The sequence below is a fragment of the Thalia democratica genome, chromosome 6, assembly GCF_965202585.1.
Source record: "Thalia democratica chromosome 6, ktThaDemo2.hap1.1, whole genome shotgun sequence".
Classification (NCBI taxonomy): domain Eukaryota; kingdom Metazoa; phylum Chordata; class Thaliacea; order Salpida; family Salpidae; genus Thalia; species Thalia democratica.
The window spans coordinates 9,879,473-9,951,561 of record NC_139170.1 but is presented as its reverse complement, the minus strand read 5'-3'; the positions used below and the strand labels follow the sequence as shown (position 1 = coordinate 9,951,561).

The 72,089-nt window shown below is 26.2% G+C and overlaps 1 protein-coding gene across 2 annotated transcripts; it reads left to right on the top strand.

Annotated features, from left to right (window-relative positions):
- Positions 1-35,467: 35,467 nt before the first annotated feature.
- Positions 35,468-57,394, top strand: LOC145838164 (uncharacterized). 2 transcript variants are annotated; one of them, XM_082945719.1, is made up of 27 exons: positions 35,468-35,598; positions 36,172-36,231; positions 38,549-38,640; positions 38,928-39,088; positions 39,935-40,064; positions 40,653-40,854; positions 41,936-42,174; positions 42,385-42,579; positions 43,305-43,388; positions 43,628-43,808; positions 44,162-44,265; positions 45,294-45,455; positions 47,086-47,239; positions 47,494-47,613; positions 47,963-48,138; positions 48,423-48,589; positions 49,125-49,312; positions 50,592-50,711; positions 50,952-51,032; positions 51,229-51,393; positions 51,819-51,927; positions 52,419-52,662; positions 53,064-53,194; positions 53,559-53,684; positions 54,025-54,172; positions 54,874-55,057; positions 57,114-57,394. In XM_082945719.1, exons 1-27 carry the CDS (start codon positions 35,535-35,537, stop codon positions 57,185-57,187), a joined length of 3,861 nt encoding a protein of 1,286 aa, XP_082801845.1. In that variant the 5' UTR covers positions 35,468-35,534; the 3' UTR covers positions 57,188-57,394. The 2 variants fall into 2 exon arrangements, 1 of the variants encoding a protein (XP_082801845.1); XR_014370025.1 differs by lacking the exons at positions 53,559-53,684; positions 54,025-54,172; positions 54,874-55,057; positions 57,114-57,394 and having other exon boundaries at positions 51,819-51,931; positions 53,064-53,181.
- The last annotated feature ends 14,695 nt before the right edge of the window (positions 57,395-72,089 follow it).

Below are 72,089 nucleotides of genomic sequence, written 5' to 3'. Positions count from 1 at the left end.
AAATACGGTTTATTTTTCATTGAAATATATAAAATTTGTTTCTAGATTTGTCTAATAATTAATAACAGCAGTTAAGTTTTCTTGAGTAAATTTTTGATACATTTTCTTCCTTTAGCACATTTTAAAATCTTACAAAACTTACATATTGTACATAAAAAAAAACTTTTCTAACTTTTCGAGCGAATAACTTGTACTTTTATGCATTAAAAAAATTACAGACCTTTCTGTATCAAAATTGTATTTTTCAAATTTATAACATTAATTGTGGTTTACACATATTTAAGCTTTCTATTTAAACTGAAAACAAAAATACCAGATACAATAAAAAGTTGTAACTGAACTCAACTAAATCAGTTGCTTTTATTTATCGACTGTTTATTTGAAAAACTTTTGTAATTATAAAATATAATAAGCTACAATTATCACAAGAGTAACAAAAAGTTGTTTCAATATAGTTTATTTTTTAAACGTTTTTAAAAAATAGTAAGGCCAACAGTAGGTGCTTTGAACTAAAAAAAAAACTATTGATTGTCTTACATGTAAAGTAAAGTCATACTATTGCTGAAAATAATGCTCATTACACAAAAGCTTCGCGCGGGAACGGATTCGGATTTCTCCTAGCAATCAAAAACGTGCATAATTTTTTGTACGTTGATGAAAAGCACAACGTACACGGTTTGCGACCACAACAGCTGTCAAAATTTATACCTTCCCTTACGGCGACCAAGTAACAATGACCAGCGACCTCCAGTGTAAAAACCACCGTACATGCTACGACGCGGCTGAATAGTCAGAAGGAGAAAAGTCGACGTACACACGCTCACAGAAGCATCAGGACCGACGATCAGATCGACCTGCTGCTTTCCATAGAGACTAAAGAGCAAGCCGTTGAATTTATAGAGCATGTCTTTGAAGCTAACGTTTTATTCAATGAGTTCGGGCAAAAAATGAAGCAAATCATGATTATCACCTTAGAATTTATTCATTTGTTTACTAGGGGTTTTCCCGTATTGGAGAAAATCAAAATTGCCAGGGTCAGACTGTTGAACAGAATGAGACTGAATATAAGTAACGCGCTCGAAAAAGGAACTTTGAATGAAAAGCAGAATAACTACATAATAATAAAACTAGCAAACGATGTGCTAGATAAATATTATGATCTATTGAAGATAGTGCATATGACCGAGACTTGGTTAAATGTTTAGTTAATAATCTGAAAGACGACAGATAGAGATGAGTTACTTTTTTCAGCGAACGAAAAAAATTTCGGTTATCAGGTCACGGAAAAAGATGTGAACTATCTTGTCATCACCCTGCTTGAGCGCAAAAAATACAAACCCATTTCTACCGATCCAGAAATTAAATCAGAAATAAAATTACGAATAAAGAGAGAGAAAAAAAGTACATTACAAACCGTGCATAAACAAAGCAGGAAAAAAGAAGGTTGCAAATGAAGAGAAAGCAAGAATATGTTCAATCTGAGCTTCAAAACAAAGTCTGAGACCTGACACCGACCTAACCGCACACAAGGATCTTGATGAAGCGACAAGGATAAACTTCAACAACCGAGCCGAGCTGGAAAGGATAAAGGAAGAAGGGAAGCGGGCAACAAGTACATCATAAAAGCAGGCGACCGTTTCAGAAAAAGTATCCGGAACCCCAAAGTTCCAGTTGCAGTGAGATCTGCTGTAGAAGAACTGTTGCGAGGCAAAAAAAAAAGCCGGCATATTCGTTCACAAGCTGAACTTGATTTTGAGGTTGGAAGATTTTAAACCCTTCATGGAAGTGAAGAGGAGACAATTGTTTGCACATCCTAAGCTTAGGCGATCAATTGAAGAACTTAAAACTGTGTTAATATAGTTTTTTATTTAATTTAAATTGTTTCAATTTTTAAATTAAATTTTTAGTATAATGTTTAAGAAGCACTTGTGATTGTTTGTTAAATGTAGGTAAACCTAAAATAAACTGCTTAAGTTTTTTCTTGTTTCAACTACTATCGCCTTTGGATTGTGTATTTACTTTTTTTATTACATAAGTTTAAATCCTTTTGTTTTTTTTTTCTACTATTTTTCGAGTAAAAAACTTTTGATTGATATATTCAATTTTGAAGAATATAAAGTAAATATACAACAAATTTTTTAATATTTCTATCATAAGGATATCCTGACAAATTTTACTAAAGTATAACTTGCCTTGTTTAATTGTTTTAAAGTTTACTTTTAACTAGTTTCTTATTGAGTCAGAACACTACCTAGAGCTTGAACTTAAAATTATCACAATTCTTCATAAAGATGACTTTTCTGAAATTATACTTCACGCAAAAACTTTTGTTCATACAACAGTAACATAGTCTGTATTTAAAAAAAAAAATTTTTGTCAACGAAACAAAATTTTAACTAATAACGCTCAACAAAAACTATCATTGTTCTTAGAGACTACAAAGTTTTGAATGTTACGATTAAAATGTACATTTTTAAACGATAGATTAAGTTTAACAGTTGTTAGTTGTTTCAAAAAAGAATTAGTCTTGTTATCTGAAGTTTAGTTTTAAAGCTACAAATACACTTTTAAATTACAACTGCGTTTAAAATTCTCAAAAATCATAAGCAAAAAGTTGTAAGGTGTTCTAGTCCAGTTAATACATCAGAGCTTAGTCATGTGAAACTAGTTCAAAATTACATATTTAACTCGTTTAGTAAAAAAAAATACTTGACAGTTGTACACCTCAATGATTTTTTTATATGAGTTAATTTGTTTTCTACTTTTTTTTTCAAATAAGAATAATTTACCCAAATAGAGGCTCCTAATTGTTGTGTAGCCTTACAAAAAAAAAACGTTTTAAACTAACGGCGGACAATGAACGACACAAAATCTTTGGCCCTCGACTTGTTTTTAGGTTAAAAACTAATACAATTTTGCTTTCTTATAACAAATAGGTTGAGTTATGTTCTACAGACTCAGAACAACCAGTTGTTGCCAACTACTATGTTTTGATTACAAGACAAAAATAACTTTTATATAGACGTAAAAAAAATAAAAAATTATAAGAGAGTATGGTTGTTTATTAAACGAGAAAACAAAAGTACTCAAAAAATGGTCTCAGGACCTGGTGTACAAAAAAACTTTTCAGTTATAGAGTTATGCTCCACAGATACAGTTTAATGTGTGTTCCAGGACAGTCTTTTCAGTTTTAATTCTCTAATTTAAACTCATTTGATGTCAACGTTAGCTTTGTAAAATAACTTGGTACTTAACTTGAGAACAAACAAAATTCAATTTTATAAAAAAAAAGCTCCAACACTTAAAAGTTAGTTAGATATAGTTGTGAATTATTAAAAAAATATTTAATATTTAAATTAAAGAAAATAAGCAAAAATATTTTTTCTTAGCTTATAACAATTACAAATCACATATAAATAAGTTATCAGAAATTAAATGTATGGTAAACTTTTTTACTTACGTAGAAAAACACGGTAAAAATATTATAACATTTAAGTTTTTAAACCATCCCAGTATGTCAACCTTTAACAAATATAATGATTAATAAATCTGAAATATTTGACAACTTATAAAAATAATTTATATTTTTTCTAGCACTTCACCTCCGTAAGTTTTGATAAAGAAAATTAATCATTTTAGAAGTTAATGTCTTTTTACTCAAATTTTTCAGTGTTTATATTGACTTTAAAAAAATCATGTAAACAAAAGGAACGTTGTATAAATTTTGGATTGAATTTTGTTATCAATGTTTATTCTAGACACAAATATATTAAACTAAACTGCAAAATAGTAAAAAAAAACAAAAAAACAGCTGGTTTTCATTAGATTTTAAAAAGTTAAAAAAAAACTTACAAATTAGTGTCAAGTTAAAACTTAATTACTTAAAATTTATGTAGTTGTAACTTTAACGTTTAAGTTCAATAAGTTGTGTTGTTAAAACATAATTTTTATGTTGAAAACTAGCACAGAATGTTTCAGTTCAGTATACCTTTCGTTTTTTAGAATTAAGGAAGAATCATTTAACAATAAATAGTTTTAAGAAGAAATTCATTCTAACTAATAAAATAGACAGTTATTTTAGAAAGCATTTAATTAATTAGTATATCGTAAAAAAATTAGTCGAGAAAATAAACGATTTTTGTACATACAAATTTGGCTTGAACGACTAAACAAATAAAGCTTTCAGAGTATATATCAACAAAGTATTTGAAACTTCATAAGGTTTTAAATCCAAATATCTTAATATTTAAAATTACTGACACAATATGTCAGTTAAATGTTATCCATTTGCTGAAAAATATTTGTTAAAGGTTTTTAGGTAGACCCTTAGTCGAACTTCTGAGGATTTTCGATAAATATTAATCAGTTGTAACGAGAAGCTTTAAGACATTTTTATCTTTGTAAAAAAGCTTAAAATAACTTAATTTTGGATAACAAGGAGCAGGACTCAGGAGAAAGGAAAGTGTTTTGAAGCTTTTCCTACTCGTCACTTAGATTAGTCCCAGTGGGAAGGGAGAGCAAAGTATAGTTAAAATTAATAAAATACTTATCTAAAGTATTTCCTAGACAACATTTAAGTCTAATTTTCAGTTTATTGTTTTTAAGGTGAAATTAAAAACGTTTTCTTTTTATTTGTCGAAGCCTATCTTAGCGGTGTGGTGATATTTCGTAACTTTTTCAAACATTTTCATCTTAGGGTATCTTTTATTTCAAATAGTAAACAAAGAATATAAAATAGTTTACTATCTATAAATGAAAATGTATTTAAAATATCACTTAAACCAGACTTTTCCAAACTTTTCTCATAATGCCCCTTTGAAAAAAAAAATCTATGGCCCCTTCCGATAAGAATTATCAAAAAACTAATATTAATTCATGGTTATCAAAAAACTTAGAATCTTAGAAAACATGGAATCCTAGAAAACCTTAAATTTGAGAAACTTTGAATAAAAAGCTGAAAAAGCCTGGAAATTTGAACAACAATCACTAAAAACCCTTGTATTTTGAGCGATGTTTACAAAGTAGTGAAATTTCAATAGAATCAAAAATACTATTGTATAAATAATATTTTTTTGTGTCATCAGTTTTTAATTAACTAATAAACACATTTAAAGCAGATTAACAGTATATTTTTGATGTTATATAAAGTATAAGGTAGTTTTTATTTAAGAATTAATTTTATGGTAAAAGTGGACCTAATTCAATGATATTGTTGGATATGTAGCTTCACTTTTAAATACAGGGCCAACTAAAGAATTGTCCTCCAGATAATTTTAAATGTGTGGTTCTAATTTTTAATAAAAAGTTTTAAAAAATCTAAAAAATGTAGTTTTAAGACGTTTTAGAAAACTTGGTTGTTAACACTCTACATATAAGTAATTTGGACGTAGGTTGTGATGCATGAGTCTAGGTAGCATTTTGCAATCATATTGTTAACAGGGTTACTAATTTCTTAGATTTTCATGGGTTTATTTGATAATTGCAATTTTATACAAAAGCACTGAATTTCTGTGCATAAAATAAAAAAAATATAAAAAAACATTAGACTTCCTTGAATTTTACTTTTTTTTCTTAATGCTTAACCAATTTAAAAATTTCATAGATTTTTTTTTATAAAAGAGTAGATTATTTTTTGACAAAGTATCACTAGTATTAATGTTATGAGTTTAGAAGCAAAACAACTACAATTAAAAGATTTATAAATTTAAGGAGATATTATACCACAATTTCCAATGTTAAGTTTAATACCAAGTTTTATTAAAAGGGCCCACCTGTTATAAAAATTCATATTTAAATTCAAAGTTTAAACATGAACAAACAGTTTTTTTAGAGTCTTTTCATAAACATTTTTTTAGCAGATTGAAATAGTTATAACTGTTGACTTGAAAGTTTTACACCTTTAAAAGACCTATAAATCTTATTCTAAAATGTTGATATACTATAATGCTGATCCTGTACTTAGTTAAACATTTTTAATATAAAACTTTTTTCCATTAAAGTAAATGTTAATTCTATGACAAAAAACTATAATTACATCAAGTAATAAACTTCTACTAAAAGTAAGTGAAAAATAACTATATCAGTGGCTTTCTAATTGTTAAAAATCAGTCCACAGTAAATAAGAAGTCTTGTTCACACCAGAATATATAGTTTAAAAATTAAAAGTGTTATTTGTTGTAGTATATTAAGTGAAAATACTAAACTGTAAAAATAAGAAGTATTAAACAAAAAAAATGTTGTTTTAAAAGTAACCTGTATCTTCTAGAAGATAAATTTTACTTTATTATATTAAATTCATTTTTATATGTATTGTTTTTTTTTTGAATTTTGATGGAAGCCCTGAAATTAAGATTAATTTAAAAAAAGTTTATTACAACATATATATTAGTTTTAAAAAATAGATTTAAATAATTTATATTTATGTATATTTAAATATATTTTTAAATTATTTTAACTATCTTCTTTTTGTATATCTCTACAAACAAAGTAGATTTTATTCTTAAAGTGGTTTATTCATTCAACATACAAACAAAAACAAATTGCGTTTTGCTTTAAGATGTCATATAATTGTTAAAAATGAAACAAGAATTGAAGGACAAGTCTTCTATAACTTTTACTGTGAATAATCATGAGTTCAAAGGTAAGTTGGTATTTATATACTTCTTTATGTTACTTGGTTAATAATATTAGTTAATAAACCAAAAAAAGAATTGAAATGTTTCACTATACTATCATATAGCTAAACTATATCTATTAAGTATCATATTTTCACAATTACCAACAAGTAAATATTATGCAAAGAAACCAAATTGTTTAACTGATCAATTTTAAAAAACAATTTTACTTACAAAAAAAATTAAAATAAATACTATAACATACAACCATAAAATTTATATAGTATGCAGTATTAATGAATTAGTATTTTTAAGGTAAGGTTTATAACCTTGAAAAATTTTATTTTTTTATTTTCAAAATTTCAAAATAAAAAGTTTTTATGTCACCATTTTAATTATTAATTGATTGGTTTAAGCCTCGATAAAAGATGTCTAAATTTATCTTGCAACTTTTTTTATCGATAAAAAACAGAAAACTTTTTTAAAAACCTAATATGTACGATATTTTATTGGTGTACTTAAAAATAGTTTGCTATGACCTATTTGTACTTGAAACATTCTATAGTGCTTTAACAGTTTTTGTTTTTGCTTACAGTATCACAAGTTGATGCAACAACAATGCTCAGTGAATGGCTGCGTGGAAATTCACTCACAGGTATTATTCCATTCGTAATCGTATTTTTCGACATTAAAATTTATTATGAATATAAAATTATTCTTTTAGAGATAAGCTGTTTTCAGTTTTATTATGTAAACGTTATATAATTTATTTTCAAGCACAAAATAATTTTTTGAAAAAACATAATACATGGTAAAAGAGTTTTTTATGATGTGGTGATGTACTAAAATATTTTTTCATTAACAGTAGATATTTTTATATGCTGACATAAAGAAAATATTAAAAACTAATAAATTCTTTATATGTACTTAAATGTAACATAATGATGTTTGTTAGTAATTTAATATTAAAACTTATTTTCGATCAAATAAGTAAAACTATATTAGCACATAGTTAAACTAACTGCATCTTATAACTACCTATAATAGTTCCTGAACAAGACTACTTAAGTTTGCTCCTATTTTAAGCGTACTTTTTGGAAGCAGGACAATTAAGTAATAAACTTGTTATACAGTACAGAGTTTTAACAACTACAAGAAAATTTTGTTTACAAGGTATTTTAAATAAAAACGTTAATTAACTGTGATTAAGTCAATGCAAAAATTCTTCATGATGTTCTACTTGTTTATGCAAAGATAATAAAGTCCTGTCTTGATTTAAGATTACCATTAGGTTCTTGATTAATGTGGTGCAAATAAAGGAACGAGTCAGAAAAGAACACTATCACTGTAGCAAATAGTGACACTTTAGCACAAAACTTTATCTTGGAAGTTATTTTGCACGATTATTTTTTATTCTTATATAACATTTGTACTAATGTGTTAAAAAAACGAACTGTACAACATGTAAACTAAAAGTTAACGAGCTTTAATTTAAGGGCATAGGGGGGGGGGGGGGGGGGTAAACACCCTTTTTTGGTTTTTGATCTTATTTTGTATAGTTTTTATAAAGCTACAAGATGCTTTTTACAGATTTAAAAAATTCAAAATAGTTTTTGAGATATAGCTGGTCAAAGTCGAAGGCAACAATAGGTTCCTTATGGGAGGCGCAAACTAAAACGGCAAATAACTAGAAATCACTAAAAATCTATCTCCTCCTACATTTTTTGAGATAACTACCTCAAATTTTCAGGAAATGTTCCTTGCAATATTTAGAAAATTCTGTAGGAACAAAATTTTAAAGAATTAAAAATAAAAAATTTATAACAATAAAACAAAAAAAAAAAACTGTTTTTTTTTGTTTATTTTTTATATAAAATTTTAAATTTTTTTTAAATTCCTTCCAACAGAATTTTCTAAATATATCAAGGAACATGTCCTGAAAATTTGAGGTAATTACCTCAAAAAATGTAGGAGAAGCTTTAATTTATTTTTATAAGGTTAAATATATGACTGAAGAAGCTTCATTAAGAAAAAAAAACACCTTTATTTGATCAGTTTATACAATGTTAAAGTATTTATAATTACCTAAAAGATATCTAAAGACATATCTAGAATAAGGAAACTTTAAACAAATCTAGCTGTTAACTAAAAAGAAAAGGAAAAAGAAAACTTTTTTTTTATTTCTTTTCAATAAATTATTTTTATTTCCCACATTAATTCACTTTTTGAAGTGCCTAAAATGTGTACTCATAAGGATGCTGGCTATTTAAACATTTTATTCTACATAATCTCAATTTTTATTTAACTTATTAATTTAAAAGTATTGATTGTGCTTAAGCAAAGATACATGCAAAATATGACGTCGTGCTAATATGACACTCTGTTCTAAAAAGACAACTTGCTTAAGTGTCACTCCGTGCTAAAGTGTCACTCTAATCTAAAGTGACACTTCGTTCTAAAGTTACAACCCATGCTAAAGTGACGCTGTGCTTTTCTGACACGTACCCTGCAAATATAGACAACTTCTAAAATGATTGCCGGAATATTATGATTAGTTTGAAATTTACATCGAGTTAATTTAACTGGTGATTATTTTGATATGACCAATATTTTTTCCACAGGAACAAAAGTGATGTGTAACGAAGGGGGCTGTGGAGCATGTTCTGTTGCTATAACTACACAAGAAAAACCCAATCCAAAAACTATTAACTCAGTAAGTTTGTTATTGAACATGATATTGTTGTAGTATTAGTAATTGTAGTTGTATTTATAATTTAGTACTTGTAGTTGTTGTAGTATTAGTTGTATATATAAACTAAAAATGTTACAAGCTTTTATTATTTGGTTTATTTAGATTAGTTTCTTAATGTATTAAAACGGTATTTTTAAACGAGCAAGTATAAAATCAATACCAATTCTTAAACTAAAATTGTAAATCAACATCTAAAATGCTTTAAAGTTTCAAAATATTTGTATCAATTTATCAGCTAGAACATTTAGTGATAATATAATCTATTATAATCAAAAAAAAACATTTATCTAGTGTCTGATGCCACTGTATGCAGTAGATGGGTGCAGTATAGTGACATCTGATGGAATTGGTTCATTGAAGCACGGTTATGACAACATTCACAAGAAACTTGCTGAGCATGGCGCCACTCAGTGTGGATACTGCACACCCGGTTTTGCTATGGCCATGTACAAGTTTCAACTTTATTTAATGATAAAAGTTTAAAGTCTTCCGGTTAATTAAAGTTCAATTTTTTAAATTAAAAACAAAGGTATCTGTTAGTATTATGTTTTTTAGACATCATAGTTGTACAGAAAATAAACTTTCTGATAAAATCTTGAAAATGACACCTCATCAAAAGTTACTATTTACACAACTCTTCAATTTACCAAGATATTAGTCTTTTATAAAAGTTTAAGCAACAGCGTTTTCATCTTTTTAATTTTATTTTTCTTTACATTACTGCGACAGCCTGTATTTTCTTAATTTAGGGCAATACTAATCTCACTTTACGAGAATATAAAAATTAAAACAAATCGATTAACAAGTAATTAATTTTTGCTCTAAACTAGTTGTAAAATTGTGTAGTTTTATAATTAATTCGTTGCTATGCTATAGGTTTTCATACTGTTTTGAATACATTAATCTTAATGTATACTTATGGTTCCACCCTGGGCACAATTTCCATCGATCAAATCCGAGAACCGTTTACAGACTAAGGGTAAGGGTTAGGGGTGATAATGATAGAAAACAAAGAAAATAAAAATAAAAAAACAATAATAAATGGGTGGGTATTGTGCGTAGGTGGGAATTGTGAGTATACTTATTTGTGCAGCTTCTATTTCAAATACTAGTTTAAAGCTATTGTTTGTTTTCTTTTAAAAATTACAGTAAACTGAAATCAGGAGAGAAGATAATCCTTTGTCTAACTGTATGTTTTTGTAACACCAACTTTTTTATAAAGTTATACTAACTTACTGATGCAATTATCTTATTACAAAAAACTATAAGCTACTAGTTACTATTAGTTGTATAACTTACAGTAAGCTAAAATCAGGAGAGAAGATAAGTGAAGATGATTTGGTGGGTGAGTTAGATGGAAATATTTGTAGATGCACCGGCTACAGGTCTATTATTGATGCTGCTAAGTCACTTGCTACTACTGATATTGAGGTATTATATGTGAATGATCTTAAACTCACTGCTTATTTAGCTTCTTCATTTGTAAAATAGTTGTTTAGCATTATTACTACTTTTAATAGAAATTTTTTAAGCAGGGTTTCCGTAACTTATTTTCATAATCGACCCTGCTTAGTATTAAAAAAAAAATATTACAAATCCTAAGGTACCGAAAGTAATTTTCAATTTTCCCTTCAATTATACCTCAGATCTTGTTTAATTAATCTTTGTTAAAACCCTCAGAATATACAAAGTAATTTATTTATTACTGCCTTACTAGTTGTTGCCCCCGACTAACCAAAGTTGCCTCTTTTAAAAACCCTGGTGTACAGGATAAATAAAATAAAGATTTATTTTATTATTCTAAAGTTTGCTGTCATAATTTATAGTAGTTAGTGTGGTGCATATAATTTATTTTGTAATTTAGTAATCATTTATTAAAGTTGAAATAAGAAAATAAAAAGTTTAACTTTTTAGACTTGTTAATAATTTAAATACGTAGACCTCTAAACTATGGTTTGGTATTAAACACATTCAAATTCTTACTGACAGTTTCTAACAAAATTAATGAAATGTTTTCAGGACCTTGCAAATATAGCTTGCATCAAAAATAACAAATCCAAGATAAATTTTAACAAAAAAATGCGAAGAAATCACACCATCAACAAAACTCCATCATGTAAAATATACCAACCTACTGACCTGGATCAGCTCAAAAGTTTTATGTCTGATTCACAAGTTTTCACGGATTCTTCAATGATTGTTTGTGCTCATACTTCTAAAGGTTTTTGTTGTATGATAAATTATTATAATTGTTGAAAGTTTTAACAACTTAAGTAAGTTCCAGTATAGCAAAATTTTCAATCAAATCAGTTTTATTATTAGTAGTAAAATGAGAAAAATACTTTTTCTAACATTTAAAAACAACATAATCAGTTTAATAATAATATAACAAAATAAAGCTGTTTTTTGTTTTAAGATATTTTCAAAAACAATTTAGTTAAAGTTATTTTATAAAGTATAAAAATAAGACCACACAAGCTTGATATTTAACACATTTTATTTCAAACATTTTCAAAACAATTTAAATCTTCTGTTGTTGTGCTTTGTATTAAATGATGTTTTTAATTTTTTTATGAAATTAAAAATTAAAATTTAGTTTTTTAGGATACATATAATTTTGACTAAAGTTAAAACATAAATTTAATAGTATAATTAGTTTTATGCTGTGTATTTTATCTATATCTCAAGTTAGAACTTTGTTTTTAGTCATAAAGTAAATTAGTTTATAGAATCAATAATATATGTTTCTTTTTTTTTCTTTCAAATAATGATGCTTGTTATAGAATTTATAATTTTTTTATTTTAGGTTATAAAAACATGTAAAGTATTTTCAAACACAGTTTTTAGTGCTATTTTATTAAAATTGTATTTTTATTGTTATTTGCAGCATAACCTTAATCATTAGTTATTATAAAAACTTTTATTATTTCCAAAGTTGTTTCGAATGAATGTCTTCTAATCTTTAACTACATAAAACTTAATTCTATAAGAATATAAGATAAAACTTTAACTTTTATTAATTTTTCTTTTGAATTTATATCAGTTATTATCTTTTGTATTTTAATCTGATTCGTTTTAGTGCTGAAATAATTTTATATAAATGCTAATGCAAATATTTTACATAAATAGCTTGATAATGAGTAATGTATCACTTATTATAGTTATAAAATAACTCTTATTTAATGAGTTTAGTAATCCTCTAAATAAGGTTGTAATGAAAAAGCTTTTGATTCGTTCACATCGTTACTGGTTAGTTTTAATAAGTACTTTTGAATTTTGTCTTCAGTTTAGTTCTATAATTAATATTATTGCTTAAGTAGGTACATATATTTTTGGTTTAATCTTATTTTATAGTTTTAAATACTATTTAAGTTAGTGGTTTGTTTGAATAACTTTTTTAGTACATTTCATAAGTTTGGTTTTATAATTCATTTTTGTTCATCTAAATAAGTAAGTATAATTTTGAGTAGAGCTTATTTTATAATTATAAAGAAAAATCAAAGTCAAATTCTTAAGAACTATATTCTAAGCTTTGTTTGATAAAACATACACAAGTACATTTTTATTTTTAGCTTTTATGTTTTTTTAATATAGATATACTATAGCTTTTAATATTAAGTTATGTAACAAATATTCAGGTATAAATTTTCCTTGTGAGGTGAGAAATTTGAGGTTTGGTGAATTTGATTTGCAGTTAAATATTCAGTCAGAATACATGCGTTTTGTAAATATTCTTTACTGCAGAATCGAGATCAAAACGAAGCGGATCGGTGGAGCTTTTGGCGGGAAAGCAACAAACTCGATTCCTATTGGTTTAGCTGCAGTGTTGGGTAGTCACGTGACTGGCAGACCTTGCAGGTTGAACGCTGATATGAAGACATGCATGAGTGCACTTGGAAGCAGAACTCCTTGGTCCGTTGATTACAAGATCGGTGAGTACTCTCAGTTGTTGTAAAATTATTATAAATAGCCTAAATACCATTGAATATACAAATAAAACTTACTTTAAGTTAAAGAACACCCTACCAGTTGTATCATGTATTGTATCAGGCAGGTTTTTTGAAAATTATTACCAGAATTTACTGTTGTGCTTAGGTAATTTAGGTAGTCGGCACAAATTACGGCTATATGGGATCCTTTTTTTTTTCTTTTTGATCTAGTTGAAAATTTTAGGTTTTTTGTTATAACGAAATAGTTATAAAACCCAAGCCTGGTTTTAAAAATTTCAAAGTAAATACTAATCAGTTTGTTTCAACATTAAATTTTTAAAAATGAATAGAAATAAAATTAATTACAAGTGTTTTGATCACTCACTTATTTGTATGTACTAATAGTTAATTGATTTTTTGCAAAAATATTCTGATGTCAGTTTTATTGACAGTTGAACAAATTGTTTCAGTTAAGTAATGAGCATTGTAATAATATAAAAGTTGGGCAAAAATACAACCAGTCCAACCTGATAAGAAGCATTTTATGTAACTACTATTTTCTTGAAACGAAACTGAAAGTTTTTATAAAAAGCCAACAAGCAAAAATTAAAATTTTAATAATTATTACAAGCATATAATTCTTTAAACTTTTTATAGTTACGTCACTATTAAAATTAACTACATTAGAATGTATCTAACTTAAAGCTCTTTTGAATATATTTACTACATCTTTATCTAACCAATTTTATTTTGAAAGCTCTCTAGAAGAAAAAAAGAAGCCCAGATATAGCCTTCTTAAAACTATTATTTTTATTATTGTTTTGATTTCGAATTTTAACTAAAACTTAATCTTTACCATAAGTTAAATCTTAAACTTTAAATTTAATTTGTTTTGTTTTTAAGTGAAAATTATCTTTTATTAAATTGCCTAAATACAATTTTTATTACTGTTACATAATATTTTAGATTATTTATTTAAGCACTGACGAGGTCTTTGACCAAATCTTATTTTGCATAATAAAGTCTTGAAAAAATAAATATATTTCATTTCTCCTCTAGTTATTGAGATCTCTTTATTTGCTTTCGAAAAATCAAAACATATAATAATTCATGCATTTATTTTAAGTAACTAATACTATATGTGTTTTTATATACTGCTTAATTACTTACTTATCTATATTTTCAACATTCTAAGTGGTTTTCAACAAGCGTTGTTTCTAATTTTACTATTAAACTTTAACTAAAACTACTTATGTCTACTTTGATCTGCTTAAATCTACTTAAAGATTATTATTTTATATAACTTAAGTTTTTTTATGTACAATAGTTTTGCATTCAAATGTTCTACTTCTTAAGAAAATTGTTTCATAATTATTAATTCACCGATGCAATGAATGTTAGTATTTGTATAATACTAAAGATGTTAAGATATACAATTTTATAAATTGTAGAGAACAATTAGCAACAATGAGTTTAAAAAAACCTGAAGTATTAAAAATAAAAGATGCATAATTATTGACTAAAGTTTATTGAAAGAAAACAAACTATTTTGCTGCAAAAATGACATATTTAACTTTTACAAGATCTTTATCCACAAGGTACTTCTTAAATTTCCAGCATCCTTCAACCCTGTTCTTCTTTGAGCTGATTTTCTTTAGAAATCTCTTTTGGCTGAAGTTTCGGTAGTCATCAATATTGAAAGATATATCTCCGGGATATTCTTCTACTGGATACTCCCTTTTCCTGTTCTTAGTTTGGCATGTTGGCACCTTTTTGTCCTTTGGCATGACTTTTATATTTGTAGCGGGTATTGAAACGGCCAGAACACATATAGCTTCGTTTCCTTCTCTCGATCTGAACTTTCCGTACTCTTTTGCAACTGCACTGACACAGGATAAGTATACCCCAGTGTGGCCACAGCAACCAGAATTGCTGTTTTTCAATCCAATTTTCATAATATTTAGAATGTTTTGGGGTCTGGTTCCATGGAACGTTAGGATTCTGTTATCATCATGCGGTCCGTTGTCTCTGACTTTATAGATGGCATTCACCCGATATTCATCATCAAGTAGTGTTCCTTTAAAGTACCTCACAATTTCTTCTCTTTCTTCTTCTTCATCTAATTGGGTTATTCGTCGTGTCCTGATGTCTTTTTGACTAAAATAAGATTGAGTTTCGTGTGCATTCATTGTCTTTTAAACCGCTAAAAAATTAAAAACATTACTTTTGAGGAGGTTGTAAACAAGTTTTAGGTCTTAGTACAAAATTTAATTCAAAATATTTAAGAACTTAACTTACTTTTTACAATTTAATAATACTTTGTATTTAAGAACTACTTGATTTAAATTTAAGCTAAATTAAATAACCTAAAATGTAAGAAAAAATATAATTTTTAAGAATTTTATTTAAACGTTCTATAACTTTTAAAGAACTTTTAAAAATTAATCAACATAGAGCCATTAAAATTCTTAAGTATTATAGGTATTAATAGTTTATTTGGTAGCTGAGTTAACTAAGTTGAAATTATAGTTAAAAACATTATTAAACTGACATAAACAATAATTAAATGTCAAAAAATTAAGCATATTAATTTTACTCTTTATTTAAGTTCAAAAAAGTAAAATTTCTAGTTAGTTTTAAATGTTTTTAAACTAATGTTACATTTAAAAGAGGCTGTTAAAAATAAATATTTTGTTTGTAAATAAGCTTTAACTCAAATATAAATGTTTGTTTGAAATTTTTTTAGACAGCTGAAGTTACAGTAGTTATAGTTATTATGTTTTAGAACTTTCTTTAAATACAACAGTAAAGTACTAAGTTACTAAAGGTTTGTTAAGTACTTAACAAGCTTAGTTTAACTTAAACTGAGTAGCATATTTTTTTCAGTAGATACTTATTCTGTTTATGTAATCATTGGTCGTGTAAAACCAATTAATGATTAATGATCTAACATTGATTTCTTTGTTTTAAAACTAGATTTTCTAATCAGGATCATTTTGTAAAAAAAGTCAAAGCTTTTATGGTTATATAAATGTTTATGTTTTGTGAAAAAGTACTTTTAATTTAATAAATAAGCAAGTAGTATATTTTTTGTACATAAAATTATATCCGTTTAGTAAACTTTTCAGATAGCTTTTTGAAGCCAACATTAGCAATATGCCATTGCATAAAACAAGAATTTTAGCTGCTTTGCTATTTACATAAGACTAATTGCTCAATTTTTTAACCTGTTTTATACTCTTTATTTAATACCTTTTAGTTAAAAAGACTATATAAGTATTAACTCTACAAGTGTATGTTTCAAATCGTACGTAATTATAGTTAGTGGGATCAAATGTTGTTTGATTTTTTATAATCAAATTTAGAACGATACAAAACTTATATATCGTAATTTAATTTAAAGCAGTAGATTAACAGCAAAAACTAAAGTATAAATGTTAAATAGGTTTGTTATAATTTTTATAATACTTTATCATCTTAATAACTACAATAAAGTATAGTACACATTTTTATTCTAATAAACTGGACATTAATCTGTTAAATATATACTAAGTCAAGTTTTTTTTATTTTAAAGTATATAAAGAGTCCTTTATTGATCAAACAAAGCAGATAACATAGTCTTAGTTATAAATGAATATTGTGTTTTAGTTTTTTTGTTTAAGCTATAAATAACACTTGGAAAAGACATAAGATTATAAAATGTATTCCTTGTATAAAAAATATACTTAGTTGTATTTTTTTTAACTTCCAAATATAATTTACAGCTTAAAAAATTTACGAACTCGTATCATCCTTTTTCTACACACTGGATGGAGACAAAAACCGCACAAATCCCAAAGTAGTCCTCGCCTACGTCAAAATGAACCATTGATTCCAAATGTTCCCTTTGAATTGATTTTCTGTAATAATTTTTATTTCAGAGGGTTGTATTATTTTGTAGCCGCTGACAGACTTACAGGTTGGACAGATGAACAAAGAATAAACTTAAGTACACATGAGTGCACTTATGCTTCCTTGTTTACACAGGCTGTAGAGCTCGGCGAGATGGAGTTTCAATGTTGAAATACACAATTGATAGATATAAAATCATGTTGTTTCCACCGAATGCGTGGGCTTGTTCGTCAGAGTTCAGTATCAATATTGATTCGAGTAGAAGTGTATGCTGGAGATTCAGCTTTGTAAAATGGGAGCGATGCTCCGATTCTTAGAGTGACAGCATGCCGCTTCCAGTTGTTGCTGAGTAAATGACCTAATATACGCTCTGATTGGGCGTATTTATAGTTTTTCGATTCTCTTTCTGGAATTTTCGATGGACTTTCGGCTTTGTAGATTATGCGATAACTCATTTTAATTTTCTCATTTTTTCTTAGTTTAAATTCGCAAACAGTTATTTCCAGTTCAATCAATGAATTTGGCTTGTATTATTTTAGTGAAACCTTAGTTTTAACTAATAAACTTTTATATATTTTATTAAAGTTATTGATTTTACAGTTTTTTGGTTTTTAATAATAAAGTTTTGAGTATTTTATAAAAATAAATAATTTTACAGTTTTTATAAAGATTTTTTTCAATTTATAAATTCTGGACTCTTGAAGCAAAAATAGTAAGATTTGGCACATGCGTCCTACAATGTAAACACAAAACTTTATACGATAATACGAATCTTTATACGAAAGAAAAATACTCTAAATACATTAAAATCGTAAACAATCTTAAATGACTAAAAACAAACTCATAGAAAAACTTAAAATCGAAGAATTGTATAAGTAAGAATAAAAAAAAATCCACAGGAATATTAAGTACATATAAAAAAGTAATCAAAAAAACAACTACTTGCAAACTAAACTTAAACAAAAATGTTAATTATTTTCGTTTTAAAATAAGTTAGTTGTTAATATAAAAATTGTAGTACTTATATTTCAAAAATGTAGAGGTTTACCTTAACAAAGAAAGTTTTTGTTACGGTAGAGCTTTATATAAAATATAAGTCTGACTTCAAATATTGAATAAACGTTTAAATAAATTTATAACAATAAGAAGTTTTTCGGTAAAAACTAAATTTATTACCTTCGTTCAAATGCTTTGATAACTTTTTAGGTTATAACTAAGTTTTTTTTAATAACTCATTTTAAAAGTATGATTTGCAGTTACTTATAAATACTTACTACTTAGCTTATACTGACAGTTTTTAAATATAAAACGTGTAAATAGTTTTTATTCTAACTTGTAAATACATTTTTATATAAATATTAAAAATATCAATACTAGAGAATACTATCATACTTTAGTTTATAAAAACTTACCATCTGTAAAATTACTTTTTTGAGAACTCGTTATAAAAACGGTAGGCTTTTCTGTTACTTTAACAGCTGGTATTCTATAGAATACAGTTTATTGACCAAACAAAAAAATTGCTCAAAAATTTTCGGTTCAAGTTTAACAAAATGTATATTTTGTTGATTTTTACATGACCGCTAGGAGGCGTTAGACGATTGTTTATCAAACCAGGTAATAAAACTTTAACATGTTTGTTTTTATGCTCAGTTAGCCATAAGACCAAATTTAAGACACTAGTTGAACTTAAAAACTTTTTTAACGACTTTCACTTTATAAAACTTTTGTGTTTATTTGTATTATGTTGTGCTCAGTTTAGCCGTCGTTGTGCAAAAAGCACTTTCTCAACTTAATACTCTGTTATTTTATTATGATCTTTTTTTTACGATTAAGCATTTTAAAAACATCAACAACTTTAAATTTGTAGAATATTTGTGTTATTTAATATGTTTAATTTCGCACTTATTTCTACTCTTATATTGGCTGCTGTATCACTTTTTCAGTAGATTATTTTCATTAAAGAAATTATTTAAACTAATTTTATTAGATTATTATTAATTACTAAGTTAAACTTAATGAGTTTGGTAATTTAACTAAAAGCCTTAAAAGTTAAACGCTCAAAGCGTTTAGCACTAAATAGAGGCCAAACACCCCTCGTAGATACTAACAGTAATTCCTACTCACGACCTAGGACTGCAATTGGTGACCTTGAAACGCGACCGGACACACCACCTTCTGACACTGGAGAAATTAGCTCAGAAGCAGTGGTGATACCAAACAACCCAAGCTCAAGTAACATAAATAGACTCATTAAAGCAGATCAACAAAGTGACTCAGAGTTTTACATTAATATACTTTAAATGCTACCAAAGTAGAAATACTATTTAAATTTAAGAAATACCAATAGTACCATGATGGCAGACCATAGAGAGTATTCAAAATTTTGATACTTTAGTGGACCGTCTACCAGCTTTGCAGGTTTCTGTTTAGTTTTTAGTCTGTGAATTTCAAACATGGTTTTTATTTTCAAATACAGTTGTAACTATAACATAAATAGAACATACTCTTGCGCAATTACTTAAATTTTCAGTTGGTATATGCTCAGAGGATTTAGATTTAACTGGTTATACAATTAAATGAACTTTACTGATTACGTATAAATTTGTTTAAAAATCAGTTAAATCTTGCAATTTTTTTTTATTTGTGTCATAAAATGCCGTGTGTACTTTGAAACGAGCATTAATTTAGCTAGATTGATTATTTTGGCGATTTAAAAAAAATCCAAATTTTAGATTCAACTACTATCCTTATCTTTAAAGCTAACTAAGTTTTTGTTTTATTCTAGAGAACGCTCCTTTGATTCTAATTAAAAAAAATCCATTCTATTGGGGTTTGAGATTTTGAGTGGGGCCCCTTAGAAAAAAAACGTTTTTTCGGATATTTTTAATCTAACCAATGTTTTAGCCAAAAAATATTATTTTTTTACTTTGCTGTGTTTTCAACGGTTTGTATTTTTTTCTAAATTTTAATTTATAAATAACATATACAAGTATGCCCGATTGTAAATTTCAAAGACCTACAATTTTCCAACGGTCACTTTAGCAAAAAAAACTTGTATTAATACACTCAATTATGGCTATTCTAAATGGTGTACGTTTTTTTATATAAACTGTTTTTATGTAAGATATGACCCATGCACGTTTTACTAAAATTATTGCTATTTAAACATGAAATCTCTCATATGAAAAATATGAGAGAAACATATTTTCAAAAAACCAAACCACATTGTGGCGCTACGAATAGTTGCCCTGAGATTGCACGGAGTACGGACTTAGTTTTAGACAAAAAGTTGCTAAACTTTACGCGGTTATTTTAACCACATGATGGCGCTGTTTTGAACGACCACCCTAAAACATTACGCTAATTGATGCTAAGCAAAAAAATCTACAAAAGTCCACTTTACGTTACTGTCTTTTTTAAGTGCAAAAAATACTTTTTTAGAAGTTAAAAATGATTATAGAGTTTTTTTTCACAACAAACTTTTTCATTGTCGCGTCACCACCAAAAATTAGAAAAAATAAATCCAAAACAGAACCTAAAGAAAGAAAATAAATTAAAGATTTTGTTTAATAAGTTTCATTGTTTTTCATTTTTAATGTGTTATTTTGTCTCAAATATAATCAAAATTTAAATACCATTTTCTAAAAAAACTTATATGACACTTGTACTATATAAATTGCATAATTTTAGTTTTTCGCTTATATGAGACTTATTGAAACCCAAAGTTAAATTTCAATAACGTAACTAAAAGAATCAAAAACACAAAGCAGATGTTATAAAATTATATTTTTTTTTTGCAAAACTCACATAAAAGCATTATTTTATCTAGAATTAATAGCAGCTAATTTAAAAGAGCAATAAATGACATTTTCTTTAACACTTTTTTAACAAATTTAAAATAGTTATTTAAAGATTATTACAATACTAATTTCAAAATATTGTATCATTTATAAAATTGATTGGAGATTGTAACATTTTTTAAAAACAGCTTACTTTACAATCAAAAAAAGAAAAAAAAAGAAAACAATTTCAACACAGTGCTTCATTGATAGTCCGGTCATGTTCGGCAAGCTTTTTTTGTAGTTATGGCCGAATAAGCCTTTGGCCGGACAAAAACAAAACATAGTTATTTATCTAATTAATAACCATTTTTGAAATATATAATGCGTAAGGTGAAATTCTTTTTGATGTATCTTTTATTCTAATTTTTTTTTTGACGATTCAAACAAGTAAAACAGACAAAAATAAAACAAAAATTGACATATTTTAAAATAAATTAAATGAAAAAACCACACCGTAAATAATTTAATTTGTATCGGGTTCAAGTTTTCAGTGATGACCGGATAAGTGAGGACCAGATAAAATAGTATACACTGTACTTTATTTCAGTTAGTTTATAAATAAATAATTTAAAAAGTTGTACCAGTTTATACTAACGCCGGATAAAAGGCTATATGCGAGCAATTTTAACACAGGACTTGTACATCAAACCGTTTATATATTCACACGACTCTTTATTCCATTCATCCTTTTCCGTATCATAAATCACAATCGTCTGTTCCTCTCTTCCGAAAACAACGATTTTCTTCCCCATCGAAACTGCTCCGGGGGCTTCGCGACCATAACAGTTGAATTTAAAAGAAGACGCGACGACAGAGAAACAGTTGGTGGATTTATTGAACACTTCGCACTGCTGGTTGCAGTGGCCCACCACAAACAGCTTGCTTCTGACGGCGACCAAGCAGTGGTCGTAATAAGACCTGTTCGTGCTCGGCATCGGAGACCAGGCGCCTTCCACGTGGTCGAACGCTTCAACCCGCTCGCTCGTGTTGTAAAGTCCCGCCAGCTGACGATCCGGGACGCACCCGCCGGCAGCAACAACTTTGCCGTCGAAAGCGGCGCACGCCGGACTGTACCTCGCCACCTTCATTCCGCTGACGACTTTCACTCGCTCGAGCTTGGCGTCGTAGCGCAACGAGTCGGCGCACACTCGGCCGCTTTTGATCATGCCTCCCACCATGTACATCTGGCCGGTGAGCTGGCAAACACCGAACCGCTTGCGGTAGTCCACCTCGGCCACCGTCTCCCATTTTTCACTCACGCTCCAAAGTTTTTTGATCACCAGGGTTCTTTTGTTGTTTCTCGCCCGTTTGCGAGCAATGACGTAAATTTCCCCGCCCACGACGACCGCTCTGTAAATTTTTTCGTTTTTCTCCACCGAACAGCTGAATTTGACGCTTTGAAAGTTTTCGCCTAAGCTGACTTGCTTCAGCTTTCTTTTTCGTGACTTCAGGAAAATTTCAAAAGAGCTTTGGCTGCAGTGTCTGATGTCAACGTTTTTGCGGCAATAGTTGTTTCTGTCCGCCAAAACGCTTCTGACCAACGATGAGCAATCGCAATCGTTTTTACAAACTGAACTGCACAGCAGATGCTCCAGTGCAGGATCCGACAGCAAAGGAAGACGCACCGTCGATAACAAGGTTTTTGCAAACTTTGTTCTTCCACCCGCGCCGAAATTGATCCATTCTTCTGCCGCTTTGAAAACTTCAAGCTCAGAAGTGATGTGCAGTTCGGACGAAAGAAGTATTTTCTTAACCAGATCAACATCCAGTCGATAGAAATTTTCAGTTTCTATCACATTAGTAAAGCAGCGTTCTATAACTTTTAAAGTCGCCCGCGCGACACCGGATAAGTTGAAGACACATGCAAGTTTGAGATAAAGAGTTACATTTCTCCAACTTTTGTTTTCTTCAAAGTACTTGCAAACGGTTTCTTCAATGTTCTTCTTTTCTTGAAGAACATTGCTTTTTCTGATATTTGAAATGATTTCTTTTTCTTCATTGTTTAGTTTTTCTGAAAAATTTTTGAGCTCAGAAATGACTAAGTTATGTTAAATTAAAATTCAATTAAGTAAAAACATAAAAAAAATTATCAACTTAAAGTGAAAAACTTGGGACCTCTAAAAAGGACTGAAATCGAGTAGAAATAATAATATATTTCTAATAAATAACAATTTCCAACTAAAATAAACCGAATTTAAATAAATAAAATCTATAAATATACTTCAAAAAAGAATATACTTTATTACAACTTTCTTTATGCATAATTAAAATATATAGTTTCTATTAACTATTTAAAATATAAATTTAAGCGTTTGTTAATAAATATCCTAGCGAAACAAGTTCACTGAAATATATAACTATATCACTTCAACGGAGCTCTGTAAAAAATAAATACTATAAGGGAAGAACAGAAGCTAAAGTTAGTATATAATATATATATTTATTAAAAATAAAAACAACTACCATACATTATTGCAGATTAATGGTTAATAATGGATACAATACATAATGTTAAATCCGATTGTTATAAAACTATATAATTTTTGTAAATATTTAGTCTAGTAAAGTAAAATACAAAACAAAATAACAAATGAAGCAACTCACTTGAAGTTCAAGAAATACTGATTCAAAGTATTAAACCGTTGTCAATTATTCATAACAACAATTTTAATTTAATATATATTTTAAATATATGTATAAGATATTTTCAAGTTTGACACACGATTGTTCTTTTCTAAAGCAATTGTTAATTACCTTACTCAATATTTAATGAGTATGCAGTTTATATTGTGGTTTTTTATGTACGGCGCTGTAACTTAATTATTGGTCAGGGCTTTGAATGCTGAATAACAGTTTAAGTTTTTGGTTTTTTTTTTAATAAAAATTTTTTATTTTAGGTTGTATCAACTTTACTTACATTATAATTCAGATTCAATCATTATAACCAATTTATAAACATACATTATCCCAAGTATGTATAGCTTTAATTACTTTAAACTATTATTTAATTTGTTAATTCAGTAATTAATGTTTGTTGTTTTACTTCTTTTTATTTACAATAGATTATTTATTATCTTAAAAAAAAATTTAATCGAAGTGTCTCAGTACTTTTTTTCGAGCATAAAGAATAAACTATCTCGTTTGCAGTGCAAGATAAATGACTTCTTTTAATGTCAATGTAAAGAAGCGTAGTATGGTGACGTATTTATTAGATGTTTTTTGAATGTTTGACAACAATTTAATATTTTGAATCAGTATTTCTTAAACTTCAGGTAAGTTGCTTATAATGATTTGTTATCGTATTTTGTATTTTACATTAATAACTTTAGACTTAAAATCTACAAATACAATATAGTTTAAAAACAGTCGGATTTAACATTATGTTTGTATCTATTATTAACCATTAATCTGAAATAATCTATGAAATTTGTTTTTAATAAATACATATATATATATATACACGATAAGATGTAACGTTAAACCTGATTTAGCTTTTATTCTTCCTTTACAGTATTTATTTTTTACAGAGCTTCGTTAAAGTTAAAACTAACAGAAACATGTGTTAGTGTATTAAAGAACAAGTACTGTTTAAATTTGTTATTATTAAATTCTGTTACCTTAATGTTATTTGTTAATAACTTGATTTAATACATATGGAAGGAACAAGAACTTATTTTTACAATAAAATATAGAAATTATTTTACATACGTGTTTTATGTGAACAAAAGTTATATTTTAATTTTGTAGTTGGTAGTTATAGCTGTAACTTAGTAATTCAAATTAAAAAATACCTTTTCCAGTTATTAAATATAAGTTGTTTTCTTCAAGCCGCATCGATGATTTTTTTTTTACATAAACTCAAAAATGTTTCAGTCCCATTTTTTTCCAAAACTTTGTTTGAAAATTGTTGTGTTAAGTTTTTTGCGTCATTGACTTTTCTGCTTTCAGTTTTTAGTTGGTGGTTTAATTTGTTGTTACTCATTTTTTTAACAATCTCCATTTTATATTGGAAGTTTTAATTTATAAATCTAAAATGAATGTTGGTGTTTTTTAAATTCAAAAAAAAAAAGTTATATCGTAAAAAATGTATATATCGAAATAAAAACTAATTACAAAATATATTTTTAGTTACGTTTATTTGGTACAACTAGGTTTCACTGCTGGGCAGATCTTCAGGTAAAAACAAATAAACAATGATTTAAAACAGTAGTCGTCAAACTGATTAAAATTTGTTTATCCAAATTGAAAAATAAATATACATATATATGATGCACTCCTAGACTCAAACAAGTTCGCTGCTAGTGAATAGAAACATGTAAATACTTTTAATTGTTTTTATTAGGTGAAAACGGAAATTGCTTAGAGTTATTAAAACTGTTTAATTTAAATAGAGATACGCTATAAACTAAACTACGTATAACAATTTGAATACATAACAAATAAGCAGTTAATTTTGTGTCCATTTTAATAAACTTTTTGTTTTATTAAGCTTATATTAGCAACAGTATTTTACTTATACCGCTTAGGTCTTAAAAACTTATCAAACAACATTTCCGCAACTATTTTCAAAAACTTGTAATCCTAACAGGATACGTTCAAAATCCACCCGCGATCAAAATCCAACCGCGTTCAAAATCTACCCAGTCAATTCGAGAATCGCTTACCGATCGAGGTTAAAGGTTAAGGGTAACAGTGATAGTGAAAAACCAGTATAAAATAAATAAATAGAATGCAAAAAATATATAAAATGAATTAATGAATAAAAAAAATATAAAAAAAAGTCGGGTTGATTTTGAACGCAGGTGGATTTCAATCGGGTAGATTGTGATGTTATACCACTCCTAATATAGAATGTTAAATAATAGTTATTTAGTTAAGTTAACTTTATGAAATTTTATTCAGAGATTACTCTTTGTGTTAGATAAAGATATTAACTGTTGAGTTAAAAACAAATTTGACAAAGTAGTCTATCCAAGAAGGAGATTGAAAATTACAATATTATTATTTTGAGAAACTTAATTACTATTATTTACACTGTTTCACCGCAAAGCCAATTTTCAAACTGTAAATCTGTAATAAAACAGTAATATGGTAAAAAAAAAAAAAGTTTATGTAAATTAAGTTATATGTTGAGAAAATTATAACTTAAAAAAGTATATACAAACAAATATCAAGCAAACCATTAACGCTATAAAACCTTAGAAAATAATAACAACTAAATTGTAATCTATAAACATGTGAAGAAAAACAATTGAACTATAATATATAAGGCATTAAATTAAAATGTTATGTCAGGCATTGAAATTAAATGGATTTAACAAAACATTATAAAGTTAAATATTATAGAGTTGGAAATTAATTTTTCATGAGACACGTTGTTTCTGTCGTTAAGTTATAATGTATTGTTGTTTAAAAGAATTAAAAACAAAATCACAGAGGTAAACATTGAAAAAATATTTTGAGCTGTAAACGTAAGATAGTTATGTTATCATGCGGCACAAAATGGCTTTTCATTAAAAATATTTATTAAGAAAGGAGTTGTATTTGGAATGTTAAATCAAACTTTAAAAAACACAAAATTTCAATTATGATACAACCATGAAAACAAATAAATTAATAATAATAGTAACCTTACTTTATAAAACAATAATTTAACATAGAGAATGGGTATACTTTAATGCATGCACAAACTATTTAATATCTCTAAAAGATATCCATCTATATAAACTATTATTTACAAATGTTCCTTCAAGTGATGCGGCCATTGGGTCATCAGTTCGTTTCTTTTGCTTAAAGTTTTATTTTGTCTGCTAAACCTGTATGGTTCCTTTCTAGGTTGCATAATGTGCAAATGTTAGTATTAGATTTTACTGGCTTTACTAATTTCCAATTGTTTGAGTATTTTATGTTGATACTGTTTAAATCCATAGATGGTTTGTAAGTTGGGTACAATATTTGGGATTATTTTTAGAGATTATAACTTATATTTGTGAAAGTTTTGTTAAGATAATAAACTATTTGTGCATGCATAATAATATTTCCATTCTCAGCTTTAAATTACTATAATTTTACAAAATTAGGTTATTATTGGCTTACATTTTTCATTATTGTATGTTAATTAAAGTTTTGTGATTTTTTAATATATAAGTTAACGGTTCATACACAACCTTTATAGCATCATTTCCTCAATAATAATTTTCATTAAAAGCCATTTTGTTCTGATTCTAACATAACTATTTTAACAATTTCAAAAATGTTTACAACTCTTTTTTTTTTTCAATGTTTACCCGTTTTGGTTTGTTTTAACATATTTTTAACAATAATACATTTTGATTCAACGATAGGAACAACGCGTTTCATGTCAAATTTATTTCCAACTTTATAATTTTCAACTTTACAATGATTAGTTTTTTAAATTTATTTCAATTTCAAATTTAATTCTAATGCCTTAAAAATTAAATTGTTCAATTGTTTGTCTTTACCTGTTTATCGCTTATAATTTAATTATTATTTTTTTTAAGATTTTATAACATTAACATTTTTCTTAATATTTACTTATTTAATTTTCTCAATATATAACTTAATTCACAAAGGTTTTATAATATTTGTCATTTTCACTATCATTATATTACAAATTTACAATTTAAAAATCCGCTTTGCGGTGAAACAGTGTAATTGGTTTCTTAAAATAATAAAGTTGTAAACAAAGATATTTATATAAAAAAATTAAAACTAAAAGAAAAAAAAACAACACAAAAAAGTATCCAAGAAGTCAAAAAAGCAGTATCCACTTGTATTTCTGGATATTACATTAAATACTTCTGTATTATTGTCGCTAACTTGATGCCGGCATATCCTAAATGATAGGTGTAAGCATTGTTGCTGATTTAAGAATAAGAACATTAAACTAGTAAAACCTAAATAGTTTAAAATATTTACGACTAACTTAGACTTGTTTAGAAAATAAACTGAGTTCAATGCTTTCTCACTTATACGGCTTTGTTGGGTGAGCTTTTTTGTAACTTTGGCTGGATTAGCCTTTATACGGATAAGGTCAAAACATTGTTTTTTTAATGCATTAGATACAATAAGATGTAATCACAATGTTCAATTAATAAACTATATTTTTTTTATTAGATTAAGGATAACTACCAAAGAGCTTAAAATTAATTCTACATTCAGTTGGAAACAAATAATAGATCTACTACAAAACTTTAAACTGCTTGCTTAGTTAAAGAAATTTAATTACCTTTAATTGTGGTAACTAAATGTTTTTAGCTTAAATATAAAAATCTAATTATCGACTGAAATTTTCAGGATAAGCGAGGAACCGGATAAGTGAGGAAGCATTGAAAAAAAAACTTTCATTAATTTTTGAAACATATATGTGTCATTATATATGAACAAAGAAGTTTGTAAAAATATTTGTTGGTAATCTTTTGCTTTATAAAAATAGAATTAGTAAAAAAGATATAAATTTATAAAAGATTATAAACTTGAAAAATATATCTAAAAAAGTCTAACTAAAACAAAAACTAGCCTAAGTAAGTCTGATTCTTATAAAACTAGCCTGAGTTGAACTGAGTTTATTAAAATCAGGGTTGTATTTTTTTGAGTCAAGTAAACTATTGTAAGTCACCTTGAAGTGTCTTTAGTCACCTTGATTTTTAAAAATTCCTTTAGAAACATCTTTGACTAATTTAAGGGTTGCCAGTAATCTTTAAAAAAATATTTTTAAGTTTTCTGAATTTCTTATGCGATTTCAAAAGTAAATGTTCTGTTTCTATTTTGTTATTAATTGAAGTTAAGGCAAAAACATGTCTTCGGTAGTATAACAGCATTAGAAAGATACTGTAAATCTTCTTTAAGTGTGAGTTTTTTAACAATAAAAATAACAATAAATCTATATGTATGATAAACCTTTGTGTCAATTTGGAATTAGGTTATTTAACATGTAACAAATCTTTAAAATTCCTGGTTTTTAGTGATTTTTATTCAAAGTTCAAAGGTTTTTTAAAAATTTTTCAAATTCCAGGTTTATAAGCTTAATTTGTTAAAATTCTAGGATTCCAGGACTGTTTTCAACCCTGAAATTAGCAACTAATTTAAATTAAATTTTAAAAGGAAAAAAGGTGTTTTTAGATATTGGTTATATACTATTAAAATTTTAAAATTAGATCAACAAAACCTTATTAATGAATAAGATCGTGAATAAAAATCACTGAGAGATTATTTTTTTTTTATAACTTTCCGATTAAGAACAATCAAGTTGACCTAAGTCATTCTGATACTTACAAAATTTCCTGAGCTATTCTGAGTATACCGAGTGTGTGGCACCCTAAAATCTTGAAACTTGACTGAGTATCCTGAGAAACCTGAGTATACAAAACAGTAATGGTATTATCACCTATTTAGTTTTAAACTTATTAGAAGTTAAGTTGTTTGAACTCTTCATAAGAAATTAAGTTTTTATAATTAGAGTGTATTTATTTACTGAATAATATAATATATGTTTAATTATAATAATCTATAAAAAACTTAAATTGTAGCATAAAATTTGAACTAGATAGTTCGATAATTTAAAAATAATTTAAACGTCTAACATACATGAGTCTTTGAGTTTTCCTTTGAGAAACATCTTTAGGAAAAGTGGACAGGAGTAGAGTTCTACATTAATAATTATATTTACATTGAATGCTTAAAAAGCTACAAGAACGTACAAAATGGTCGTTTTTAAACAAAATGGTCAAAAATAAAATATAACAAAATATCAGGGCTGTATTTAACTTTAATGTTAAACTTTATCGCTTGAAAATAATAAATTATATAAAACTTCTTTTCTGCGTGACCAGAAAAATTCTTGCATCCAAAAATAAAATTCTTGTATGCCAAAAGGTTTTTGAAATAAATTTCGGGTACTCTAATGAGCATCAGTGTGCACTTTGACGACCACAGATTCAAAACACTTTATATAGATGTACTTATAGTAAGAATCAATTAATAGTTATAAACAATGGTAAGATAATCAGTTGTAGTAAAAAGCGATAATAGATTAATTATTGGTTATTAGTAATGATAGACATTGATTATGGACTTTGATTCGAGAAATACAAATTTTTGTGCAGTAAGAGATGTTTAAAGTCGAAATTAAATCACAAACATCTGTATGTAATAATTAAATAAAGCTTTACTTAAAGGGTTACATACTAAAAATATATGATACAAAAATTATTGAATAATAAAATTAACAAAAGCAATTTAAGTAATTTAGTGATTTGTAAAAATATTATAAAACCATACTGAGATATTGAGTTACTTAAATTACTTTAGTTATTAGTATTTAGTAACTATGTTTTCCTCTACACTTTTTACCATTGTTAAATTCTAATTTGATTTGAAGTAAACAATACTTGATGCTACTTTATATAAACGAGGTACAACAAATGAGTGTTTAGCTATCTTTGATAAAGTACAGATACAAGTTAAATTTAATAGTTAAATAGAGATTCTTTTAGAATAATATTTTTATTTAAGCACTGATGAGGTCTTTGACCAAAGCTTAGTTTGCATAATAAAGTCTTGAAAAAAAATCATTTATCCACTAGTAGTTGAGGTTGCTTTATTTGTTTTCTAAAAATCAAGTCATATGTTAAGTAAAAAAACTTCTAGTTATTTAGTAGTTACTAAGTTTGCAACTATTTTTAGCATGTTAACTATAACTTAATATTTTAAGACAGCAGAGATTATAATTTAAAAACAAGAATTAAAGTATAAAACTAACTAACTTATATTTGTTAAGTTTGTAGATACATTAAATGACAAAAATAAGTTAGAAATTTCTAAAAAACTCTAAGTATTTATAAGTTGATAGATAACAACTTTTAAAACCCGAAAAACGAAAATTATTTAATTTCAAGTGTTTTATCTTTATGGTATTAAATGACAAATTATAACCAACAGGGAGCTTTGGTTACTTAAGAAAATATACTTATAAGGGTATAATATGCCTTACACCTACACTCTTGTCCATGGTAAATAAATAATTGAATATCTTAACTAATACTGATATTAAATAATATTTATGACTACTCTATATAAAACTAGGCATGAGTACATTATATTAAAGAACAATTGCAAACAAGTACAAAGAACCATGTAAAATATAAAAAACCTTAAGTTTAGAAATTACTTTATAGGCTATTAAAACCTATAAATACAATTTAAGTTTAAAAGAACTATACTTTAAGAATGTTGGAGTTAGAATTAGAGTTAACTGCTTGAACTTAAATTTTTAAAAATGGTTATAAGAAGAAAACATTTTCAGATAAAACTTTGAATAAAACAACAAAATAAATGTCAATCCTGGAACTACATGTTTACTGCACCAAGCCGTGACTAGAATGAATCCCCTCTCCACCTGATGAGATTTTATATATGGCTGTAGTATGCAGTTACAAAATTGCATCAGTAAACCACGCGAGCTTTCTCTTAAACGCTTGAATGAACAAGACTTTCCTCATAACTTTCCATTAACTTAAAACAGTTATTTAATGCAGTTTAAAATCCTGTTACAAATTTAACTGACGAAATTTGAAGTAACACAAAAACAAGTCCTAGATTTTTACTCATTTAAAATTCCAACAAAGTATTTTCAAATTTTAAACTTAATCTTAAGTAACTTATTATAAATAGCTTTGTGTTTCAAATATTATTTATCTATTTAACATTTAAGAATATGTTTTTATCATATTTTGCGTCCTGCAATTACCAATTTTTTTACGATTTTTTACTTCATTTTTACACAAACTTTTATCTAAATATTCGTTCAACGAAGTTCTGTTTAGTTTGTGACTTATTGCTAAATATTTTGTTATTATATTATAAATTTATTGTCATTGTGTTATAAATACAAAAATATTAGAAATATAATTATTTTATTGTAACTATTATATCATAAGTCATAACTATAAAATATTAGAAACTTATTTATTTTTGGATAGTTTAATCTTAGTTTTAAGGGGGAGGATGACAAATTGCTTGCTTGACGTTCAAATACGTTTATCGTTGTATCGGGAAAAGTAGGTCTGATGTTTTTCTGCCATAAAAAATTACAAATAAAACAATATACAGATTTTATTTAGAAAAAGAAAAGCTCTCTTAGTCTCTAGTCTTAGAAATAGTGTTTTACTTTAAATGTTTATAGTTTTCTTAACTACATATAAAGCATATTGTAAACAACACAAAGCAAAAAAATATTTATACGCAAACATAAAAAACTATTGGTTACAGCATTGAAAAAACGAATTTACAGTAATTATAAATTAAGTACTATAGAGCAGCTGATCCGTAATATGTTTTAGCTTAGGTTATTTTTACTCTCTTGTAGTAAACAAGTACAAAACAATAAATGATAAAATATCTTTAAGCTTAGATGCTGCAAACTATATAAGACAAGATGCATATTTTACCTTATCAGCTTTAGAAAAAATGTTATTAGTTTTTTATTTATGAAGATTACAATTTTTTTAAATTTTACTGTAAGTAAACCAAGGTGTCATTTTAGTGATAAGTTTAAAACATTTTTTTTGTAATTTTGAATGTAGCATTTCAAAAATATGACAATCAGAGTAAGAAATTAAAAAAATTTGAAATCAAAACTATGGTCAATGGATTGGTGTGGAGAAAGACCTTTCGGTCATCGAGCCTCACACCATACGTTTTATAACTTTTTTCAAGCAGTTTTAATTGAAACAATAAAAAGAAACTTAAGATCAACAAAAAATCAATATTAATTATTATTAATTAACTGTTTTTTTAAAGTATTATTGTTTAAATTAACTCAAAACAAAATTATTTTGAAATGAAAAAATTGATGTGCATTCTTTTTTATACTCATTTCTGCCAATATTGACTATGGAAACCATAGTCTACTATGGGCACCACACTGTCTCCTTCCCCTAGATTTCAATATTTACGATCATATACATTCACATATATCTTGTTGCGCTTTTTACAAGAACAACCACAAAAAATGCAATATAAAGTTCCATAAAAACATAAAAAGGGAGAAGTTGTAGAAATGCAGTAAAAAAGAAAACATATATGTATCTCATCTTTAAATATAAAAATAAGAATAAAAACGAGTATAAAACAAAAACTGTAAATCATACTATACTTTAGAAATATCTGTAAACTTTCTTAGTATGTGCTTAAATTTATTTAGAAAAATAAAATAAAATAAAGTACTTCTAATAAATGTTATTGCTCAATTATGATTGCTTCTTTCATAACTATTATTGTTGTAAAAACTTAAGGCAATGTAAATATCTACCTAAGAAGAAAACATACTTTTTAATGTACAAATATACTTTGAAGAAAACTTAACAAATATCTAATAAACTTGAGGTAAAAACAAGTTTACAAATAAAATATAACTTATATAGTTAACTTGATAAAGGATCAAGAGAAATTTTTTCTTATATATTTATGAAAAAGAAATTTCAATTGAAATATTAAATATGCTATCAAATATTATATTATATTACTTGTATAGTGGACTCATCGGCTGTTTTTTTTTATTAACAATAATAAAAATAACTAACAAGTAAATTAATTTCAAATTATTAAAGATAGTTAAATACAATATTGTACCTCTGTAAAAAAAACTCTATTCATCTAACTTATGAATTGATATTAGAATTTAATTAAGTAAAATAAAAACTAAGCAAACCTATTTTTAGCCACATAGTCAATGGAGACAAAACAGTAACACTAAATCCCAAATTTAATAAACAAAAACCCAGCCATCTCTGCCCACACCCAGTCAAACCACCATCAATTAGCCAAAGAATAGATTACAAGTACACCAATACGGAAAATTTATCTTAGTAAGTCTAATAAATCTGGCCTATTACTTAAAAAAGCTACAGAAATCTGATTTAACTTTTAATTCGATTGAACTTTAAATTTGCAAGTTTAAAAGTTGAATTTGGCATCTACGCCTGCAGGCTAAATCTGGCCTGAAATTAGATATCTCTGGCTAGTTCTGGACAAGGTTAAAAGGTATCTGCGGTGTGCAACTTGATAACAAAAAGGTTTTTTGTGCACCAGGTCATAGGACCTAATATTTTGAGCGCCTTTTTTGTTGTTCAATAAACTATAATACAGCTAGCAACATATTTTTAGCTTGAGTAATTTATGTGAGTCAAAAAAATATTTTTTTTTTCTAAAAGTGTTTTTAAATGCTCTTAATTTTATTTTTACTGCAAAGTAGTTCCTATAAAATGATTATTTCATTGCAATTTTGCTTTTGTTTTAAAGTACGATTTTTCAAAGTTATGTTGATTACTAAGAATTTTAACAGGACTGGTACTTAGATTTTGGATCTTTAATTTCAATTTAGATCAGACCAGATTCAAATAAGACTTTATTATCATTTGAAAATACACCCAGATTGGGTTCAAATTTATTTTTCCTTATCAATCAGATTTAACAATTGGATTCAGTAGACCACTAGTTATAGTTTTTTTTAATATAGTTATTTAATATTTTATTAAATGACTTAAAAATGTTTATTCCTTTATTTTAAACTATGATACATGAATTTATTACATTTTAAACAGGGTTGCAAAAAACTCAGGAAAGTTAGGAAAATCAGGAAAACAAAAAAAAATATGACAAAAGTCGGTAAAAATAAGAAAAAAGTTTATGGTTTTTGATAAAAAGTCAGGAAATTTGATATAAACATGCTGTTAATAAGAAAGTTTATCATAACTAAAAACTTCATTCTGATTGTTAGATGATTGAATGTAGCAAAATAACTGTTGTTTTAACTTGTATAAAAATATTGAAAACTTAACATAATTGTAAGTCATTGGTTATGTATTTTTTAATCGGTTTTAATTAAGAATTTGTTTTACAAAAGTCAGGAAAAGTTAGGAAATTATTATCAGCTTGATCTGTGGCAAGGCTGTTTGAATTAAGGGTTGTAACTTTTTTATTTTGCAGACCAGATTTACCAGGAAAATTCTTTTGATGAACAAAAGAATTGAAAACAGTTGTTGTTGTTTCCACAAATTTTAAAAATTATGCTTAAAAAAGATTGTGTAATGGAAGTTTTTAATAAAATGATAGTTTAATAATCACTACTATGTGCTAAAGACAAAATCTTAAAATAAGTTCAAATTGTTTTTTTATAGCTCAATCAAAAGTTTTTATAAGCAATAAATAAGTAGCTGACTAAATATTTTTGGATGGCCAGTTATACATTACTAATTCCTACTTGTGGGTTTTTTCCTCTTTAAAAAAATATTTTTATTTATAGTTTTTCTTATGGTATTAGAAATTAGAATTAGTATACATATTTTAAACTTAGAATACAAATGATATAGTTGCACACTTTGATTTATTTTTTGTATAACAATAAATTTTTAAACAGTCTTATAAAAGTTTTTAAAGTAACCCAAAAAAAAGTTATAATTTAGATTTCATTAGTTATCAAAAATGAAACAAGAAGTTAAGGACAAGTCTTCTGTAACTTTTACTGTGAATAATCATGAGTTCAAAGGTAAGTTGATGCTTCTTAGTTTCACCTTTATAGTTTAAAACATTTAGTGTGTAGGAAAATATTTAGAATTTTTTTTTTACATGCACAAAGAACTAAATTAACTAATGTATATAATGTGAGTAGTTATACAATATGTGAGATAAGTTGTAACTACTTAATTGTAATCTTAAAATATAAAATATAGTTTTCATGTACATTTAATTGTTTTTATTTGGAAATATTGTTGTCAAAGTAAGTTACAGAGAGGCTTGTAATACCATACAAGTGTAGTATCAAGCTTAGATAGCTAGTTTTAGATATCAAAACATTGCTTTATGTTTTAAAAAATTTAAGTTTAAATCAGACTTTTTTGTATCTAGTAACACTTAAGTATTTATCGTTTTTAAAACTTTAAATTTGTAATTTTTAAACTTCTTAATTTTTAATCATTTAGTTTTTTAATAAGAAGTTGAAATAATAGATTGTTTTAAGAACCTAGAGTGATTTTTAAAGTGTGATTTTAAACTTATATGCGGTAAACTGCTTGTATTGAAAAACTTATAAAGATTTAACAGTTTTAGTTTTTGCTTACAGTATCACAAGTTGATGCAACAACAATGCTCAGTGAATGGCTGCGTGGAAATTCACTCACAGGTATTATTCCAATTGTAATCGTAATTTTTAAGATTGAAAATTTTTATGCAACCACATTCTATAAAATTATTTTAAGATTGCTAGGTTGCTTAAGATTTTATAACAATTTTAATAATATCAAGGACCAGGGTTGTCACACAGTCAGCCTGCATTTGGAAATAGCAAAAAAAAAGGAGTTTCTTTTTGAAAACTTGTGGTTTGAAAGCCAAGATTCTAGGGCTTTATTGTTTTAAACTAAACTAAAAAGTTCTATATATAACAAAAGTCATTCCTGTTGGTGCAAGGCAGTTTTAAGATTTTTCAATAATTCCAATTTTTGTCTTTAAATTTGATTATCAATTGTTAAATAAAAAACTATCTAAAAACTAATTTAACAAAAAAGTTAATTTTTTATGCATTAAAAAAGGTATCTTAAATACTTTTTTGATAATTTTACATAGTATTTTAATGAATTTTGTTCTTTTACTTTTGTAACAAAAATTTTTTTTTGGATTTTTTTTATTGATACTCTAGTAAACTTTCTAAAATAAGCTACTTTGAGCAAGTTGTGCACATTAATATGTATTGTATATTTATATGTCCTCAGATTTTGTATATTATTAGTAGAAAAAGTAATAACTCATTGGTAAATTGTCCTCAAGCAACAGTAAAGTTTAGCCAAACAATTAAGTTTTATATATTTTGTACTTACTCAACCCTTTAGAACTTATTTTTTAATTTTTCAATAAATAAATTCAGTAGAAAGTTTTCTTTTTTAATTGCAAAAATTTATATTAAACATTTAATAAACATCTATAAGCTGTTACGAAGCAAAAATAATTAAATTACAAGTTTAACTTGCTCCACTTACAATTTTATAGATATAATTTTAGTCATTAACAGACTTTAAAAATAATATTAAATTTTTTTTTATTATGACTGACTGATGAGTCCAAATAAGGACAAAACCTGTCTCAGTCTACCAAAAGCTTGTGGTCTGATGATCTAATTGGTATGATCAACCCTTTTGTTAAACTTGAGCTTGTCTCACAGCATACGAAAGTCCAGGCTTTTGCTCTGCAGACTTTCGTCGATGTTTTTGTTGATTGTATTTGAAAAGACTTAGAAACTTTGATTTTATACCAAATTTCATTCCCTATTTTTAGTAAATCACGATTTTAGCCTACTGTTAGCCATTAAACTTGGATTTATGAAAACTCATAGATTTTGAAAATTTAGGCAAAAAACCTGAATTAAAAAAAAAAAGCAATTGTATATCTTAGAAAATTTGACATAATTTAATTTCTTGATATAACAATGTTAACAAGTTGTTTTTCTCAATTGTAAACTCTTGCTGTAAATATTCTAGTAATCAAATGGAAGCAACCTGTTCGTTAAAGAGACATTTTAAAGTTTGAAAGGTGTCTTAGTTTATTTTTAACTTGAGAATTTTACAGAAGCAAAGTAAATAAATAGTTTAACTTAAGGCAATACATTCTGTACTGTTATGAAATAAGTACAAAAATTATTCAAAAAACCGATACAAAATTAATAACAATATTGCCAAACAAAAGTGACTGTTGCTAACATATAAAGCTGTTGATCTAATGTTTAATTAAATAGGAGCACCCCTTAGTAAGTTGTAATGAATAATTTTATAATTAGTTCATTCTCTTCATTTTTATTATGTTTATTTTTTGATTTTTACTAATATCTCATATTTAAACTATAAAAAGTTTTTATGAAAAGCATCTAGTGAGTTGATTTTCTTTGAAAACAAACACAAATTTTAAAAGAAACTTTATTTGGTAACTAGGTATTAAGACTATTCATGTTATGTAATTGTATGTCTTTAAAAATATCTTTTTACAAAGACTTAACAGAACTTGATTGAGAAATTTGTAACATATTGAATTGAAATAAAACACACTTAAGATGGCAATTAAGTATCTTTTTAGTAAATTTAAAGTGTTTAAAACCTTTTTGTCTAACATAAGTCATGTTTTTACTGAAAAAAGAGAACACAACTTGTTCTTAATTTGTTTAGAACTAACCATCTTAAAACTAGAAATTAGTTACTAAGTTTTTTTTGTTATAATAACACAGAACTCTGTTTACACTGTGTAATCCTAGTAAGGAATTTATTATAATAAAAAATAGCGTGTCTAGGAGGTTATGCTTATGATTTTTCTGTTGTAAACTTTGTTACTTTGTTGATTGCTATGGTTTAATGGAGAAAAAAATTGATTATTACTAGAATGTAAAAAGTAGTTTGAACTTATATTAAACTAAACCTTCACTGGTGATTATCCTGATATGACACATATTTCTTCCACAGGAACAAAAGTGATGTGTAATGAAGGGGGCTGTGGAGCTTGTGCTGTTGCTATGACTACACAAGAAAATCCCAATCCAAAAACTATTAACTCAGTAAGTTTGTTGTTGAACATGATGTTGTTGTAATACTAGTAATTGTTGTTGCATTTAAATTTGAAAAATGTTCTAAGCTTTTGTCATTTAGTTTATTAAGATTAGTGCTTTAATGTAGCAAGACCATAATAGCAACATATAAAAGATAGGATGGATTCATAAACTAAAACTATATATCAACATCTAAAAAGCTTTAAAGTTTCAAAAAAAATGTATAGTTTATCCTTCAGAAGATTTGGTGATAATATAGTCTAATAATAATAAAGTTACTATAAACATTTATCTAGTGTCTGATGCCACTGTATGCAGTAGATGGGTGCAGTATAGTGACATCTGATGGAATTGGTTCATTGAAGCACGGTTATGACAACATTCACAAGAAACTTGCTGAACATGGCGCCACTCAGTGTGGATACTGCACACCCGGTTTTGCTATGGCCATGTACAGGTTTAAGTTTATTTAATGATAAAAGTTTAAAGTCTTCCGGTTAATTAAAGTTCAACTTTTTTAATTAAAAGCAAAAGTATCTGTTAGTATTATGTTTTTTAGACATCATAGTTGTACAGAAAATAAACTTTCTGATAAAATCTTGAAAATGACAATCATCAAAAGTTACTATTTGCACAACTCTTCCATTTACCAAGATATTAGTCTTTTATAAAAATTTAAGCAACAGCGTTTTCATCTTTTTAATTTTATTTTTCTTTACATTACTGCGACAGCCTGTATTTTCTTAATTTAGGGCAATACTAATCTCACTTTACGAGAATATAAAAATTAAAACAAATCGATTAACAAGTAATTAATTTTTGCTCTAAACTAGTTGTAAAATTGTGTAGTTTTATAATTAATTCGTTGCTATGCTATAGGTTTTCATACTGTTTTGAATACATTAATCTTAATGTATACTTATGGTTCCACCCTGGGCACAATTTCCATCGATCAAATCCGAGAACCGTTTACAGACAAAGGGTAAGGGTTAGGGGTGATAGTGATAGAAAACAAAGAAAATAAAAATAAAAAGCAATAAAAAATGGGTGGGTATTGTGCGTAGGTGGAAATTGTGAGTATACTTATTTGTGCAGCTTCTATTTCAAATACTAGTTTAAAGCTATTGTTTGTTTTCTTTTAAAAATTACAGTAAACTGAAATCAGGAGAGAAGATAATCCTTTGCTTAACTGTATGTTTTTGTAACACCAACTTTTTTATAAAGTTATACTAACTTACTGATGCAATTATCTTATTACAAAAAACTATAAGCTACTAGTTACTATTAGTTGTATAACTTACAGTAAGCTGAAATCAGGAGAGAAGATAAGTGAAGATGAGTTGGTGGGTGAGTTAGATGGAAATATTTGTAGATGCACCGGCTACAGATCTATTATTTATGCTGCTAAGTCACTTGCTGCTACTGATATTGAGGTATTATGTGTGAATGACCTTAAACTGACTGCTTATTTAGCTACTTTATGTGTAAATTAATTATTAAGAATTATTACTACTTTTAATAGAAATTTTTTAAGCAGGGTTTCCGAAACTAATTTTTATAATCCACCCTGTTTAGTATTTAAAAAAAAATATTACAAATCCTAAGGTACCGAAAGTAATTTTCAATTTTCCCTTCAATTATACCTCAGATCTTTTTTAATTACTCTTTGTTGAAACCCTCAGAATATAAAAAGTAATTTATTTGTTACTGCCTTACTAGTTGTTGCCCCCGACTAACCAAAGTTGCCTCTTTTGGAAACCCTGGTGTACAGGATAAATAAAATAAAGATTTATTTTATTATTCTAAAGTTTGCTGTCATAATTTATAGTAGTTAGTGTGGTGCATATAATTTATTTTGTAATTTAGTAATCATTTATTAAAGTTGAAATAAGAAAATAAAAATTTTAACTTTTTTGACTTGTTAATAATTTAAATACGTAGACCTCTAAACTATGGTTTGTTATTAAACACATTCAAATTCTTACTGACAGTTTCTAACAAAATTAATGAAATGTTTTCAGGACCTTGCAAATATAGCTTGCATCAAAAATGACAAATCCAAGATAAATTTTAACAAAAAAATGCGAAGAAACCACACCATCAACAAAACTCCATCATGTAAAATATACCAACCTACTGACCTGGATCAGCTTAAAAGTTTTATGTCTGATTCACAAGTTTTCACGGATTCTTCAATGATTGTTTGTGCTCATACTTCTAAAGGTTTTTGTTGTATGATAAATTATTATAATTGTTAAAAGTTTTAACAACTTAAGTAAGTTCCAGTATAGCAAAATTTTCAATCAAATCAGTTTTATTATTAGTAGTAAAATGAGAAAAGTACTTTTTCTAACATTTAAAAACAACATAATTAGTTTAATAACTAGTATAACAAAATAAAGATGTTTTTTGTTTTAAGATATTTTCAAAAACAATTTAGTTAAAGTTATTTATAAAGTATACAAATAAGACCACACAAGCTTGATATTTAACACATTTTATTTCAAACATTTTCAAAACAATTTAAATCTTCTGTTGTTGTGCTTTGTATTAAATGATGTTTTTAATTTTTTTATGAAATTAAAAATTAAAATTTAGTTTTTTAGGATACATATAATTTTGACTAAAATTAAAACATAAATTTAATAGTATAATTAGTTTTATGCTGTGTATTTTATCTATATCTCAAGTTAGAACTTTGTTTTTAATCATAAAGTAAATTAGTTTATAGAATCAATAATATATGTTTCTTTTTTTTTCTTTCATTTAATGATGCTTGTTATAGGTATTTTAATTTATAATTTTTTTTTTAGGTTATAAAAACATGTAAAGTATTTTCAAACACAGTTTTTAGTGCTATTTTATTAAAATTGTATTTTTATTGTTATTTGCAGCATAACATTAATCATTAGTTATTATAAAAACTTTTATTATTTCCAAAGTTGTTTCAAATGAATGTCTTCTAATCTTTAGCTACATAAAACTTAATTCTATAAGAATATAAGATAAAACTTTAACTTTTATTAATTTTTCTTTTGAATTTATATCAGTTATTATCTTTTGTATTTTAATCTGATTCGTTTTAGTGCTGAAATAATTTTATATAAATGCTAATGGAAATATTTTACATAAATAGCTTGATAATGAGTAATGTATCACTTGTTATAGTTATAACATAACTCTTATTTAATGAGTTTAGTAATCCTCTAAATAAGGTTGTAATGAAAAAGCTTTTAATTATTAAAGCTTTAAAATCATGATTTTTTATATACTCATAAACGGAAAAGTATAAAAAAAACAACAGGAGTCTACAAAACAAAAAGCAATCATTCAGCATTGTTGGGCGTATCTAAAGTGAAGGAAATGAATCAAATTAGTTCAGAAACAAGCGAAAATGGTAGTAAATATTTGATTGTAGGCGCTAGTGTAACTATAAATCAACTTATTGATGAGTTGAGTAATAATGAGCTGACAAAATGTTCAAATATGTTTTCTACTTCTTGTAAGCATCTTGCTATGGTGGCTGGCAATCCAATCAGAAATGTATGTTGAAGCTATATTTAGTTATGAGAATTATTACTAATATTTCTATGTTTGAAAAATAATGTTTTACATACTAAAAATTCTTACTAAACATAAATTTTTGTAGTATTAACTTTGATTATTTCAATTTTATCTTAAATGATAGGGTTTTTAAGTATGTTTTAATTTATTAAAAGAGTATCACAAATTTATTAACAAATAATGATTCAGGTGGCATCTTGGGCAGGTAACGTGATGTTGAAGTATCATAACAGGGATTTTCCCTCAGATGTAACTACTGTGCTTGAAAGTTTAAAAGCCACAATGGTCGTGTGGGACAGTGAAGTTGGGATTGTTGAAAAATTTGGGTCTATTTTTGCAAGGAAGCACAGTGAAGGCTTGATGTCCGCTAATATGAGCAAAAAAGTAAGAAAACTAAGTTTGATGTTAAGTTTTTATATTGAATTTAGTGCCAGTTAATAATATTGAATATAATTTTCATTGGGAAAATTTTCAGTAACTAACATAATAAATCTCACTAGTTTCAACCAATGACTAACTGACTAATTATTTCAAGCATTTCTCATGAGTTAATCTTAATATGTTGATTTTTTTTTAAATGGTATGCCAAACCCAAATTCATACTACGAATAGTAATCATTATCTAAATCTTAAGATATTATTTGAGCCTCTGCTGTCTTGGATGATGTGCAAAAACGATGAATGTGTGGTTGCTCAGTTTAAAGCTTTCAGTGTTATTGTAAAACATAACTAGTCTGTAGTATCATAAAAATGTTATTGTTTACTATTATAAATATAAATTTAGTTGCGTTCACTGTTTTTTAAACAAGTTTTATAACTTAAGAAGAAAACATTGTGCACTGCAGTTTTTACTCACAGTAAATTTTGCATCAAAAATTTTGTGTTGGTAAAATGTTGCATTAAAGTTTTCAAGTGGAAAAGCTCTGCACATGCACTTTGCATTTTTTTTTATTTTCTGACTTTAGATTTATTAACATGTAATTAAAAAGTTATTGATTATTTTTTAGGAATTTTAAAAGATACTTTACTTAGTTTGTACTTTTATTACGAATTTTAATGTTTTAGATGTTGGAAACTTTTAGATGTGTGTTAAACATTCTTCTACACAGGTACTAATTAGTATGGAAATTCCCATACCCAAAGAAGAAAACAAAATTGTTTACAAAACGTACAAGATTATGCCTAGATCTCAGGTTTTTTTTTCAAGTGTATATTTAGTTTTTTATTTATTTTAAAGATAATACTATACAGCCAGGCAAACACAACTATATCAACTGTTTTAATTAAAATCGAATTGAAAAAATATGACGAAGCAAACTTTTTAAAAGTTCATAAACAAAAAATAAAATTTAAATTTTTTTGTTATTCTTTTATTATAAAGAATAAAAAATCACGTCATTTGAAGTTAGTTTGACTAATTTTTTTTTTACAGAATTCTCACGCATATATAAATGCTGCCTTCAGAGCAAAAGTAGTACAAACTGGTGATGATAAAATTAAATTTGATAATGATGTTGATTTGGTCTTTGGAAATATTAACCCTGAGTTTGGACATGCTTCTGAAACTGAACAGTTTTTGAAAGGAAAGGAACTTAATAACGAAACTTTAACAGGTAATCACTTGTTTTGTTTTTCAATCAATAAGAAAAATAAACCTTTTTTAAATATTAAGTTTGATATTTTTTCAAATTGTGCGCTTTTTAAGTGTAAAGTACATTTAGTGTGTATTCAGTTAATTTAATTAAGGAATAGTTAATGAATTGGGTTTAGATATTTTTTTAAAGTTCAACAATTAAAATTATAATACTATTTGTAATAGTTTACACAATTATAAAGTTAACAGGCTGTTTGCACAACACTTCTAAGCTTTTAAGCTTAAAAAAGTAGCATACGTATTTAAAAAACAACATATTTACATTTGTACGCTTACTAGTTTTATCTAATAACAATATAAACAATTTTCCAGCTGCATTAAAATTGTTATCATCAGAGTTGAAACCTCAACAATACAATGCCGCTGATATGAGTGCAGCAAGTAAAACGGACATTTCACTATCATTATTTTACAAGGTTTATATTCTGTTTGTTAAGTTGTTGATATTTTCAAACGTGTTTGTTTTTTGTGTGCGTTAGTAAATATTTAAGCGTTAAATTTTATCAATTTTCCAGTAATTAATTCAAAAATTATAAGAATTCTTTTATGTTTTATAACATTGTGTTTGTTTAATCATCATAATGATGTCTTGCCACATAAATACTTGCTACAAAGTTCGCGTAAAATATTAACAAACTGTTTGTTCTTACTCTTTTAAATATAATCAAAGTCTAAAACTAAAATGAGTTCTCTATGATATACTTACTTGTTTATTTTCTCTTTATTTATTTTGCTCTTATAATTTGGTAAATATAAGCATGACAATTTACATGCTAGTTTTTGTTACTTTTTTTAATATTTCTTTGACTTTACTATATGTGAATGATTTAAAAATTAAATGTTCAGAATTAAAGTGTTCCCTAAAACCAAAAATAAGCAAACAAAAAGTTGCTTAATTTCTTCCAAATTAAATTAAAGTCTTAAATAAAAATGCAATAACAATATATTTTATCAGCTATGAATAATTATTTATAAGTATTTTGTGTGATAAGTATACAAAAAAATTTATATAAGTGCCATTTTAAGTTAAAAAAAAATTTGATAATTTTAGCTAGGTAGTTAAACTTATAATCAAAATATTGTGTAAGATAAAAAACTATATTTGATTATAAATATTTTAGTTTTCAGTCATTTACATTGGATATACTGAAAGTTTGTAATTTAAGAAGTTGAAGAAATTAACAGTTTATTTAAATATTATCAAAGTTCCTTAAATTTTTATGAACTAAATCTAGCATGTTTGTTATTAAATTTAATACTTCTAGGTGGTCAAATAGAAAAATTGATTTTAAATTGATTAAAAAGTTTTATACCTTATCTTAAACTAAAAACTGTATAGATAGCATTAATAGTAAAATTTTACCTTTGAAACATAGATGCATATATAAAAAATAACTAGGTTTGTAAATTGTAAAATTTTAATCTCAACAAGTATGATACACAGTTTATGATAAATTGTGTGGGCGAAGATCAAATATCAGATGAGTTGAAATCAGCAAGAAAAGATATAACTAAACAAATAACTTGTGGTAAACAAACTTATAATACTGTTGTAAACAATTATCCTGTTTCGCAACCCATACCTAAAACTACTTCACTTACACAAGTTTGTATTTGTTTTTATTTTAATTTAATATATTAAAAGATTTTTATGGAATCTTACAGGTTTATAAAACGCTCTAAATCAAATAAAGTATGTTTTAATTATGTTAGATTGTGAACTATATGTTAAAAATTTATATCAATAAAGTTAAATATCTTAAATAAACTTACTTTTTTCTGTTTAGAACTGTTGATTGCTTTCTACGTTTTTTAGAACTTGTTTTGCGTTTTGATTCTTTGCTCTCTAATCTCTAAAAACTCTATTGAAACTCCAGTTCAAGTTTATTAAACACTAAACACAACAAAAAGCAGTAAATTTTTATTTAATCACTTGAATAAAATCACATGTGTTTAATACTTTTCTCTGTACTCAGGGTTGCCACTTCATCTTGAAACCTGGAAAAACCTAAAATTTGACAGTTTAGGCAAAAAAACCTGGAAAAACCTTGAAATTTTTAACAATATTAACATGTTCAGTAGTAAAATTGATATTTCACACAAAAATCTATCATATAGGTAATTTTTATTGTCATCATCAAAAATTTTATTTATTAAAAAAAACATTTAAAGTAGCCTTACAGAACTTTTCGATGTTTTATACTATTTAACACATTTTTTAATTTAAACTTAACTTTATACTAAAAATAGACCCAAAATGTGAACCTTTAAAACCCTTGAAGAAATTTAAAAAACCTTGATAAAATTTTGAAAAAACGAGTGGCAACCCTGTATACTTTAAGGCCATAGGGAGTAACCACTTTTTTCTAAAGAGTTTTAACTAAGCTACAAGTTGCTTTTTACATATTTTTAATATTTGAACTAACTTTTTGAGGTAAAGTAGGTCAAAGCAGGAGAGTACAATAGGTTACTGTTGGAAGAAGCAAACTAAAACTGTGAACAAATAAGAATCACTAAAATCTATCTCCTTTTACGTTTTTAGAGATAAATATTTCACAATTTAAAAAAATGCTCCTAGCAAAAATTTGAAAATTCAGTAGTAACGAATTCAAAAAAAAAGTTATAACTAAAAAATCAAAAATGTTCAATTTAGAGTCAAAATTCAACAACTCTTTCCGACAGAATTTTCTAAATATTCCAAGTAACATTTCCTAAAATTTTGAAATATTTATCTCAAAAAACGTAGAAGGAGATAGATTTTATAAGATTTCTATTTATTTACCGTTTTAGTTTTCTCCCCCAGTAGGGAATCTATTGTACTCTCCAACTTCAACCTGATATATCTCAAAGATTAGTTTAAATATTTTAAATCTGTAAAAGCAACTAGCTGCTTAGTTGAAACTCTTCAAAATAAGATCAAGTTGTAAAAAGTGGTTTGCCCCCTTTTGGCCTTTACTGAGCTAATCAAATATGAAAAATTAAATAAACCAAAACGAAAATAAATTCATACTATCTTGTAAGTAGCTATATTATAATTTGAAGTTTCTTAACTCTACAATTTTTTCAAGGGTACGTTTATACTTCAGTTTTAATTAATTTAACCTTTCTTTAAGACCAAGTTTTCAAGGCTAATTAACATTAAAAAACATAATAAACGTACTAATAATTTGAAAACAATATTTAAAAAAAAAAAAAAAAAATTAATTTGTATTTCAACTACATTATTGTCAACACAGGCATCAGGTGAAGCATATTTTCAAAGCGATTTACCACCGATGACGAATGAGGTTCATTGCGCATTTGTGTTGAGTCAAGTTGCTAATTGTGATATTGATAACATTGATTATACCTTTGCGGAAAAACAACCTGGATTCGTTCACATCGTTACTGGTTAGTTTTTATAAGTATTTTCAAACTTTTTGTTATTTATTTAATTTTACAACTCATTTATATTATTTAAAATATGTTTTTGAGTAGAGCTTGTTTTATAGTTATAGAGAATAGTTACAGACGAATTCTGAAGAACTTTATTCTAAACTTCCTTTGAATAAAAAAACACAAGTACATTTTTATTTTTAGCTTTTATGTTTTTTAATAAAGATTTAATATAGTTCCAGATATTAAGTTTTGTAGCAAATATTCAGGCAGCAATTTTCCCTGTGAGGTGAGAAATTTGAGGTTTGGTGAATTTGATTTGACCCAACAATTGATTGCAACAAATCATATTGATTACGCTGGGCAGCCTGTTGCACTTGTTATTGCTGGTTAGTTGTGTATAAATAAAACTTTAAATTATGCACAATTTAAATTTGATGTATTCTTAATAAAACAACGACAAAATTTTGAATTGTTTTCTATAAGCAGGAAGTAAAATTCAAACTTGTGATGTTTAATTGTGTCATGTCAAAGCTACTATATTTGTTTGCATGTTTTAAAAGCTTAATAAAATACTTCTCAATGAGCCTTTATTATCTTTAACAAAATTTTCACAAACAATAATTAAATTTTTTTTATAGTTTAATTTTCTGATAAAATTCGTACATAAAAAACTTTGATCGATTAATTAAGCTAAAAACTTTAAATATATTTAAGAAATGCATAAATTACAAACAGAAAGTGAGATAGAGGCGCGTGAAATTGCCTCATTGGTGGAAGTGAGTTACAAGAACAAGCAGCAAGTACTCACTAATATCAGGGATGCCATCAGTAAGAAATCATTCTATCCTCTTCATCTCAAAGACATTGTTAAAGGTGATGTTGATACTGCTCTTGAAAACTCCCAGTACACTGTTGGTAATATTATAGACTAAATAACTTACAGGTTATTATTTTTTGAGCTACTTTTGAACTAAATGATATTAGTTATAAATCAAAAAGCAACTGAATAAGATGTATTATGTTTTATTAAACTTTATCAAAACAATTTGGGCTTAAAATTTTTAATGCTTCAAAAATTGTCATCCTTTAAAGTTATCTACTTTTTTCATAGTTTTTTACCTTATAAACTTTTTAAGAAATCAAAATATAACATAGTTTATGTACAATACTAAATTCCTAAAATATATTATTTCAGTTGGAAGGATCAATTGATTACGGATCGCAATACCACTACTTTTTGGAAACACAAATATGTAGATGTGAGCCGAATGATGAAGGAGGTTTTGTTATTGAAAGTGCAACACAAACACATCAGTGGCTACATCAGTGTGTTTCTGAAGTGTATGGCGTTCCTAATAATAAGTTTGTTTGAAACACATGTTTGATGCAACAGATTAAAATATATTTATAGTAGAGTAAAACTAAACATATAACTTGAAATATCTATTTTTTGTACTAGTTAAAGTATACTTGTAAATACAGATATAATAGCTAATTCTAAATATAATTTTTTTTGGTTAACTGTATTACTATTTATAAACTACGAAAAATTCTTAAAAAGTAATATTTTCTCAAAAATTTAAATACTTCTGAATATATAATGTTTATACTAAGTTGTCGTAATCTTAAATAAAAATAAAAGTAGTATAGTTGTCTTATAATATGTTAATAAACAAATATTTGTTAAAATTTTTAGACAATGCTATAAACACATTGATATTGTTTATATACGATAAACCTTAAATAAGAATTTAGTACATTCAACCTGACTTAAAACAAAAGTACTTAATTAAAAGGCGTATGTCAATTCCTGCAATAAATTTATTTGAATATTTAATTGTTTGCAGTTAACTATTCATTTAGAATACATACGTTTTGTAAATATTCTTTACTGCAGAATTGAGATCAAAACGAAGCGGATCGGTGGAGCTTTTGGCGGGAAAGCAACAAACTCGATTCCTATTGGTTTAGCTGCAGTGTTGGGCAGTCACGTGACTGACAGACCTTGCAGATTGAACGCTGATATGAAGACATGCATGAGTGCACTTGGAAGCAGAACTCCTTGGTCCGTTGATTACAAGATCGGTGAGTGAAACTGATATATTAAGATTCTAAAAGTTTAAATGTAGTTTGTTGTGTGGGTGAATATTTATTTAATGATATAACACCACACCAAATGTGTTGTGTGTTACACCGGCAGGTTAAATCTGCAGAAAAAAACGTAACACCAAATCGCTTCTTTGTACACTCGATTGGTATTATTATTAAAACAGTATGTATAATAAAGTTCTGTTATTTTGAAATTTTAACTTGTTTTTGATTTTGATTTTATCTTTTTTAGTCAGCACTCTTGAAGTAGTTTATTTTCTAAAACTACCGTTTTAAAGATTTCATAATCTGCAATATAATGTTCTTAAACTTATATGAATTTTTTTGTAACAATGATTTATAAAAAAACATTGACTTTTTTTTACACTTTCAATACTAATTATTTGCTACTGATCATTTCTGCCATTAAAATTATTTCCTACATGATCACCTTCTAATCAAATAAACTCCGGTATTATTATTTTCTTTTAAAATAAGTTCACATCTGAGTTACTTTGTGTCCTAATTACTTTACATCAAATTTGATGGTTTTTTAATTATTTCCCATCCGACCTACTTTCATGTAATTTGTTTTCCATACAATTACTTAATACTATTTTATCACGATAACTAACATTTAAATACATCGGTTACAAAGTAGATACCCAAACTTTTAAACATTATTAGGTTAATGAATAAGTTTTCTTCTTTATAGTAAAAAATTAAATTGTTTTTAATCAATTAAGAAATTCGAATAAAAAAATTATGTGAATTCAGTTGCTATCTTTAATTTTAATCCAGTAATCAGTTTAAAGTTCTAACAAACAGAAAACCTTGTAACCACTTAATCTCCATTCTGCTAGAACTTGTCCTGTAAGTAGCAATGTGCTAGTGTTACTCTTCCCTCTGCAACAACAAATTTAATAAAATTGAATATACTTTTTTTCATAACATTACCTTAGCTAAACGTCATTTGGTAAACAAAAACTCATGGTATTGAATTATAAACAAGAAAAACAAAAAATTGTTGGCAATATCATAGAAAAAAGTTTAATCTTAAAAAGGTTTTCGTCGATATTCATTGCTTGTTAAAAAATCTCAGACTTTATTACCTTAGTAAAATAGATTATAGTTTAGTATTTAGATACTTTATTAAAGTATGTTGTTTTTAGTTAGTAGAATTCAAAAGTTTAACTGCACTTGTAAAGACACATCATATTTAAATCCACAATATCCTAATCAAAATTAAATATTTAGTTTATACTGATTTATACAGGTTTCAATTCAGAAGGTGTTTTACAAGCAGTAGATTATACAGTTTACACAAACAGTGGTTGCAGTGTTTTTGATTGTGAAGCCGATATAGACGACCACTTTTGGTGTTATATGGATAGCTGTTAGTTTTGTTTATCACTACCTTAACTGAATAAAAAGTAAAATAAAACAGTTTTATTATATTTTTAATTCTTTTTTTAGTTTTAAATTGTATGAAAAAAATTCAAAAAAAAAGTATTTCAAATTAAGAGTTCTTAGTTCGATAAAATACACAGACACTGTAGTTTAAAATTTTTTCACCGGAAAACTTTTAAATGATCACACTTGAACCATAACCATATTTAACTGTAAACTTCAACAGCATATCATTGCGCCAACAGAAGAGTTAAAAGATTCGTTTGCAAAACTAATTTACCTTCATATTCATGGTTCAGGGCTCCCGGTAAGAAATTAACTTTCATCTCTTTGTTTATATAAATAGCTGTTTGTAAAAGAACTTAAACATTTTCATTAAATTTTGATTTATCATCATTCTTTTTACAATTACTTAATTGATTGTCATTCTTTTTTTATATCTCAGCACAACTACCTCGTATGAGCAACATTTCTTAGTATATCTACTAACAACACTTTCTTAGGTCCAATGCAGTTAACAGCATGGGCTGATCAGATGAATGAGGTTATAGCAGATCATCTCAGTTTAGACCCCATTGATGTTAAGTTCAGGAATCTGTATTCTGTAGGTCAGAATGCTTTTATCGGATCCGAAATTTCTGATGGAAATATTAGAGATATGTACTCTTGTTAGTTAAAAACTAAAAAGACTTCTATAATTATGTTAGGTTGTATTATTGATCTATTAGTTTAATATCTAGTTGCAGTAAATTATAAATACAGTAAAGTTTAAGTGTAATTATAATATGGAACTTGCATAAGTGCATAGGTATTTTGAAATGGTATAGTAAATACTGACCAAGGTTTATTTTTTCATCAACATATTTATAGATATTTTCGTTAAAAATAATGGTTTTATACAAAGTTAAGTAAGCTAATAACTGAATCGTGTTTAGTTTAATTTTTATTCGATTTATTTTAGTAGTTTTTCTTCATTTTAATCATTTTTAATTTGCTTTAGTTTTAAATTAGCTTTACAAAACTTCCTACTATTTTGATATTATTAGTTTTAACAAGCAACAGCTACTTTTAGTTTTTCATAATACTAAAACAGACTTTATGGAAAAAGTAAATGTAAAAGAAAGACAAAATGAAATAAAAACATTCAACTCAAAAAACAAGTTCATAAAAAGAGGAATTGCTGTTTCTTCTATGAAGTATCCGTTGGTATTTATTACAAATCAGATAAAAATTAAGTTATGAAGTAGCTTTTAGAATACGTAATTCTTAATGCAATAAAACTTGGCTGTAGTTTGGGGTAGATATTTTTTTAAGTTCAACTAGTTTATCATAAACTTTGAGGCTAAAATCTGTTTCAATTTTACTACAGCATTCTAATGTATTTTTCAACTTTGCTTTGTACAAAAAATAAGCGGTTTATTTTTCAAAAAAAAATCTTGTTACTAAAATTATTGAAAACCTTTTAAATTTAATTAAAATTATAAACATTATTGCTAACTTATAAACAATATTGCAAAACTTTGTATACTGTAACTGAAAGATGTGATACGTTTTAGTAATTTTGACTCACTTACATATTACATTTAACTTAAGAAAAAATCAGACATTATTTTTATTAGCTTGTTTGTTTATGCATGCAATATAAATGATACTTTTCATATATTTCCTGTCTAATCCCAAACTTTTTTTGCAGTTTCACATACAGTTGGTTCTCAAAATACAACGTTGTGGTGACCATCAGCGGTTGGGACGGGTCGGTTGTCGTGTCCCACGGTGGCATCGAGTCCGGACAGGGACTCGACACCAAGGTGTGTCAGGTTGTTGCCAGGCAACTCGGTTGTCAGGTCGATGACGTCACGATACAACGCACGAGCACTATTACGTCAACAAACAGCGAGGGAACAGCTGCCAGCACCACATCTGAAATTGTTTGCATGGTTAGTGTGACTAGATTAAAATTATAGAATAAAAAGAGGTTTATTATGTTTAGTTTGAAATGACTATAAAAATTTTATTTTTTTGACATTTATGTTATTTACAAAGCATATTTTTGTTTGTAATAATTTTGTTAACTTTAATAATTCTTTATTTTTCGTGAAAATTATATGCACTGTTGACCTAGATAATCTGTTTGATTTAAATTAAAGAATACATTTCTATGTAATTGAAATTAAATTTCTGTACTTAAGTAAATATAGTCAGTCTAAAAACTTTTTGAAATGGCTTAGTGAAAAATGAAATCTATTGACTACAAACTTAAGAAGTAGTTATTTTTTGACACTTTAAAACTAATAGCTATACTTTTTGGTTCTGATAAAAGTAATTTTCATACTTTCAGGGAGCAATAAAATGTTGTGATATAATATTGGAAAGAATCAAAGCTGTTTTCAGCGAAATTCCACAAAAAAGTTGGAAGGAAATAGCTAAACTGGCAAATGATAAAAATGTTGATCTCATTGCTTCTTATACGTTTGTTTATATTTAAACTAACTATAATTTTGACCACTTCAAATTGGTATCTACTCTCCCATTTTTTTTAGTTAATATTTTTGATAGTTTACTATAATGTCCAATAAAAATCGTTTGGTACCAAATATATGTTTTAAAGGTTACAAAAAATATAAAAATAAGTTATGAGTTTACATTGAATTGAACTAAGTCTCTGATATAAACAAAAGTTGTACTGTTTTTTTTAATTGTTCTAATGTAATTTACTATAACAGCAAAAACTCAAGCATACTATTTATAATGAAGCATGTAATTTCGTCAATTTTTTGTGTAATTCAAACCATCTGTGTATAAATTTCATTAAAAAAATGTATTTTGTTGTTAGTGGGCAACCAACGAGTGCAAATGATTACAATGTGTGGGGTGTTTCGGTGGCCGAGGCAGAATTGGACATATTGACTGGACAGCACAAATTAAAGAGGGTTGACATTTTACAGGACACGGGCGTCAGGTTTGTTTGTGACGTCATAAACGCATAAGATGATTGAGTTTAGTTTTAAGCATTTAGGTATTCGTTGTATATAAGTTTTTTTAAGTCTAAGTGATTGAATGATATTGAAAATAAATTTGTTTTAGAAGTATAAACAGTTACTTTAATTTTCTTATCTAGTTTTGTTTTCAAAACTTAAGTCAAAATGTATGTTTTTATTATTAATTTAACTTCAGTATTCTTAGATAAATTTATAAAATTTTTGGCGAACAAACAAGTTTACCTTAGTTTTACATTTTGATATACCTATTTAAAACTTGAGCTATACTTAAAAATGTTATTTGAATAAAAATTTTACCAGTATGAACCCAGTGATTGACTTGGGTCAAGTAGAAGGTGGTTTCGTCATGGCAACTGGTTTCTGGTTGAGTGAGCAGCTTAATTATGACGTAACAACTGGAAAGTTAATAACAGATGGTAGTTGGTGGTACAAACCTCCTACTACTAAGGTTTATTATTAATTAAAAATTTTGTGATCGAAGTTTTAAAAATAAAAATAAAATTTTTACTCAGATTAGATTTTTTAACTGATTAGTCTTGATAAACCAAGTACTTATAATTGAATTTTATATTTTATATATTTTCTAATATTTTGTTTAATAAGGTTTCAACGTAATGTTTCTACGAGTTAGATTTGTTTGCCACCTATCTGTTTTAAAAAAAAATGCTTGTTTGATAACAAAATTCTTGGATAATAAATATTTCAATAATTTTAAACTAAGTAATAAAATATATGTTAGAAGTTGTTTTTTGTTTAGTGCTTGTTTTAATCACTTTTATAGACATTATTTCATAATATTGATATGCTATTGCAAAGAACTACAAAGCAAGTATGTTTCAGCAGAAAATATCTTAAAAACTAATTGACTTATTTTTGTTAGCATCTATGACTTAAACTTAAAATTTAAAGCTTCATACTTAAATTTTACATGTTTGTATTAAAATTTATTATTTGTTAGAATGAAACAAAAGTACTTTTAAAACATCTCAACTCTTCATTTTAATGTAACAGAATACAAATTAATTTAAAATTATCTTAAATCTTTCCTTCCAGCACAGTATTTTTTTTTCTATTGGATTTCTTTTTCTTAATTGTAATTATTTATTTTGGAAGTTATACATTTTAATGTAACAAATATTTTTACTGAAGGACATCCCTGAGCAATTGAACGTTGAGTTTCTCGGTTCAGGGAGAAACCCTGTTGGCACTCACAACAGCAAAGCGGTGGGCGAGCCTCCGATGGTGATGGCTGTTTGCGTTTATGACGCAATAATGAGGTGTGCGGAGGCGAGTTTGGAGGAAAGAGGAAAGAAGGAGGGTTTTGTCTATTTGCGTTAGTTTCATTTATTTATTTATAGTTTAGTTATTTAGAATAAAAGTATTTAAAAAGTCAGATCGAAAAGTATTTATTCTTTTGTTGAGCTATTTTTTTATATTTTATTTATTTTAGTAAAACTTTCTTACAATTTTTTTTTAGACATATTCACCTAATAGGGATCTGTTTTGAAAAAATAAGAAAGAGTTTAGTGTTAAAAGCATCATATATATAAATTTAACAACAAACAAATTAAGTAGTGAATTTTATGAAAAAATATATTTACTGTAGTCTAGGTATTTACAAAGAAAAATACATAATAGTAAATAAATATATATTTAGAAATGGGTATAATTTCTTATATGTAGTTAATTTTTCTTAAGTTAAAGATAATTTTACTATATAAATGTTTCATAACTGTATACTTCACATTATTTAACTACTGCTATGCACTAACTTGAATTTTTTAAATAATTTTTTTAAGTAGTTGTTATTAATATTTACATAATAAGAGACAAGTTATACAAAAAAATATAACTTTTATAAGGGTAATACAGGACATGGTTTGTTTCCAAGTCCAGCTAAATTAAATTTAACTACACCACAATATATATTTTGATCCAAGCTAGACAGGAAAAATAAGTATTAAGCACACTCAGAAAAGTTTTCTAGCAAATTTTTATATAAAGAACTTTTAAAAGCTTGTGAAAGAATGGCAATTTTGATTTTCTTATTAACTAGAGAAGTTATAAAAGCGCAGTAATTGTAAAAATTGAGGTGTTAGCATGTTTAGAAAAAACTTTTTGCGTAAAATTTAATTTGTTTAAATTTAGATTGTTTGATTTGTCCTTACTTTCTAAGATATTATGCTTGTTTGTTTAAAAATAATAGGATAGATTATGTATAGTTTAAAATTTAGAAAATGGAGAAATTAAAAGTTTAATAAAAGTTTGTTAAGATTTATACCTTTCGGAGCATTGTTTTTTATTTGTACTTAAAATAAGTTTGTTGTTAATTTATAATATAAAAAAATACTAATAAACTTTAGGGATTGTAATAAATTGTTTACAAATTAATTGTTTTTATATGTTTTGTATAAACCTAAGCCTTTAAACATCATGCAATGTTTTAAAACGTGAAAAGTTAATTGTTATATATTTATATTTGAAATTCTTAAAATGGTCTTTATTAGTTTTGTTATTTGACCAGTTTCACCATAAAACTAAATTTTTAAACTATAACGGTGCAAAAAAACATAACAATAAAATGAAAACTTCATAGAAAATAAAATAATAGTTAAAATTGGATTAATTGTTAAGTAATAAAGCTCATATAGAGTATTTATATACTTCTATCTACCTAAGTACTTAAATCTATCTACTTACTAAATCTGTTATAGCCTAATTTATATTACATAAAACTTTACATATAGTTAAAAAAAATAAACAAAGTCTAAAATAAAAAATAGAAGACTAAAAACTTTCTTGAATTTTTTTCTTATTTTTAAAAGCCATTAAGGTAGATGTTATTGTTTTAATTTAAACATTAAATATTTTTGAATTGAAAATTTAAATAAAAAAGAAGTAAGTTAAACACTGCGATAAGGTTACATTTTTTAAAGTTTATAGTTAATTTGTACAATAAAATCTTCGTCTAATTAAATTTGATTAAAAAACAAAAAAATCATCATCATGTGATCATTACAATTTTAAACTATTAATGATTATAAGTTGGAAAAAAACTGTCAGAAAACAAAAATGTAAGACAATATATGTTGACAAGCACTTTTAGGAATCTAACTCTTTAAAAAACATTTTTTAGATATACTTACAAAAACTTACAGAAAGTTTTCAAGTATGTTTACTTTATTTGCTAGATATATTAAGTTTTTAAAAAAATATTAATACTTTTTTAATAAAGTTCTTTTGGTATAAACAATTAAATATGTGCTTATTCTAAAACGTATAAATTTGCGTCGTAGTAAGTTTAAGTATTTGTTATTTTACCCGTTAAATAAAAGTATTTTTCAAAGCTGTAAAACGATATCTTGTAATAAAAAGTTATATTTTTCCAGAGCAACCTCTTACACCACCTAGTGTTAAATCGGCACTGAAACTAGACCCAATCACCGAATTCAAACTTTATTAATAAAAACTTAATTTAAACGAGCTGTTATTTATATGATATTTTTTTCGTAATCAAGCGTCATTGTTTTGTAGTGATAATTTTAACAATTTTTTTTCCCACTAAATTAGGTTTATTTAAATACTTTTTCAGTTTTACCTTTTTTAAATTAGAGTTTTTAACTTCACCTTTACTATTACAATCTTTTTTATGTGTTGTGTATTTTATATAGGTGCTCTTTTATTATGCAATTGAAAATAATCATACCATCTTAGTGATCATTGAAATTTATTTTATGCAAAATCTTCTGTAATTTTTTATAATTTTTTAAATATTATCTATTGTAACCAGATAGCAAAGTGGGTACTTTTGTATACTTGTGCTAAATTTTATTTCGTTTTTAAACTATTTGTTTCAATCACAGTTTTTGTACATATAACTAGATTTGTATAATGTATTTTCGAAAGTGAAAAGTAATATATATCATTATCTATTTCTTAATAGACCAACATTTCTTGTTGGTCTTTAAAATTTCAAATTTATATGTTTGCCTTAAATTATATTCCTAAAAAGCAAGTACACTTCTTAGTATTTAATATACGAAGTTTTTTTTTCATAAACACTATAACTAATAGAATCTTAATTATTACAATTTTTTATTTAGTTATTACCATTGCTTAAAACAAAAACATGCTAGAAAATTATAATTTAGAATGAAAACGACTATGACAGTAAATAATAAGGACTTAGTGTCATTCTCGAAAGTCTAGTAAGAGTGTGAGTATAGATAAATGTATTATAACACAATTACAAAAAATTTACTTTACTTCGTAAAAACAATTTTCAGTTTTTATTTGATTCAACTACTGATCTTTTGTTAATTTAATTTCAAAGGCCGAATATAAATTTCTGCCAGAAAAAAGAAATCTGTTTGATAAGTTTAAGAACTTTTGTGTTTTTTCTGGTAAAATAAGTTTCTTTTTAAACTAAACAAGTTGTTGACTATTAATATGTGATTCATCGAATCCACTATCCGGCATTGTTTCATTATCATTCGGATACTAATTTTAAAAAATTATTTTGGTCGAAAATTAATTTTAAAAATGAACCCGAATCCGGTTTCATTTTTTAGATCCGGTAGATCACAGTAATTAATCTTTAGTTTATAAAACTTAAGTTAAAAGTATGTTGTGAATACAGAATTTTAAGATAAAATGGTCTGATAAAGTTATACTTTGGAACAAGAAATTTAAATGTTTTTAGCTTTACTATGTATATAATAACAAACTTTTTGCTTAGTACACTGCTTTTTCAATTAGCTGAAACTGGTACGATCAAGTTATCATGGTTTCTCTTAAGTTTTTGTAATTTGATTTTAAACTTTTTTTCTGCTCTACTAAAAAAACAATAGTTGTTGTTATTAGTGGCTACTCTATAAACTTAACTAGGCTAAAGTCTCACTCAATTTTTGTACATCGTACTGTGCGTAAATTTGAAAATGTAAGGACATAAATTATCTATGTGTCCGTTTTTGAATAAAAAAATAACTTTGATTGTTTTAAAATGATTTATACAAGGACTAAATACTAGTTTTAAGTTATCTTAATTAAGATACTTCATGTGAGCTTAATAAACGCAATCTATAATAAATCTTAATAAGCGCAATATTGACTATTAAGAAGATATATAATTTTATACGAACCAAAAAACAACCAAAAAAAGTCTTCATAAGCTAGTCATAAGTCATAACCTACCTATAATTTTTTCTGTATACAAAGTATTTTTACTGTAAGTACACTATGCGAATGTACTTAATAAACAAACTAATAATATCAATAGTTTCTTAAACTTCTGTTGAAATTTCATATAGAAACCTGAAATGGTATTCACAATAATCAAAAAGAGTTTAGACAAAATATATTTTAGCTGAGGTCATTAAGTACTAAATTGGCAATCAACGTAACAATATATGAAGAATGGTAGTATGTGTTAAAAAAAATTTTTGTAAGACCTTAAAAATAACTTCTGTACTAAATTAAACACAAGTTATTTAAATCAATTAAAAAACAGTTTTTTCATTAACTTAGATCAATAAATCACTTTTTTTTTTTATAGAATGTGTATGTTCCTATGCAAGATAAAGAACCACTTAATAACCATACACAAACTTAAACAATTAAAAAAAAAAGAGTGTCTTGAAAAATAACTAAACAAGTTCAATCAAAACTTAAAAAAGAAAAATTTAATATGTAATGACATTCAGTACCTAATCTTTATTTTTTAAATGGATAACTAGCTTTTATTTTTAACTTTAGATATTTAAAAACAGAGAAAGAGTAGAAAACTATTTTCATCTAAATATTAGTTTATATCAGGGACGTAGCTAGCTCAAAAAAGTTACGAATCTGCAAAAACTAAAACATCTGAAGTAACACGTCCTAGCGGGAACATAGCAATTTAAACTACCTCTAATATTATTGAATTTAATCTGAAAATATGCAGTTATGTTAATACATCAAAAATTGAATGTTGATGTACGAGTGATAACTGTATACAAGGCAATTTATTTTGCTCCACACCCCATACGACTCTTTATGTCATGCAACTTGTGTAAACCCAGAAAACATTCATTTAAAAAAATCTAATAGTCAATAGTAACAGCAAGTTATGCAAATGTTTGTAACATAAAATTGTATGATTTTGATTTTTGAAGCTACAGCTTCCAATAGGTTTAATTTTGCATTGTAGCTTTTTGACAAAACAAAGCTTTAACGCGCTAAATGTTACAATTTGGATGTATTTAATTCGTTCAATTTTTTACGACACTAAAATGCTAAAGAGTATATATATGTCAAAATTATCTCTCAGGAGTGCATAACTAGGCATAAATGGTTACTAAAAGCTAAGAAAGCAGAGTCTTTTCAGGCTGAAATAAAAGCAAGTTTTTTCGCACTTAAGTATACGTTTCTGTAGATTTGCAGAAACGTACCAAGCCACGTCCTTGGTTTATACTATTAACATTTCAATACTCTTCTAACTGTATTAAGATTATCTATCAAGTTACTTTTTCACTTTGTTAATGATATATTAGCAATTTTTTACTACTGCTGTAAAATATTAAAATAAAAACATAGAAGTATGTAAAAAATAAAGTGATGTTTTTTAAGTAAAACTCTTAAAAAATACTCAGATTTTTACTTGTACTTTATTAAATGTTTGTTATTTTGAACTAAAATTTTGTAGATGTTCACTGGGTTATAAACATGACTATTTGTTAAAGTTTTGTAGCTCTTTAATACTAAATAATCTTTAGGACAAAGTGATTCAGTAATTACTATAAAGTTATACTAAAAATATTGAGACAAATAAAAATATTTTAAACATACAACTAAAACTAGAAAAACTCAAAACATTTTAATTTATTCAATGAATATTTTTTACAACTTTGTTGACATTAAAAAGCAATCGAACTTCGTTTTGACTTTATAAAAATTTAGGCAGTTAAAAAAAATCAATAGGAGGTCATATACATTTTATCTAACAGACCAGAAAGATGTATATAGTCTTTAACTACTTTAGTATGTGTATATAACACAGTTCAAACTACTTACTAGATTTGTAGTATTTGACAAATAAACTTTACAAAATGATTAAAATTTAGTGTACTTTAATGTGAAGCTTGTTCAAAATACGGTAAGTTTATTTTCAAACTTGTTTAAAGTGTTTTTTGTACAAGCTCTTTGAATTTATTAAACTATTTACAAACTTTTCACAATTTTACAGTTTATAATACTACTTTTAGTTTTAAAAGACATATTTTGTTTATATATTAGTTTATTGAAAACGATAAAAATCAACGCTTAATTATTTCGTTTGGAGGACCTAGTGTGTAGAAATAATTTTTAATAATCGAGCTAGACACCAACTATATAATTTATTATTTTCGATTTAGAAAACATGCACTATAGAAATTAGTTATTTCAAATCGAAAAAGTATACAAAAAAGAGATCAAAAAGCATGTTAAAAGAAACTAAACACAATACGAAATTTTACTCAGAATATCTTGTTAAGAAAAAGTAAATATAAATGTATTTTTAGTTGTAGAATAAATGCTTTTTAGAACAACAAATTAGGCTTATTGACTTGTTTTAAATTGTTTATGACTCCAGTTATATACCTATATATTAAACTATAACAGGATAAACTACGTAAGATAACAGCAAAACAATACACTAAAATCGTTAACTAAAACAAAACCCTATAAAAAAATAAGAACAAAATCAGCTAAAATCTTTACTTTTTTAACAGTAATGTAACTATTTAAACTTTCAAAATAAATTATGTCATATATTTTAGAAATGTACCTAAATAAAAGAAATACTATGTTTATAAAAGAAATACAATAATATTTGACACTATAAAAACGAATTACTATAATATTATACCTAAAAAAGCTAAAACAAAGTTAAGAATAAATGTATAATACAAACTAAATAGTTATTAGATCAAGTACACCATACTAAAAAGTTTTTTGAATTTAGTTATAAAACTGAGTCTTTGAAGAGATTTATAAATTTTCTAATTTTTCAGAGCCTTTTCGAAATAATTAAAATCTGCAACAAACAAAACAATTAATTTTATTTCTAAAGTGTTACTTAGAAAAGTTTTGAAATATATGAAAATTGTAAACAATAATAAATTCAAACAATGTTTTCAAACCATGTTATTTTCATTTAGTTGTTTGATATCAAACATTTGTTCAAAAAATACTCGAAACAAAAACTTAAAACTTTTTAAAATCATTTGCAAATATTTATAGTGCTAAGTTCTTCTGTTAGCCTATCTAGCGCAGTTATCTTATGTTGACAAAAATATTTACTATTTGTGTTAACTGTTTTCACTTTTGTTATATACCTAAGAACAGGTTTGCCATAAAATTCCATTAAAAATTTTTTTTGTAAATTTAGCGGTAGAAGTCGATATGCTTTCTTTTCACAAACAATAAGGCAAAAATAAAAGCAAAAAATTATGCCAATCATATTTAGAATTATTTTTTTTATAGAGTTAACCGTGGAAAAATTGAAAACGATTTCTTAAAAAGCACATTCTTTCTACTTAAATACAAAACTTATAATATTTTTTCTACTTTTTAGGAGTTTCATCATCATTTTCGCCCGAAAAATAAGAGCTTTGTTTTTCATGTTTCACACTTTTAGTTTGTCCATCTGAACTTACAGTCTGTCTGACACTTGTTGAATTTAGTTGATCATCCACAACAGTGCTTGTTGTACTAAGATTTCTACCAGAAACAATCTCACTGCACTGACTACTATTTTGCTTAGGATATACAATATTTTTATTATTACTAATAGTTTGTTTTCGATTAATACCCGCTAAAGGGTATACATTATTTTGTTTGACAAAGCTATTGTTCATAACACTTTGTAAAAAAAAATTTGGATCAATATTTGTTTGTGTCAGCACTCTCATTTGGTAATTAGCGAACTGTTCAGCTTGGACCGTTGCTATTCTACTCAGTATTTCCAAGTTTTTGTTAAAACAGTTTTGTTTTACAAAATCGAGGAAAGCATTGTTTTGAAATGCACCATTATTGAACTGATGCGGCAGGTTAGAAGTGAAACCGTTTTGTTGCAAGGCCAAATACTGTGGTGTTGAAAAATATTGCTTCAAATAGTGATAAAAACTTTGCATGTCAAAACTGTTGTTGCCAGACAAACAGCTTGTGGAAGCTAAAGAACTGACAAGGTTTGTTGCATAAGCAGGGGAAAAAATATTTTGCTGGTTAAAACCTCCAGAATTGTTGAAGTTGTTTGGAAACTGAGTTTGATTCCCGTATTGAAAGTTTCCATTGTTTTTTGCTTCTGATATTTTATTGGGAGCATGTGATACCCCATGACTTGAAATCATCTTCCCATTCCCCATCCTCATTCTCTTGAAGCTAGTAGAACTTTGTTGATCTTTAAAAATATGCTTCTTTAACTTATTGTTGCTTTTAATTATAACTAATAATAATTTTCTTGTGAATTCTAGTAGTCAACAAAAGTTTTTTTAATTAAAGCCATTACCATTTTTTTCAACAGTTAAATAAGTTAATTATATAAAAGTTTACAACAAACTTAATGGTTTCTGCTTATCTCCATATATGCAATAAGTTTTAGTATTAATTAAAAAAAAAACTGTTGTGTTAAATAAGTAATTAATTCAACTTACATAAATTCAAGTTTGGTATCTTTCTTTTAGACTCCTCTTCTTGTTTTCTAAAAGTTTCATTTAATTGAAATAAAAAAATAGTTAAGTATTCGAAAAATTTGCTATTCCCTCAGTGTTTATTTAATCTTAATTTAAACTTGAATAAATTAATTAAGCTAAGTTTATTGAGATATGATATTGACTGTATTTCGGATAATGTAGCCCTGTTACTAGCTACTTTAAAGACTTTAGTAAATTATACTTACGCTTTTCTTGATGATTTCCATTTTCCATCGATCCTATGACCTTTAGAGTACGGATTTGTATTCGTTTTTATTTCGTTCATCTATATAATTCATATTAAATACATTAAAGTAGCTTGTATTGTATAAAAAAAGCTAAAAATTTATGTTGTTTTGTTGTGTTTTATTTTATATCATATTTTTGTAAAGTACTACTTTCCGTTTTAAGCTATACAATTTACAATGCAAATTTCAAAACTTGTAACTAATTTTTATTACATGAATTTCTGTTATTTTCCAAAATGAATTTATATACAAAGTTTTACTTAAAGTACATATTTATTGAGTTTGTTTAGTTTTTTAATTTAGCATTAACTTCTTAATTAAAAAGAAGAAAAACAAACTTTTGGATTTTGGTAAGCAGTGACAGCAACAAACTTGAACAGGTCAAATCGAAAAGTTTTTGCCGGGAAAGGTGCGACCCCTTTTATAGGTAAACGAATAACTTTGAAAACCGGCTGGTATTTTTGCCTCGAATAAAGAAGAGTCTAAAAAACATTTCATTGAGTTACAAAAAAAAAACAAACTTGCTTTTTTACAATATTTTTTTTCCAAAAAACAAAAATAGCTAACAATTTTTAACATTTTGAACGTTTGTTGTGTTTTAATCATATCCAACAATATCAAAAACACACAATCACACCAACCAAAATGAAATTGTTAATGAAATTGCTTTTTAATTTTTTTCTTATTTCTAAAATAAAGGTACTTATTATTTTTTAGATAGCTAAAATAAGTTAAATGTTTTTTATGCTTTGTTTATCTCTAAACATAAACACCGACCTGGTCTCCACGATATTCTTCCTGATTGTTGGTGAATCTGATCGCCGCGTCGAAATCAATCTGCTTCATCGCCATCCACTCTCTGCCGCTGGAGGGCGACTTGGGGTGAACGTACGTCACGGTCGAGTGACGCGTGCCCCTGCTCACCGCCTTCCAACCCACGTCATAGTCGAACTTGTACGTCTCGTCACCCACCGACTCGAAGGTAACTGTGACGTCATAATGCGCCGTCGGGTTCAATCCAGAGGCGACCATTAGCGCTTTCGGAAACATTTTTCTGAAGGGAAAATATAAACTTAAATAAATCAGTATCGTACAAATCTAGGTTTTATTTATTTTATATTTAAAAATGATCAGTGCTTAATTGAAAAGTTAGAGTTTTCAGAGAAAAGAGAGAGTCTTTTGAATATGGGTAAACTATTTTTATTGAAAATTTTGTATAATTGTTTGCTAATTTTTAAAATTTATTTGTTTAATATAACAACTTCTTCTTGTAAAAAAAATATCATTAATTTATTTTCTCTTTAAATACTAAGCTGCTATACTTATCACACTTACTTGTTTTACGTTTTGCTGAAACAACTTTAAAAAAACTTTAAAGAAAAACATTTACCTTCCACTCCTGGTTACAATCATCTCTACAGGGCCAACTTGGTTTATTTTCACCCATTCTTCCTTGTTGAGTATCTTCATCACTGGATCATCCGGCTTTCCGTCGTCTTCAACTGCTAGATGGTTCATTTTGCTTGTACTAGTCATGCTGGATAGCAAGTCTGTTAAAATAATTCGGTGTAAGCTGTTTGTTTGTAAACTAGTGTTTTGCTAATTAGCTTAGTGCTAGTAAAGATTTTATGTAATTAGTAAAATAATAAGTTTATTGTATTAAACAATATTTTATTTTTAAACTCTTGCTTTTTTTGGTTTTAAGATTACAATAATTTGGAAAAGTTTTAAAACAGTACTTCAGTTTTTTTAATCTTTCTTTTTTGTATAAAACTTATACACACAATCATAACTAAACATTTATTACTTGTTTATTAATACATGTTCATATAAAATTAAGAAATGCAATAACAATTATAATATATTGGGTATAAGTTATCATTTATGCCTATCAAAAAAAGAAATCAAGTTGTACTAGTTTTTGTGTGCTTTTAATTAGCCTTAGTAAAACTTCAAACAAGTTTTGAGTAAATTTTTTTTAAACAAAAAATACTAATTTTTTCTAAATTCAGAGCTGTAAAGAGAAATTTACAATTAATAAAATAAACTTAACATAAAAACAAGTCATTCAACAACATACCATTTTGATTAAGATCATCTATTGAGTAACCATTCGTCTTGACAAGCTTCGAGAATTCCCTGAACGATCCAACGAACTTGTTGTTAGTAAGCAGTTCAGAATTTAAGTTGTTGCCGTTCATCAACAACGGTTTGTTTGGGTTACTCAGGTTTAATCTACTGTTGGAACTTTCATTACTCTGCGTAAAATTGTTTTGACTAAACTGTGATCGAACTTGACTTTTAGTACAAGGTTCTTTTGAAGACAGATCGGACAGCGAGTTTGTACATTCAGCATTACTGATGTTGCTTTTTCCACTTTTTTCACAGCTAGACTGTGGATGGTTCACATACGATCTATATTCCGAGTCACTTCTGTTCCCAGAAAAACTCGAATGTGAGCTTGTGGAAGGTTGAAAAGTATTGTTGCTGTTGTTTTGAGAAGTTGTTTTTCTTCTGAACTCTGCAGTTGGCATCTCGTTCACAAAACTATCACTGGCTTCAACTTTTACGTCTGACAAGTAACTACCAGCATGTTGAAGACTGAAACTGTTGTAAAGTTCTCTCATGCTGCTTACAGTTACTCAACAACCACAAACTGCTGTACACGTATTGAAAGCCTTCTTACTTATAATCTGTTGGTTCGTAACGGTAATTTGTGCTACACTGTAGACAACATAATAACATGCACCAGCGGTAATACAATATTAGTCATTACAGTAACACTACTTTGTTAATTTTTGATGACAATGATTTGTGTTAATCCTTTTTGAAAAAAAGATAAATTCATGTTTGAAACAATAAAGCTGCGTGAGATAAAAAGCTAAGATGTTTAGCACTTACTGTTTTCTTGTTTTTCATTGTTAGGAGATTACTTTTGCTTAAACTTTGCTAGTATAGTGGAAAAATTTATAAAATTTTGTTTTCTATACAAGTCTAACAGCAAACAATGAAGACAGTGAGTACGTTAAACTGCTATCTAATCAGCCGACCAATAGTATTAATTTTCTACTCGACCTTAAGTAACCTTATATGTCATTTTGATATACTACGGATTAAGTGTACTTACAGTTTTAATTTATATACAGATTAAAATTAACACAAATAGTTTAATTATAATATAAAAAGCCAATTTTTTTTCTCAAAGCTTGTTGTAGTTTTGTTTTCTGAAAAACCGTACAAAAACATACAAATTTGTAGGCTAAATTGAAAAAACACTTGAAGATGTAATTAGTTTTACAAATACAAATTACGTAAGTAAAATTAGCTTTAAAAATTTTCACCGGTATTTTGTATAGTTCTATTTATTTTTTAACAAAATGAACTCCTTTTAAACTAAAAGTACTATTTTAACTATTTTAGCTTTGACTAATTGATAAACAACTGTTTTATAACATCATGTATAACTACCATATATAAAGAATACAAAAAGTTAAATAACAATAGCTTTTAATTAGTTGTTGTACATATGCTTTACATATCTTCATGCTTACACGCCAATAGTCAATTAATAAACTAAAGAAGTTTTAATCATAAATTTATAAAGTGTAACTTGTCAAAACAGTATCTAGAATATTTTTTATTTATACGATTTTTTTACAAAATTAAGCTAATATAAGAAATAAACATCTACTTTAACAATGTACGCTTAAAAAAGTTAGATTAAAGTAGATGTAAAAGTAAGTAAAACTCAAAAACTAAAAACAAATAAGTACCTTGAGCTTAAAGTCTTTTTAAAAAACAAACCAAACAAACTTTGAAATAAATCATAACTAAAGTAACAGTTTATTAAAAGTATGTGTTAAAATGTATATAAACTTTTAACACTGAAGCATAAAAATTAATATGAGTACAAAGGCAAACTGTAAAAAAATAGATTTCAAAACAATAAACTTTATTATGTTACTTAACAAATTTCAAGTTAAGTTTAAAGATTTTGTAAATATAAATCACAATAAGTAGTCAATAGCTTGATTGTGGCGATGGGAATATAGTCAAGGATTACTCAAGCATGTATTTTTTAGTTTAGTAAAACAAATGTTTGTAAGAAAATCAAAATATTTTCTTCTATTCTAACAGATATTTTTACCGTGAAGTTAGTTAAAACAATTTAGTCCAAAAACGTTTTTCGTTTACTAATTTAAATAGAAAATTTTTATGAGGGCCCTGATATAATAAAATACAACAATGTGGTGGATATTACGATAGGCTCATCGCCACAATGGCAACTCTGCCTAACAGCATGGTTGCTAGATTTCATAAAGCAAGTAGTTGCAGCTTGAATTGAAACAAACAAAGTTTTTTATGTATTCAGAACTCTCTGTTTTTGGATTTCTAGTAACACTTTCTAACTCTTCTTATGGTATAAACAGCTATACAACACTTTCGTTTGTTTTCAACTGAGATATTAACAGTGTATATTTTTTGGTTTTACTTATTTTTTGTTTTAAATATCAATTTCACAAATGACGAAACAATTTTAGTTGTCTAAATGGTGAAACTTTTTTTTGTTTATGAATTTTTTTCTTTAAAAATTCATTTAAGTCTTAGTACATTAAAAAAATAAAAAAATTACTTAAAAACATTATTTGTTTTAAAGTAAACTATAATAAAAACTTACATATTTCAAAAACAAATCTATAAATAAAAAAACAATAAGATATTTATCAAAATTTAAACATCAACTATTATAAATATTGTTCAAACGATTGATAATAAAAGCCAAGTATCCGGATTTAAGTTTAAATAAAATGAATAAGTTTGCGCGAGCTAGTTTTAAAACAAACAACCCAATAAAAAATAAAACTAAAAACAAACCATACGCAGTAAAGAAAGGAATTTATTTAATGGGAAGCAATCTTGAAAATTAATTGTCAGAATGGTACATGGTAGAAGTTGCAACAACTTGCAGTAAGAAATAAGTTGTTTGGAGGGAAAGCAGCAGATTGATAGCTTAATTTTGTTTCATAAGTTTTTGATAGCTTAAAAAACATTTTCTGTACTTAAACCATCCTGAGCGTTACAAGTAATGGGTGGTTTGATTTAAAAGTACCTTATTCGATTAGAAGTACAATAGTGGTCTATAGAAGCATCTCAACAAAGTTGACTATGTATGAATTGGATAAGTCCAAATGGTCTAAAGTATTGTTTAAATTATCAAAGTATATTTCGTGCCATACATGTATAAGATAAGCTAATGTTTGGTAAAAACACTTATACTTACTAAGTAGTCGTTTGTGTTATCAAAAATTACTTTATTTTTCAAGATTTTTTGCTAGAGCTTGTAAATTATAAAAATTTTAACAAACTTTTTTAAATAACTTCAGATACAAGAAAGTTGTTTAAAGTATGATACCAATAATTGTTACATTTTAATAATTGAAATTATAAAACTTATTTAAGGATTTACGTTAATGAGTAATAAACGTAATAAAAAGTTTAACAGCTAACTTCTTAAAAGCGTGTTTGAAAACTTATTATAGAGTTGTGTTTACCTGTTTTTTAAACTCAAACTAAGCTTTAAATAGGTAACCTTAGACAAGTCGTTTACTAAAATTTTAAATAAACTAAACGTTTACTAATTGTAAAAGTAACTGAATATTTTACAAACTTACAGTTTCCACTTCTTTTCCATGAAATTAGTAAGTTATTTATAACAATAAGCACACCAATTTGAATAGTTGTTTTAGGTATAGCTAAAAATGGAAACTTAGTAAAAGCTTTTTTAAAGTGGGCAATATCGCCCATTTTTTCTGAGGGGGCACCAATAGGGAAAAATCGAAAATTTTAATAGGAGTTAAACAGAAAGAGGCAACCGTAAAAATTATTTATTTAGTAAAAAGGTGAACTTTTTTGTCAAAATTGCGCCAAGGGTAGAATTATGAAAACTAGTTTGGAAAAGCTCAATATAAACTTTGTGTAGTTTTAATTTAATTTATTGATTTTCTTAGTATCACGTTCTATCAAAAACTGAATTGTTTCAAGCAAAATAAAGACGTGCTTAATTTTTAGTTAATGTAAGTTGTCTATTGTATAATTGAATTGTAACTCTGTAAGTAAATCGCTTAAATCCAAACTTGTAAAAATTTAAAAGGTGTTCTATTACGATAAAATAAAGGTACCAAAACCTGTTTTAACAAGTATACTAGTCTGTATAATCAGAAGAACAGTAACTAACTTCACCTGTTTATTCGCTCACATGGTAAATTAGAAAACTTATTTTATGTTGATTAAATTCTAAAAAGTTTTTAAAGTCTCTAAATTTATTTCATACTAACTTCTAGCAGAACTAACTAATAACTTTTTAGTGTCTCAATTTAAAAAAAAAAAACTGTGCCAAACGAGTGTATATAATAAAAAAGTTTAAAAACTTGTGTTTGTTAAAAAAACTACAAAGACTTCTCGACTTAATCTTTAAAGCATTCGTATTATATTAAGTACAGTTTATTTAGTTAAACTAAACCACATAGTTCTGTTTTTAAATTAATTCTGTGTTTGTTGTCACATATTTAATGTATACATATTTACTAAGTAATTACATGATGATCGAAAGGTTTTCTTACACCAAAAATTTTAGCGCTTTGTTTTTATTCGTTCAATAAAAAGTCATGTTTTTATCACGCAAAAACATAGTATTTTACTGAAGTTATGTACATATATGTATGTATATATATATATATAGAACTAAAATACACAAAATAAACTTTTGCTTGGAACAGCTGTTTCTGCGTTTAATACACGTCTTCAGTCAAGTTTTATTCAATGAAAAGCAAACTTGTAAGTACAGCAATAAAATTATACAAAATTAGGTATTACGTAATAATAGAATAGATAGTTAATTTTAGACAAAGTTAACATAGTTTTTAGATAAATTGTTTACAATAGTGTATGCAGCCAGTTTGTAATTCGTTTCTTTTGTTTAGAGATTCAGATTTTTTAACTTTTAAAATTTCGATTTTTTCCGCATTGCACAATTTACATCCGTTTTTTAAACTATATTTACTTTTTGTTCTTGTTAATATTTCCCACTGAATTTTAAAATTAACTTCGTTATTTTTTAGTTTCCAAATGTACTGCGATAAAGTTGTCGTATTTTTATATTTTTCGTGTTTGAAGCTGTACTTATGCTTTGTGTAGCGATTCTTGAACGATAGTCCAGTCGTGCCAACATAAAACTTGGTCTGGTTTTCAGTTATGACTGTCGATTTATATAAGATTTTCCATTAGGCAACTTTCATTTACCGGGCATTCTTGTTTTTTGCAGTCACACATTCGCCTCTTTTTGTCCTGCGTTTATATATATATATATATATAATATAAGGTTATCATTTAAACTTAAACATCTTCTACTGAGCCCACTTGAAGGGCTTATAATTAATTTATTAATAATTTTAGGCTTTTAAACTTTTTGGCTTTTAAATTATTTATTAGTGTTTAAAAGTTAGATGGTAGATCGATTTTTGTACTGAATTTTTGTAATGCACAATATAACGTCATAACATTTTTGTTTTTTTGTATAACTTTTGCTTCTATGTTTAGCAAAGTGATTTTTATTTTAAATTCAGCTGGCTGATTTTTATTTAGTTTATTGTACGATTAGCTGAATATGAAATACGCTGTAAATAATATTTTATGCTTTTTAGGAAAGTTTAAAAAAGTTATTTTGGAAAAATGTTTTAAGCTATTAGAAAGAAATTTTTGTACTGTTGGGAAAAATGTTATAAAATACTCGTGTTTGCCGCTTCGATTTTATTTTAATATTTAGTTGGTTTTAATTTTGTTAAAAAAGTATTTTTGATAATGGATGCATATGTTTTGTCTTTCGCTTTTCTTGTTTAGTGTTACGTTCTTATCTGATTTTTCGATTTCTATTTTTTTTAAGTTACAAAGTTTGCAGCCGAATTTAGTATTGAATTTTAATTTTGTCCTGTTTAATATTTCCCATTTAATTTTGTAGTCTGTATCGTTATCTTTTAAGTTCCATATGTAATTCGCTAGTTCTGTTGTGTGTCTTTTGTTAATATTGTTGAATGATGATTTGTGGTTTCTGTATCTTTGTTTAAAGGTATTTCCTGTCGACCCTATATACTGCTTTGTTGTTTTATTTGAAGTTACTGTTGCTTTGTAACTTCCAATAAAACAACAAATTTTTCCCAACAGTACAAAAATTTCTTTCTAATAGCTTAAAACATTTTTCCAAAATAAACTTTTTAAACTTTCCTAAAATGCATAAAATATTATTTACAGCGTATTTTAAATTCAGCTAATCGTACAATAAACTGTACCATTACTACGTCATAATTATTATAAAAATTTTAGAATCAAAATTTCTGTTCACTGTTATAATAAA

What these genes read in the sequence shown, in the direction of transcription:
- LOC145838164 (XM_082945719.1), top strand. Translation starts at nt 35,535, where the DNA reads ATGAAACAAGAAGTTAAGGACAAGTCTTCTGTAACTTTTACTGTGAAT. An exon ending in TTTGCTATGGCCATGTACAG is followed by an intron (nt 39,089 to 39,934) that starts GTTTAAGTTTAT and finishes TATAACTTACAG; the next exon opens with TAAGCTGAAATCAGGAGAGA. An exon ending in CCGCTAATATGAGCAAAAAA is followed by an intron (nt 42,580 to 43,304) that starts GTAAGAAAACTA and finishes TCTTCTACACAG; the next exon opens with GTACTAATTAGTATGGAAAT.